The following is a 72,089-nucleotide window of genomic DNA, read 5'->3' on the forward strand; positions in this document are numbered from 1 at the left end:
CATACAGAAACAGAGGAGCGTTGTTTCGCTCGGTTTGATGCTTTTTCCAGTGAGATACATTCAGCCTCATGCAAATTGAAGGAAACTTATGAAAACACAGAGACCAAAGATAAATTATTTTATACATGTATTTTTAGTTTTTGGGGAGGCCTGGCAACCCTTGGCATCCATGAATACATACCACTGCAATTAGCTACTGTTTTTGATTTCCATTTGGAATAATATGAGCTGCATACTCCACTAAAACCATAATATGTACTATTTTTATTTTCTCTCTTATTTCCTATACTGAACCATGTATAAGTAAAAAAGAGAGTCAATAACGTCTAACCCTCTCTCTCTCTTGAATCTGATTAGTCTAGCTAAATCCATCACCTGAAGGCACACCTTTCCGTACGGTGCGCTCACATTTCTTAATTCCAGCCGCAAGAGGGAGGTGTTGATTGTGATACAGAACCGAGTTGTCTGCTGCTAGTCTGCCTATCATCATCATCATCATCATCGGGGTCTGGCTGGCTGTTGTATTTGCGTCGGAACGGTCCGAGCTAAAAAAGTGCTTTGGCTAAAGGATGTGGGATTAAAAGAGAATAAACGGACAACATACCTCACTGATTTTAATTTGTTTAACGTTACCGTCTCTGCTTCGAAATGTCGGGGAAAATAGAGAGTAAGCAAGGTAAGCTCGTCTAGACTGGACTAGGTAGATAAATAGCTAACGGTAGCTAGCTGTTAGTCTGGGGTTTGCCTGCCTCTTCTTGTAGCCAGAATTGCGGCCAGCCAGTGTGGTTTGGTCTAGCTGTGGATCAAAGGCCGATTCTAACACCAAACTTCCACATTTTTGTCGTAACAGGAGCTAGCTGGCTATCTACTACATAGTCAATATTTGCTAAACATTCAATCAGTGTTTGACTACCTAGCGAGTTGTTATTAGTTAGCGAGCCAGATAATATTTGATTTCTAGCTAGAGTGCGCTAGAATTGGATAGATGTTCTATCTACATGCTAGGCTAGCTAGCTAACGTAATTGAAATTGAAAACATTAGGTAGCTAGCTAACTGACACGTTAGCTAGCGATTTTCATAACGTGTGTTCTAGCTAGCTACAATGTTGCAATATAGCTAGCTATATTCGGGTTATATTAGTCAAGTTAGCTAGCTAACGTTAGCTGCCTTTTTTCCCTGAAAAGATGGTGACGAGTTTAACGTTATGGAATATGACTAGCTACTGTAGGTAGCTACAGTACAGTCAGCTGTAGCCCGAATAGAATGTTGTCTTGACCGTAACGGTACTAAACTATCGTTTAGTAGCTAAATACTTTCGCTACATCCTAACCTCGTTTGCTAATCCATGTTACTTTTAAGATGCACAGTGACAGTAGTCGTCATTCATTCTAGGGTACGTGGTGGGGTCTAGCTAGGTACTGTAAATTAGTAGGCTAACGTTAGTACAGTAACCTTAAGTGTTTTTTTTTTCCATCCCTATGTTTTTTTTATAGGCAATAATGGTAACGTACTAATCTGGGTTGGTAATATTACAGTACCTCATGCACCACCAGCACTGACTTTACTAATCAGGCACTAGCTATTCGAGGAGAACGACAAGTACTTTGTTTAATTCACTGTGTTTGAGTTTCCCCCTTAGCTTGGGTTCTCGAACTATTATGAGTCATGGCTAGTTCTCTATATCACGGAACACTGAAAAGCTCCTTTGACTGGAGAGTCTCTTCCTCTTCAGTCAAGTGTCCCCATCTGTTGCCACTTGTACCATGTATGTGTTCTATGTATTTTGTGAGTTGTCACTGGAGAGCTAGTTGAGACTGCTATGGACGGGAGTCAAGCCCACCTATCTTTTTTTGCAACCTTGGAATGAATTTGGTATGTTTGTTACTCATACCTGAGTGTATTCGAAAAGTATTCAGACCCCTTGACTTTTCCCCATATTTGTTAAGTTACAGCCTTATTCTAAAATTGATTTGATTTTTTTTAACCCTCAATCTACACTCAATACCTCATAATGACAAAGAAAAAAATGGTTATTAGACATTTTTGCACATGTATGGAAATATGTATTGAAATATCATTCACATAAGTATTCAGACCCTTTACTCAGTACTTTGAAGCACCTTTGCCAGTGATTACAGCCTTGCGTCGTCTTGGATATGATGATATAAGCTTGGCACACCTGTATTTGGGGAGTTTATCCCATTCTTCTCTGCAGATCCTCTCAAGCACTGTCAGGTTTGAATAGGACAGCTATTTTCAGGTTTTTCCAGAGTTGTTCGATCGGGTTCAAGTCCAGGCTTTGGGGCGGCAGGGTAGCCTAGTGGTTAGAGTGTTGGACTAGTAACCGGAAGGTTGCAAGTTCAAACCCCCGAGCTGACAAGGTACAAATCTGTCGTTCTGCCCCTGAACAGGCAGTTAACCCACTGTTCCTAGGCCGTCATTGAAAATAAGAATTTGTTCTTAACTGACTTGCCTAGTTAAATAAAGTTAAAATAAATAAAAGGTCACTCAAGGGCATTCAGAGACTTGTCCCTAGGTCACTCCTGCATTGTCTTGGCTGTGTGCTTAGGGTTGTTGTCCTGTTAGGTGAACATTGGCCCCAGCTTTGGAGCATGTCTTCATCAAGGATCTCTCTGTACTTTGCTCTGTTAATTTTTCCCTCTATCCTGACTAGTCTCCCAGTCCCTGCTGCTGAAAAACTACCCCACAGCATGATACTGCCACCACAATGCTTCACAGGGTCTGAATACTTATGTAAATAAGGTATTTCTGTTTTACAAACATTTCTAAAAACCTGTTTTTGCTTTGTCATTATGGGGTATTGTGTGTTGATTGATAAGGGACAACTTTAGAATAAGGCTAACTTAACAATGTGGAAAAAGTCAAAGGGGTCTGAATACTTTCCGAATGCACTGTATGTCCCACCCCTAAGAATGTCCAAATTACAGTATGCCCTACTCAGTCTATTTCCCTTGTTTGTTTTTGCACTAAAATGTCTGTCTCTGGTTATGAATGGATTGAAAATATGTTCCTGGTGTATCTATTCCGTAATGGTTTATTAGCTCGGATTCCACACTATGCTATAATTTGTGGTTTTGTGCAAACAAGCAAGTAGAATCATGAAATTCTAGAGACGTTGTCCCAATACGAGTTTCAAAATGTGTTGTAGCCTAATTAAAACAAACTCTGTGGTGTAGCCTACAGATGGGGTCTGATTTTAAAGAACTGGGTATTTGCCCAATGGTGGTTGTAACTCATGAGCCATGGGAAAAGGTTTAGGCTAGTGCAAGCAAGTGGAGCAGCACGTGTCTTTTCTCCCCTACAAGTAGCCAGCAGATCTGACCCACATGCTTAGAGCTCCACTAAGGTCGGACAGCCCGCCCGGAAGCGTCACAAGATATGGTTCGGAAAACACACCTTTATCCAGGAATGAGAAATGGCCATTAATCCTCATGCTTGGTAGCAGAAGCCCACACTGCCATTCCAAAAATGGCTATTGTGCCCAATCAGTTTCTTTGTTGTTCAACGACATTCCATAATGGCTGCTGTGGCTACTGCTAGCTAGCATTGTCTCATCCCTGGATTGATGTATGTTTTTTCCGAGCCATATCTTGCGCTGGCTCCGCGTTTTCGTAATCTACCCAAGGAGCCTGTCCGACCCCAGTGCAGCTGTAAGCAAGATGGCATAGCAGTTCAGATGTCTTTTGTCCTCGTCTTGTCGTGTCCTGTATTTGTAAATATATATATAACTTTTTTCACATACTTTTTATTTTCCATCAACTCATCTTCAAAACACTCTCCTGCAACCCGCCTCACCAATTTATATTTATAAAAAAAGTATTATTTACCTCAAATCTGTAATCCTCCAAGAAGCTAGCCAGAAACTAGCCAGAAGCTAGTTCAGAAGCTCGTTCAGAAGCCAGTTAGCTTCTTTACTGGCAAATCGTTAGTATTCAGCTAACCACGGTTTGTGGTCATCAGCTATCCTTTAGCTCGAAAATCTATCGCCAGTTTTGTACGGCGCTGCACGGCTCGGAACGGAACATACCGGACCAATTTTTCTCTCCATGTCCCTGGATTTCAACTGCTCTCTGGGCATTCATACCCGGATCTCACAGCTAGCTAGCTGCTATCCGTGTGACTATCGGCTTTCGTCGATTCCGGAGCAAACATCAATTACTCCGGAGCTAGCCAGCTCTGTCAATCACTCCTGAGTTCCATCAATCACTCCTGGGCTGCAGTCACCTATCCGGACCCGTTTTACTGCCTACGCGGAGCCCCACCGGGCATTCACAACTGGACTGCCGACGTTATCTACCCGAAGGAGGTCCGGCTGGCTCCTCCATCGCGACGTTACCTGAACGCCCATCTGCGGCCTGCTAACCGTTAGCTGTCTTACCGGCTGCTATCTGAATAGACAATCGGACAATTTATTTGTATTATTATTATGTTTCTTCTTGGGCCTCTATAACTATATCTATTGTTTTTGTTGTTGTTGTGTGATTTGGATTAATCGCCTCTACCACACGGAACCCCACTAATCTACTGATGGAACGCAAGAGGTGGCTAACAACAGACCTCCATCCTATGCTAGCTTGCTACTGATGGCCTGGCTAGCTGTCTAAATCGCTGTGACCCCCAACCAACCTCTCCACTCACTGGACCCTTTTGATCACTCGACTAAGCATGCCTCTCCTTAATGTCAATATGTCTTGTCCATTGCTGTTCTGGTTAGTGTTTATTGGCTTATTTCACTGTAGAGCCTCTAGTCCTGCTCACTATACCTTATCCAACCTATTAGTTCCACCACCCACACATGCAATGACATCTCCTGGTTTCAATGATGTTTCCAGAGACAATATCTCTGTCTTCATCACTCAATACCTAGGTTTAACTCTACTGTATTCACATCCTACTATACCTTTGTCTATACATTATACCTTGATGCTATTTTATCGCCCCCAGAAACCTCCTTTTACTCTCTGTTCCAGACGTTCTAGACGACCAATTCTTATTGCTTTTAGCCGCACCCATATTCTACTCCTCCTATGTTCCTCTGGCGATGTAGAGGTGAATCCAGGCCCTGCAGTGCCTAGCTCCACTCCTATTCCCCAGGCGCTCTCTTTTGACGACTTCTGTAACCGTAATAGCCTTGGTTTCATGCATGTTAACATTAGAAGCCTCCTCCCTAAGTTTGTTCTATTCACTGCTTTCGCACACTCTGCCAACCCGGATGTTCTAGCTGTGTCTGAATCCTGGCTTAGCAAGACCACCAAAAATTCAGAAATTTTAATTCCAAACTACAACATTTTCAGACAAGATAGAACTGACAAAGGGGGCGGTGTTGCAATCTACTGCAAAGATAGCCTGCAGAGTTCTGTCCTACTATCCAGGTCTGTACCCAACAATTTGAACTTCTACTTTTAAAAATCCACCTCTCTAAAAACAAGTCTCTCACCGTTGCCGCCTGCTATTATAGACCACCCTCTGCCCCCAGCTGTGCTCTGGACACCATATGTGAACTGATTGCCCCCCATCTATCTTCAGAGCTCGTGCTGCTCGGCGACCTAAACTGGAACATGCTTAACACCCCAGCCATCCTACAATCTAAACTTGATGCCCTCAATCTCACACAAATTATCAATGAACCTACCAGGTACCTCCCCAAAGCCTTAAACACGGGCACCCTCATAGATATCATCCTAACCAACTTCCCCTCTAAATACACCTCTGCTGTCTTCAACCAACATCTCAGCGATCACTGCCTCATTGCCTGCATCCGTAAAGGGTCAGCGGTCAAACGACCTCCACTCATCACTGTAAAACGCTCCCTGAAACACTTCAGCGAGCAGGCCTTTCTAATCGACCTGGCCGGGGTATCCTGGAAGGATATTGATCTCATCCCGTCAGTAGAGGATGCCTGGATATTTTTTTTAAATGCCTTCCTAACCATCTTAAATAAACATGCCCCATTCAAGAAATGTATAACCAGGAACAGATAAAGCACTTGGTTCTCCCCAGACCTGACTGCCCTTAACCAACACAAAAACATCCTATGGCGTTCTGCATTAGCATCGAACAGCCCCCGTGATATGCAGCTGTTCAGGGAAGCTAGAAACCATTATACACAGGCAGTTAGAAAAGCCAAGGCTAGCTTTTTCAAGCAGAAATTTGCTTCCTGCAACACTAACTCCAAAAAGTTCTGGGACACTGTAAAGTCCATGAAGAATAAGAACACCTCCTCCCAGCTGCCCACTGCACTGAAGATAGGAAACACTGTCACCACTGATAAATCCACCATAATTGAGAATTTCAATAAGCATTTTTCTACGGCTGGCCATGCTTTCCACCTGGCTACTCCTACCCCGGTCAACAGCACTGCACCCCCAACAGCAACTCGCCCAAGCCTTCCCCATTTCTCCTTCTCCCAAATCCATTCAGCTGATGTTCTGAAAAAGCTGCAAAATCTGGACCCCTACAAATCAGCCGGGCTAGACAATCTGGACCCTTTCTTTCTAAAATTATCTGACAAAATTGTTGCCACCCCTATTACTAGCCTGTTCAACCTCTCTTTCGTGTCGTCTGAGATTCCCAAAGATTGGAAAGCAGCTGCGGTCATCCCCCTCTTCAAAGGGGGGGACACTCTTGACCCAAACTGCTACAGACCTATATCTATCCTACCCTGCCTTTCTAAGGTCTTCGAAAGCCAAGTCAACAAACAGATTACCGACCATTTCGAATCTCACCATACCTTCTCTGCTATGCAGTCTGGTTTCAGAGCTGGTCATGGGTGCACCTCAGCCACGCTCAAGGTCCTAAACGATATCTTAACCACCATCGATAAGAAACATTACTGTGCAGCCGTATTCATTGATCTGGCCATGGCTTTTGACTCTGTCAATCACCACATCCTCATCGGCAGACTCAACAGCCTTGGTTTCTCAAATGATTGCCTCGCCTGGTTCACCAACTACTTCTCTGATAGAGTTCAGTGTGTCAAATCGGAGGGTCTGCTGTCCGGACCTCTGGCAGTCTCTATGGGGGTGCCACAGGGTTACATTCTTGGACCGAGGTCGCTCTTGCTGCTGGTGAGTCTCTGATCCACCTCTACTCAGACGACACCATTCTGTATACTTCCGGCCCTTCTTTGGACACTGTGTTAACAACCCTCCAGGCAAGCTTCAATGCCATACAACTCTCCTTCTGTGGCCTCCAATTGCTCTTAAATACAAGTAAAACTAAATGCATGCTCTTCAACCGATCGCTACCTGCACCTACCCGCCTGTCCAACATCACTACTCTGGACGGCTCTGACTTAGAATACGTGGACAACTACAAATACTTAGGTGTCTGATTAGACTGTAAACTCTCCTTCCAGACCCATATCAAACATCTCCAATCCAAAGTTAAATCTAGAATTGGCTTCCTATTTTGCAACAAAGCATCCTTCACTCATGCTGCCAAACATACCCTTGTAAAACTGACCATCCTACCAATCCTCGACTTTGGCGATGTCATTTACAAAATAGCCTCCAATACCCTACTCAACAAATTGGATGCAGTCTATCACAGTGCAATCCGTTTTGTCACCAAAGCCCCATATACTACCCACCATTGTGACCTGTACGCTCTCGTTGGCTGGCCCTCGTTTCATACTCGTCGCCAAACCCACTGGCTCCATGTCATCTACAAGACCCTGCTAGGTAAAGTCCCCCCCTTATCTCAGCTCGCTGGTCACCATAGCATCTCCCACCTGTAGCACACACTCCAGCAGGTATATCTCTCTAGTCACCCCCAAAACCAATTATTTCTTTGGCCGCCTCTCCTTCCAGTTCTCTGCTGCCAATCACTGGAACGAACTACAAAAATCTATGAAACTGGAAACACTTATCTCCCTCACTAGCTTTAAGCACCAACTGTCAGAGCAGCTCACAGATTACTGCACCTGTACATTGCCCACCTATAATTTAGCCCAAACAACTACCTCTTTCCCAACTGTATTTAATTAATTTATTTATTTTGCTCCTTTGCACCCCATTATTTTTATTTCTACTTTGCACATTCTTCCATTGCAAAACTACCATTCCAGTGTTTTACTTGCTATATTGTATTTACTTTGCCACCATGGCCTTTTTTGCCTTTACCTCCCTTCTCACCTCATTTGCTCAAATTGTATATAGACCTTGTTTATACTGTATTATTGACTGTACGTTTGTTTTACTCCATGTGTAACTCTGTGTCGTTGTATCTGTCGAACTGCTTTGCTTTATCTTGGCCAGGTCGCAATTGTAAATGAGAACTTGTTCTCAACTTGCCTACCTGGTTAAATAAAATTAAAAAATTAAAGCAAGCGGGTCGGATCTGCTGGCTTCCCTACAAGCTGCTATTGTATTTGCTACTGTGTGTACTACTGGGAAATTTCACAGTAACGGAATCACGCGTTGCTAGTTTTTTTCCACTCTAAAATGTATACCAAACAAAAACCATGATTTCAAAGTTTAACAAACCATTACAACTCTATGCACAAGGATTACTTTTAACAATTTCTGCTAAAAAAAATGTACAAAAACTAAGTTGGTGAAAGAACTGTGCAGATGCATACTTTGGTGATAGAATTACTGTAAAATCTCCCACAGATTTTTATGTGGCCACATTTTCCAATAACTCTGTTAAATACACTACTTACCAAAAGTATGTGGACACCTGCTCGTCTGGGGGAAAAAATCTCATTCCCAAATCATGGGCATTAATATGGAGTTGGTCCCCTGTTTGCTGCCACAACACCCTCCACTCTTCTGGGAAGGCTTCCATTCAGCGACGAGCATTGGTGAGGTCGGGCACTGATGTTGGGGGATTAGGCCTGGCTCGCAGTCGGCGTTCCAATTAACCCCAAAGGTGTTCAATGGGGTTGAGGTCAGGGAACTGTGCAGGCCGGTCAAATTCCACACCAATCTTGACACATCATTTCTCTATGGACCTCGCTTTGTGCACAGGAGCATTGTCATGCTGAAGTACGAAAGGGCCTTCCCCAAACTGTAGCCACAAAGTTGGAAGCACAGAATCGTCTAGAATGTCATTGTATGCTGTGCCATGTTGAAAGTGACAGCTCTTCAGTAAGTCCATTCTACTACCAATGTTGTCCTATGGAGATTGCGTGGCTGTGTGCTCGATTTTCATACACCTGTCAGCAACGGGTGTGGCTGAAATAGCCAAATCCATTCATTTGAATGGGTGTCCACATTCTTTGTGTGCGTCGTGTATCTGTTCCAAATGAAGATTCAAAGAAGTCTGTAGAAAGTATGGCTTGTCAACTACGACATAGCACCTTGAGATTGGGAAAACAAATATTTGGGTTATTGAACTACAGCAAGTGAAGTGGATTTACACCCGGTGACGGAATTATGATAACTGAATTATATCATGGGTCCCTGATCTGTACTACACAGAAATGCATTATTATGAATCTAATGCACAGCAAAGAAGAGCAGAGTAAGATAGCGGTTTGTACAGTCCAGTAGAGTATAGTACAATATACTGTATTGTACTCTACTATCCAAACTTGTGAAACACACATCTATGATGGACCGGACCAAATCTGATCCCATCTTTGGACATTAACATTTACATTTACATTTAAGTCATTTAGCAGACGCTCTTATCCAGAGCGACTTACAACTGAATTTGCATATCACCTCAAACTTTCATTGTCATGAGAACTGTCACCTATAATACCCCATTAAAAAACAGACACATGGAGAGTAGTCTTATCCCAGTAAACTGTGGGTGTGAAATTAGCTATAAAAAAACATGTAAAAATATGTAACTAACTGATCCATTGACTGAAGGAATTAAACCTCAAACGTAATCAAATAAATCATTAAAACGTACAATTAAATTCAACCAGAATTAAACTGGACTTGAACAAGAGTGAACATTACAATTTCCTAACTTAGTGGTAAGTGCATCGAAGAATTGCCTCATCAATTTAATGTTAAACAGATATCCATAGGTAGGTTGAGGCCTCTTTTCCTATGAATAATCTAAGGCCCACATTCCTGGTTTCACTTGCTTCATGACCACAGGAAACATCTTTGAATGTAATTGATTGTGGTGCAAGTCCCATTAGCCATGCTCCAGTGCTTGGAGTGAGCATACTGTTCATGTCCGAGGTTCCAGTTGGTTTTGTGAGTCGCCCTCAAAGGCCAGGTTGTCATAATGGGGCTGGATGGCCACCTGGACTGACCCAGGGTCAGGATAGTGCCCCAACGTCTCAAATGTGTGGGTCTCGTCTGCTGGGCTGCTGTGCTTCTCTGTGCCCTGTACGGAGGCATAGCCTGAGGAGGCATAGCCTGAGGAGGCTGTCTCACTGCGGGTGTCATCCAAGGCCAGGGTGGACTGACCAAATTTGAACTACTTTTCAACGTTCATGGACATCTACTGTTGGTCGGTGCTCAGTGGGTGAGGATGCTGGTTACAGTAAATGGAACAAGAGGGGGCTCATGGGTAGGTGTCAGTAAGAGCTGGGAGAGGTGACATTAACTGGAGAGAAAGCAAGGCAGATGGAGAGATGGACAGAGAGGGAGGCGTTGTCCAGACTCGGACTGTTTTAACACTCTCTTGGTTTGACATCCAGACAACAGAAAGACAAAGAAAACCGTTATTAGCTAAAGAACAGTATGCCAGTGGAAGGGAGGACCGTGTAACATATTCGTACCGGTTTGGTCCGCACTGTGAACCCGAATGAATACGTAAAAAATTGTATATTTACAAAATAAAAACACTAGGCTATAGGTTATGCCTACATCCTTTAAGTAAATCTATTTTCAGGCTATTCCGTGAAAACAATTAGTGCACATTGTAATCTATTTTTTAAATCTTAATTGGTGGATTTCAAACCGTCCTTTTGTGAGGCACAGCTGGGAACTAGTTCTGTGTGATGAGGTTGAAAAACCAGAATTGGAGTATCCTCCATCATTTTGACTTCCCAGTAGATTACAACGGCGATGAACAGAGAGTTGTGGATAAAATGTTAACCGTATGTCACCATGCTCAACGAGAATAGCATATGCAGCCGCCAACACCTCAAATATGTTGACACATTTACACCAACATCATCCCAGTATCCTGGAGCAAGACGTAAACGCAAAGAAACAAGACATCCTCTGCATTCAAGCAGAACTTTGCAGCTGATTTTATTATACACTGAAACTGGGTGACAATGGTGCTTACGGATAGGGCTACCATGCTTCTAGCTCTTAGGAGACTTTGCAGTATTTTGCTTTTTTATGTATTATTTGTACTTTTATTAGCCCAGAAATTGTTTTGTGCAATTACATACAGCTGGGAAGAACTTTTGTGTATCAGAGCGGCGGTACCTCACCAGCACTACCAGCATTACAACCAGGAATATGACTTTCCCGAAGCAGATCCTTTGTTCGAACCCCCCGGGGCAATTGAACTGATTCAGAGGCCAACCCTAGAGAATTCTCTTTGGTTATATTAACTGCCGTGTATATCCCTCCCCCCTAAAGCCGATACCACAATGGCCCTCAAAGAACTTCACTGGACTTTATGCAAACTGGAAACCACATCCTGAGGCCGTATTTATTGTAGCTGGGGATTTTAACAAAGCAAATTTGAGAAAAAGGCTGCCGAAGTTCTCGCAACACATCCATCCTAGTACTTACGGTGCTAAAACACTTCAACCACTGCTACTCCAACTTCCGGGATGCCTACAAGGTCCTCTCCCGCCCTCCTTTCGGCAAATCTGACCATGACTCCATTTTGTTCCTCCCTTCCTATAGGCAGAAACTCTAACAGGAAGTACCCATTCTAAGGACTTCAACGCTGGTCTAATCAATCGGAATCCATGCTTCATTATTGTTTTGATCACGCGGACTGGGATATGTTCCGGGTAGCTCCCGAGAATAACATTGACTAATATACTGATACGGTGACTTGAGTTTATTTGGAAGCATGAGTGAAGGATGCTTTGTTGCGAAGTAGGAAGCTGAAATGTGTCTGCCTTCATTTCCCCAAAATATAGACTCTTCGCTATCATTTAACCCTCCAATTTGATATGTTCTTATGAACTTCACATGTTGATGCTCGTGGGTCCTTTTAGATGGAAATGCTCTACTACTAGTGTTTCAGGAAAAATGAGTGTTGGCTATGCAGTGCCCGTTTGGAGCTTCCAGGGACCAGTGATCTTCTGCACAGCAACACTTTGCAGTCATGAAGCAGCATTACCTATCACTCCACAAAAGCCATATCCCTTTGTGGAGCAAGGGAAACAACTAGCCTACTTCAAGTCTCAGGGGGAGTGGTGTCACGTGCACATGGGATGCTACTAGCGCACTGCTAACTAGCTAGCGATTCCACATCAGCTAGGCTACAAAGTTGGGGGGAATTAGATTTACTGTACTAGGGCTGAGCGGTATACTGTATTTTACTACGTACCAGTATTGATGCACGGACCGGTTTGGGTTTTTACCTTCTATAACGCTATTTCAATGTTTGGTTTGTTAGGTGTGATACACTGTGTGTAACGTCCATTTTAATAGTTTACTTCACTACTTGAGTTGTCTCTCCACGCCGCTTTGCACACAGACCTAGCCCCGCCCTCTGTCACTGAAGGAACGCATTTGTTGTTGCTCGACCACGAGACACAAGAGTTCATTCAGTCTGCATGGTCATGCAACAATGTTGACGACAAGAATGTTATTTCCACTTTGCTTAATATAAATCCACAAGCGCTCTATAATTACACTGTTTGTTTCTTACATCCGCAAACATCTAGTTTGTCTTTTAAATCGTGTTCGCATTAATACTAATCGCTAGTTCATGTTATCCGCTAATGCTAAATAGCTGGCGAGCTAGCTAATAAATGTATTGAGTCAGAGCAAACGTAGCTAGCTGTACAGCCAGATACCAGTGATGGTATATGCCTAAATGATCATGTTGTTTGTGCAACAGTACCTTCTAAATCAGAGGAATAGGCAAAGCATGAATATGTTAGGTACATTAAGTAACTAAGAGAATGTTTAATCTATTAAAAAATTATAGGGTCCCCTAGGAAACACTGACCAACACTTTGTTTGAAAATAACTCCTCCCTGGCATTTCTTTAATTGTCATGTCAAACGCTGTATTCAAATATGGCCTACATTTGTTTGCCCATATCGTGCAGCCCTACGTGGCAGTGTGGAAATGATCTCAAATGAGTGCAGGAAAGGCAGAAATGAATGAAAATGTATACTTTTTTGGGGGGGGTGGGTGAAGTTTTAATTGAACAGTATAAAACGATCATAATGGAGAAAGACTCATTGAAATCACTTAGAATGTGTGTTGCCGCCCGAGGGTCATGCACTACTCATAAAGCAAATTGTTGAACTTTTATTATTCAAAAACATAAAATACAATCTGAACGTCTGAAATGTAAAAAATATCGTAGTCATACACTTTACTGTGTTTTATTTTAAAGTAATGGTTAATCGTTTCCAGATTTCTATTAAATATGACCTATAATTACTTACAATATGAGTTAAATAGTTTTCCTTCAAAAAAATGGTAATTAAGTATGTTAAAAAGCAGGTTTTCTGTTTTGTAATGGTGTTAGGCTTACACCAACAACAGAATGGTGTGAGTGTATGCTGGTTATTTAAAAATATGCATGCGAGTAGAACGCTGATTGGCCAGCTCATATACTTCATGAGGAAATGGCAAGCATTTTTAAAACCGTCTGTTTGAGATACACGTATGAAGTGTTTCCCCCACCCAATTTATGCTTTGGCCACAAATAAGTCAGCAACATTATTTGGGTGTGAGTTCACAGCATATGTGATATTTTCACTCAGTTACTTTAAGTATGTCTATGTTTTGCAGACAAAATCTTTCCAGAGCCGACAGATCCGTATTGAACACAGTCTGAGGTCCTACATTTCATTGTATGTGCTCTCTCTTGAAGTGATGTTGCTTAATACTAGCAGTAGGTGTATTTTAGGCAGACACTTCCTCCCACGGGGAGAGAGCTATAGATGCAATGTCTTTTTGTTGTGGCTGCATCTCTAAAATTAACCTTCATCTTCAGTTGTTCTCCCACTAGATCTCTGCAGTTTTTCTTGGTTGAGAGACCAGATACGTTTTTATGCGTGACCTACTTCTGTGGTTGTTTCGGGGTTTATTTAAATGTGGAGAGGCTGAGACCTACTAACATGGTGAGAACACTGCCTCAGTCATGGCTGTTCTGGCCTCTCCTTTGTTTACAACCATTGTGGAGAAACCTCCCTCTCGGTGAAGTGATTTCCACCCTCACACAGAGACCGAGTAAACAGCCGAGTTTACTGTACCCTCTTACTTATGTTACTTTTCTTCTCAAGCTAGCTGGACTGGCTGTTGCAAATGGATGCATAGCAATCAATCATGCCTTATTGTCAAGAGTTAACTCCCAGTAGTACGGTGTTTCAGTTCAATTAGTTTTGAAATGTAATAGGAAGTAGTGAGGAGGACCCTGACTCAACAACGGGCTATGCAGGCTGTTGTCTGAATGTATCTATTACAGGAAGGCAAATGGTTCAGCCCTCACACGATGTTGGAGACCGATGCCTCAGCCATTTAGTTTATCTTTTGGTTTAATAGTCGGTGTGCATGTTGACCTGAGAGAAAAGTGACCTGTCATAGCTTGCAGGAAATAGCCTGTCATCCACAGTAGCCAGCTGTTAACATCCTATTGAGCGGCAACAGCCAGCTTCCGGCAAGGAGAGCAGTCAGAACACACACACACACACACAGCCTCATTTATTGTTCAATGTCTAGGCCTAGATGGATTAATTCTGTCGCACATGATCGATGTAGACTACACATTTTTATCAACTTGAGCACTGCTCAATAGCGGAGGTGCTAATTCCTTGTTTTGCTAAGTTCACCGTATTGTACATTGCTCTCCATTTACTATGTTCTTGTATGCTCATTAGCAAAGTATACACTATCCCAATTTTAGCTTCAAGACACCAGAGATGTGAAAAACCTAAAGTAGATTGTACTGATTTATTGGCACATTGAACCATATCGCGCGCCAAAGTATAAAAACTTTGTATACAGTGTTAAAACAATGAAGTCATATCTGAATTGTGCCATCTTTATGCACGTTCGCCATTGTTTTTGTGCCCTGCTTGCTGTTTAATGACTTGGTCTATTGAGGTGTTTCTTACCACTCTTTGTAATGGCCTCTGTATTATTTGATCACTGGGTGTGCCGTGCCGTCAGCAATGCTGGGAGTAGCCTAGATACGAGCTCCAAACGATGGCTTTTTTGTTTTTCTTCAACTTGTCTACACCACTTAATTCACTGAGCAAGTCAATGTTTAGGCTAGGTGTATAAGCCTTTTTTTTTTGAAGATATATCGTTTGAAAGTCTTGACTGAAATAATAGTGTACACTTTAGTGCTGAGTGATTTGTGCTTTTTGAGGTTGGTTTGGTTTCAGGTTGGTTTATATTTTCAAAAATGATATACATACATTATGTAGGTTCAATGCAGTAACAACACAGAATGAAACATTTGATTGTAGTGACTGCCCATTACTATCACTTATTAGGCTCTAACCATAATTTATTCATATTACCTAAATAAAATATTTAGCCACACACACACAGTACCAGTGAAAAGTTTGGACACCTACTCATTCCAGGTTTTTTCTTTATGTTTACAATTTTCTACATTGTAGAATGATAGTAAAGACATCAACATATGAAATAACACATGGAATCATGTAGTAACCAAAAAAGTGTTCAAATATGTTTTATATGTTAGATTCTTCAAAGTAGCCACCCTTTGCCTTGATTACAGCTTTGCACGCTCTTGGCATTCTCTAAACCAGCTTTATGAGGTTGTCACCTGGAATGCAATTTCAATTAACAGGTATGCCTTGTTAAAAGTTAATTTGTGTAATTTCTTTCCTCTTTAATGCGTTTGAGATAATCAGTTGTGTTGTGACAAGGTAGGAGTGTTATATAGAAGATAGCCCTATTTTGTAAAAGACCAAGTCCATTTTATGGCAAGAACAGCTCAAATAATCAAAGAGAAATGACGGTCCATCATTACTTGAAGACATAAAGGTCAGTCAATCTGGAAAATGTTACGAACTTTGAAAGTTTATTCAAGTACAGTCGCAAAAACCATCAAGCGCTATGATAAAACTGCCTCTCATGAGGACCACTACAGGAAAGGAAGACCCAGTTTAGATATTTAGATGTCTGTTACTTGAACTCTTGGGCCTAGAAACACAAGTAATGGATTTAATTAGACCGGTGGAAATATGTCCTTTGGTCTGAGTCCAAATGTGTGATTTTTGGTTCAAACCGGCGTGTCTTTAAGACTTAGAAATGGTGAATGGGTGACCTCTGCATGTGTGGTTCCCACCGTGAAGCATGGCGGTGGAGGTCTGATGGTTTGGGGGTTGCTTTGTTGGTGACACTATCTGATTTTATTTAGAATTCAAGGCACACTTAACCAGCATGGCTACGACAGCATTCTGCAGGGATACGTCATCCCATCTGGGTTGCACTTAGTGGGAATATAATTTGTTTTTCAACAGGAAATTGACCCAACACACCTATTTTTGAATCCCAGCCACTGAGACCTGAATGCAGTGCTAGATTCAGAAATCATATGACACCAATGTATTTCATTGATTTGTTTTGGGGTCCCAGTGTCCATTTGCAAGGTTCACTATGTTGTCCTTAACGTATGATGCCTGGCTACCATTGGACACGTGTCCGGACTCCGGTGTATTTAAGGCCACTGCTGCTCAGGCAAGACTGAGTTGAGCAGTCAAGCTGTTGCCACGGGTGTCTCCAGGGGAAGACTGTTGCAGTGTGTGGTGAGCATCTCTCCACACGATCTGCCCTCAGGTCTGCACTGAGGTGGAACTAATAGAGTTTTAGTGGAAACCACTGCACATTGGGAAGCACTGCACAGGGAAAGGGAATCATAAAATGCATATGCCTAGTTTTTATATTGCTACGTGACAAGTGTATATGAAATTAGCCGGAGACAACACACCCAGTGACAATCAACCTCTCCTTGTCCTAGTCTGTAATCCCCACATACAGTGGGGCAAAAAAGTATTTAGTCAATAACAAAAGTTTATCTCAATACTTTGTTACATACCCTTTATTGGCAATGACAGAAGTGAAGACTTACAGAACATGCTTGACAAGGTTTTCACACACTGTTGCTGGCATTTTGGCCCATTCCTCCATGCAGATCTCCTCTAGAGCAGTAATGTTTTGGGGATGTTGCTAGGCAACATGGACTTTCAACTCCCTCCAAAGATTTTCTATGGGGTTGAGATCTGGAGACTGGCTAGGCCACTCCAAGACCTTGAAATGCTTCTTACGAAGCCACTCCTTCGTTGCCCGGGCGGTGTGTTTGGGATCATTGTCATGCTGAAAGACCCAGCCACGTTTCATCTTCAATGCCCTTGCTGATGGAAGGAGGTGTTCACTCAAAATCTCACGATACATGGCCCCATTCATTCTTGCCTTTACACGGATCAGTCGTCCTGGTCCGTGAAAAACAGCCCCAACGCATGATGTTTCCACCCCCATGCTTCGCAGTAGGTATGGTGTTCTTTGGATGCAACTCAGCATTCTTTGTCCTCCAAACACGACGAGTTGAGTTTTTACCAAAAAGTTATATTTTGGTTTCATCTGACCATATGACATTCTCCCAATCTTCTTCTGGATCATCCAAATGCTCTCTAGCAAACTTCAGACGGGCCTGGACATGTACTGGCTTAAGCAGGGGGACACGTCTGGCACTGCAGGATTTTGAGTCCCTGGCGGCGTAGTGTGTTACTGATGGTAGGCTCTGTTACTTTGGTCCCAGCAGGTCATTCACTAGGTCCCCCCGTGTGGTCCTGGGACTTTTGCTCACCGTTCTTGTGATCATTTTGACCCCACGGGGTGAGATCTTGCGTGGAGCCCCATATCGAGGGAGATTATCAGTGGTCTTGTATGTCTTCCATTTCCTAATAATTGCTCCCACAGTTGATTTCTTCAAACCAAGCTGCTTACCTATTGCAGATTCAATCTTCCCAGCCTGGTGCAGGTCTTCAATTTTGTTTCTGGTGTCCTTTGACAGCTCTTTGGTCTTGGACATAGTGGAGTTTGGAGTGTGACTGTTTGAGGTTGTGGACAGGTGTCTTTTATACTGATAACAAGTTCAAACAGGTGCCATTAATACAGGTAACGAGTGGAGGACAGAGGAGCCTCTTAAAGAAGTTGTTACAGGTCTGTAAGAGCCAGAAATCTTGCTTGTTTGTAGGTGACCAAATACTTATTTTCCACCATAATTTGCAGATACATTCATTAAAAATGTGATTTTTGGGGATTTTCTTCCCTCATTTTGTCTGTCATAGAAGTCTACCTATGATGACATTTACAGGCCTCTCATCTTTTTAAGTGGGAGAACATGCACAATTGGTGGCTGACTTTTTTGCTCCACTGTAGTTTAAGATGGCCACCGTCATTCCTGTTCCCAATCATTATACGGCTTCATGCTCCAATGACTACCGCCCCGTAGCACTCACATCTGTAATCATGAAGGGCTTTGAGAGGCTGGTTATGGCACACAGCAACTCTAACATCCCAGACACCTCAATTTACATTCCCCCCAACAGAACCATAGATGACACCATCTCAATTGCACTCCACACTGCCCTCACCTACCTATGTGAGTATATTTGTTCATTGAGTACAGACAGCTCAGCGTTCTACACCATTGTCCTCTCCAAGCGCATCACCAAGCTTTGGACCCTGGGACTGAACACCTCCCTCTGCAACTAGATCCTGGACTTCCTTACGGACCAACCCCAGGTGGTGAGGGTAGGCAACATCACCTCTGCCACGCTGACCCCTAACACGGGGGCCCCACAGGGGTGTGTGCTTAGTCACCTCCTGTACTCCCTGTTCACCAACGACTGCGTGGCCATGCACGACCCCCACATCATCATCAAGTTTGCTGACGACACAATGGTGGTTGGCCTGATCACCTGTGACGATGAGACAGACTACAGGGCGGAGGTCAGTGACCTGGCAGTGTGGGGCTGGAACAACAAGCTCAACGTAACCAAGATCAAGGAACTGATTTTGGACTACAGGAAACGGGGGAGAGCACACCCCAATCCGCTTTGATGGGGCTGCAGTGGAGCGGGTCGAGAGCTTCAAGTTCCTTGGCTTTGTTCTTCTTTTTATATCTTGTGTGTTTTTGTTCTACCTTGTTATTTTTAGTATTACATTGTTATTGATTACTGCTTTGTTGGGGTTAGAGCATGCAAGAAAGTCAAATCACAAAGAATTAAAAAAGTTCCACACACACGGACACAGTCGTGAAGGCGCGACAGCTGTACCGTTGAGAGCATCTTGACTGGCTGCATCGCTGCTTGCTATTGCAATCGCACCGCCCTTGATCGAATGGCACTACAGAGGCTGGTGCAGACATCCCAGTACATCACTGAGGCCGAGCTCCCTGCCATCCAGAACCTCTGTGTCAGGCGGTGTTAAATAAAGGCCCGGAAAATAGTTAGACTCCAACCACCCAAGCCATAGACTGTGATCTCTGCTTCCGCACGTTAAGCGGTTACCGGTGCATCAAGTCTGACACCAACAGGCTCCTGAACAGCTTCTATCCCCATGCCATAAGACTGCTAAATAGCTAACTAAATAGCTAACTAAATGGCTACACGGACTATCAGAGTTGACCTTTGTATTTTATTCATATTTCTGTATACTCACACTATGCACACTGATACTCCAACACGCATACAAACATTCATTCCACGATTTGCTCACAGACGCATAATATTAACGTACATTTTATATTAATTCTATATATACACACACACACATACACACCCACATACAATCATCATATGTGCTTCTGCTACTCTGTTTATCATATATCCTGATGCCTAGTTACCTTACCCCTATGCATATCTACCTCTATTGATCCAGTATCCCTGCACATTGTAAATATGGTGCTGGAACTGACCCTGTACATAGTGTGCTTACTTATGTTATTGTGTTCTTCTTTTTCTGTCTCGTGTGTTTTTGTTCTACCTTGTTATTTTTAGTTTTTTAGTTTGGTTATTGATTACTGCATTGTTGGGTTTAGAGCTTGCAAAGAAAGGCATTTCACCGTACTTGTGCATGTGACCTTAACTTGAAACTTAAGTCCCTCTGATCAATTTAGTCTGTAGTCAAACAAGATTTTACTTCTGTTTAATTAAATAGTCTGGTTTTAAAGGGAAATAGTATCAAAACTACCAGCCTATTCTGGAAATGCGACATGTTTGAAGAGTATATTGTTACAGTCCATGTCTAAAAATAAGATAAATCAAAAACGTTTTGAAATATTAATATGTTGAATGTTTTTATTTCAGATTCTTGACTTTTCTACATTTTGTTACGTTAAAGCCTTATTCGAAAATGTATTAAATAAAAAGAATTGTCAGCAATCTACTACACACATTACTCCATAATGATAAAGCAAAGACAGATTTTTAGAAATTAACAAAAAAAACTGAAATACCTTATTTACATAAGTATTCAGACCCTTTGCTATGAGACTTGAAATTGAGCTCAGGTGCATTCTGTTTTCATTAATCATCTTTGAGATGTTTCTATATATATATATAATTGATTGGAGTCCACCTGTGGTAAATTCAATTGATTGGAGATGATATGGAAATGCACACACCTTTCTATATAAGGTCCCACAGTTGACAATGCATGTCAGAGAAAATAGCAAGCCATGAGGTCGAAGGAATTGTCCGTAGAGCCCCGATGCACAGATCTGGGGAAGGGTACCAAAACATTTCTGCTGCAGCATTGAAGGACCCCAAGAACACAGTGGTTCCATCATTCTTAAATGGAAGAAGTTTGGAACCACCAAGAGCTGGTCGCCTGGCCAAACTGAACAATCCGGGGAGAAGGGCCTTGGTCAGGGAGGTGGCCAAGAACCCAATGGTCACTCTGACAGAGCTCTAGAGTTCCTCTGTGGAGATGGGAGAACTTTCAATAAAGACAACATCTCTGCAGCACTCCACCTTTCATGGTACAGTGGCCAGATGTAAGCCACTCCTCAGTAAAACGCACATGCCAGCCTGCTTGGAGTTTGCCAAAAGGCACCTGAAGGACTCTCAGACCATGAGAAACAAGATTCTCTGGTCTGATGAAACCAAGATTGAACTCTTTGGCCTGAATGCCAAGCGTCACATCTAGAAGAAACCTGTCACCCTCCCTACGGTGAAGAATGGTGGTGGTAGCGTCATGCTGTGGGTTATGGGAGCGTGATGCAGGGACTGGGAGACTAGTCAGGTCGAGGCAAAGGTGAACGGAGCAATACTTACAGTGCCAGTCAAAAAGTTTGGACACACCTACTCATTCAAGGGTTTTTCTTTATTTTACTGTTTTCTACATTATAGAATAATAGTGAAGACATCAAAACTATGAAATAACACCTATGGAATCATGTAGTAATCCAAAAAGTGTTAAACAAATCCAAATACATTTTATTTGACATTTTTCAAAGTAGCCAGCTTTGCACACTCTTGGAATTCTCTCAAATCTTCATGAGGTAGTCACCTGGAATGCTTTTCAATTAACAGGTATGCCTTAAGTTCATTTGTGGAATTTATTTCCTTAAGCCAATCAGTTGTGTTGTGACAAGGTATAGGTGGTATACAGAAGATAGCCCTATTTGGTAAAATATCAAGTCCAAATTATGGCAAGAACAGCTCAAATAAGCAATGAGAAACGACAGTCCATCATTACTTTAAGACATGAAGGTCAGTCAATCCGAAACATTTCAAGAACTTGAAAAGTTTCTGCAAGTGCAGTCGCTATGAAACTGGCTCTCATGAGGACCGCCACGGGAAAGGAAGACCCAGAGTTACCTCTGCTGCAGAGGATGTTTATTAGAGTTAACTGCACCTTAGATTGCAGCCCAAATAAATGCTTCAGAGTTCAAGTAACAGACACATCTCAACACCAACTGTTCAGAGGAAACTGCGTGAATCAGGCCTTCGTGGTTGAATTTCTGCAAAGGAACCGCTACTAAAGGACACCAATTAAGAAGACACTTGCTTCGTCCAAGAAACACAAGCACTGGACATTAGACCGGTGGAAATCCTGTCCTTTGGTCTGACGCAGAGTAGGTGAACTGATGATCTCTGCATGTGTGGTTCCCACCGTGAAGCATGGAGGAGGTGGTGTGGGTGTGCTTTACTAGTGACACTGTCAGTATTTTATTTAGAATTCAATGTACACTTAACCAGCATGGCTACCACAACATTCTGCAGCCATACGCCATCCCATCTGGTTTGCTCTTAGTGAGACTATTATTTTGTTTTTAAACAGGACAATGACCTAACATAACTCCAGGCTGTGTATGGGCTATTTGACCAAGAAGGAGAGTAATGGAGTGCTGCATTCAGATGACTTGGCCTCCACATTCACCAGACCTCAACTCAAATGAGATGTTTGGGATGAGTTGGACTGCAGAGTGAAGGAAAAGCAGCCAACAAGTGCTCAGCATATGTGGGAACTCCTTCAAGACTGTTGGAAAAGCATTCCAGGTGAAGCTGGTTGAGAGAATGCCAAGAGTGTGCAAAGCTGTCAAGCCAAAGAGTGGCTGCTTTGAAGAATCTAAAATATATTTAGAGTATTTTAATACTTTTTTGGGGTACTACATGATTCCATATATGTTATTTCATAGTTTTGATGTCTTCGCTATTATTCTACAATGTAGAAAATAGCCAAAATAAAGAAAAGCCCTTGAAGGAGTAGGTGTGTCCAGTCTTTTGACTGGTACTGTATACTTATCTAAATGTAATTTTTCAGTAGTTAAAAAAAAAAAAAAACATTTGTAAAAATGTCTTAACTTGTTTTTGATTGGTTATTATTGACCATTGTGTATAGATTGAGGGGGGCGGGGACGTTTTAATCAATTTTAGAATAAAGCTGTAACTTAACAAATTGTGTTAAAAGTCATGGGGTCTGAATACTTTCTGAATGCATTGTAGATTTTATATTCTCGACTCTGGCATTGCTCGTTCTGATATTTCAATGTTTCTTAAGTCCTTTCTTTACATTTTGGGGATTTGTGTGTATTGTTTGATATTGTCAGGTATTACTGCGGTAGGAACGTAAGTATTTTTGCTACACCTGCGATAATATCTGCTAAATATGTGCACGCAACCAATTGATTTGACATATTTATTTTTTATAGTTTAAAAAATATATATATATCAATCCGTAGGCATTTAGAATACATTTTGGAGTGGAGCTTTATAATTACTAAGTCTGACGATACCAGAACTGCAATATTTTTTTCAATGGCAAAAATGGAAATACGAAGCAGTCCAAACTCTTTGGTCCTTTTAAAAACCTGCTGGATGTAAAATATTCAGTGCTAATGCTAGGAAAATAAATGTAACTCTGGATGACACCATAATGATATTTGTTTCCAGGGCTGTTTTCCTAAAAAAAAAAAGTTACATCATCTTCGTGTTTTGTTTCCTTGCCATGATACTAACGGGTATAGTGATACTGGTATTGTCCTGGCCCTAATAGTTACGTGAAGACATCACCGCGTTATTGGGCGATCCTAATTTATTTTAAAAAAAATGTTCATCATTTGTCATAATATAGAAAGTTTGACAAAGAAAAATGCACCCCTGTTGAACCGATAACATTTCTCCTGAAGTTGCTGTTTGCATTACCCATGTCGCAATGTTGTTGCAACATTGCTTTTGTTGAATAAACCTGGGTCAATGGAAACCTGCCTAGTGTGTCCCAGCGCCTGAGTCTGTACGAGTTGCTAAAGGAGTTCATTTGGGCCTTTTGATGCAGTTGACTTGGAAAAACGGTCAATTTAGCCTACAATTAATTTCAGGTTTTGTGGGTAACCATTATTTTCATACAGTTGAAGAACAGTACATGGTTTTTGAAATGAAGACAGATCTACAAGGCTCTCATTCGTATAATGCGGTTTAGACTAATTAGTGTTCATGAGTTTTCTATTGTCTCACTCTGACAACACATTTTTGCTGGCTTATTTCTTATATCTGAGCAATTGTGAGAGGTTGTGTTTAAGTCTGAAATCATGTAACATTAGATGAAACTTCCGTATGTGTGAGGTATCCGAAAGTGAATTTCTAACAAGGGTTCTCTCAATTCACACTCTGTAGATAATGAAAGGTTATTCTCTTAATTCTCCCTCTCGCTTTCCCTCTCCTCCTCAGACTCCCAACGCTCCCATTTGTCTTCCTTCACCATGAAGCTTATGGACAAGTTCCACTCTCCCAAAATCAAAAGGACACCCTCGAAGAAAGTCAGTAAGCCGCCTTTAGAACATAGCGTCAAGACTGCGGACAAACCTGCTAACAAGGTTTGTTAAATGTCTGTTTCTCCCTCGACATAGGCCGCAAGCTTTTGCTTTGTCCATCTCATAAGGGCAATTAGTTGTTCATTTATATCCTACAAGAACAGAGAATGAGACTGTGACCGCAGAGCGATAAAGCCTCACATTATGCAATAATCACGTAACCAAGATGCACCACCATGTTCAAGATTGCGCTCATGTTGGCTTTCTTTTGTAGGGTTTGAGTCGGTTAGAGGAGCATGAGAAAGACGTGGTCAGTGCCTTGCGTTACTTCAAGACCATCATTGACAAGATGGCGGTGGACAAGAAGGTGCTGGAGATGTTACCAGGCTCTGCCAGTAAGGTCCTGGAGGCCATCCTGCCTTTAGTCCAAGTGGAACCAAGGATCCAGCACAGGTGAGTCTGGCCCACGAGGATGTATATCTGGAGCTCTTCCATTGTGTGTTTTAAGACGTGGGCTTCAGTTGACATGAGACGAGGTGCAGCCAAATGTCATTTTAAGGTTGACGATTTTATTTGTTTTGTAGGGTTGCAATTGTAAGAAACCTTCAACCGTCTGTTAGCCTAATCTTTCCTCTTGGTTGTTCCCAGTTCAGCGGTGTCATCTTGTCTTAACCGTGTGTACCAGAGTCTGGGCAATCTCATTCGCTGGTCTGACCAAGTTATGCTGGAGGGGGTCAACCTGGAAGATAAAGAAACCATCGTTACCGTCACCACTGTGATCAAGGCAGTGCTCGACGGTGTTAAGGTAAAGTTGGCATACCAAAAAAAAACTAGCGGACATGAAATATGCGACGTCACAAATGATTTGTAACAATTAATGCATGTTATGTTTTTTGGGGAAACGGTAGCTAGTCGAGTACTTGTTACTCTTTGGGGAAGAGATGTTGAAGTTGGCTCACATTTAATAACTGCACACGGTGATTGTCCACAGGAGCTGGTGAAACTGACCATCGAGAAACAGGAGCATCCCTCCCCTACGTCTCCTGTCAAACCAGTGCCACCGGCCGCCCTGACTGAGAGGTGAGTGAGCCACAGAGGATATCAATCACACTCCTCCACTTTAACCTGTACTGAACACGTCTTACACTGTGAGGAAATTGTACACAATGTGAACAACACCTGTATACAACTCGTATACCCACAGCGCTGCAGAGCCACCTGCCAAAGAGAAGGAGAGTCTGGACAAGAGTTCAGCCACAACCCAATCTACGGAAGTCTTGACTGAACCCACCGAGGAGGAAGCAGAGGAGGTGGCCCCTCCGAAACCCCCTCTCCCTGGCGTAAAGATGGCTGAACACAAGTAAGAGCTCATTTCATAGAGATGGTGTCCCTTTCATAGCTCTAACAAACAGTAGTTCAGTGGATCCAAAACTGTGGGGTGCGCCTGGGTCGGTGGGGTGAGTAAGTTGAAAGCCCTTTATTTTGTATTTTTATGAACTCCGTTGGCCTTAGAACTTACTCTTGAAAGTTGTAATAGAATGCATAAGGTGCAATTTTGAAATTGGGTGGTGCATCAGTATGAGGTTACACGGGTCGTGAGGTGGGGGTCGTTACTACGCCGATAAATTACTATTCATCCAGACCTTTGCCACCAAGGGAATTTGTGTTGGGGGGGTTTAACCCTTCCTAAGAGCAGTTTGTGATAATAACTACCTTTTCGTTCAGTCATTTATAACTCTCAGAACATTTGATGTCCCAGCACAAGTCAGAGTCAAGTCTGAACTGAAGTGAATACAGAGTTCTAGCCACGTCACAATTCACTGTTTAGACACTGACTCAGGTCTCCATCTGTATACTCGTTAGGCCTGCAGAGAGCTGAGCACACAGCTCTCTTGTAGCCTCCACCAACATCACAAAAGAATGTTCAGTGCCTTCAGGAAGTATTTCCACCCCTTGACTTTTTCCAAATGTTGTTGTGTTACAAAGTGGGATTTAAAATTGGGTTGTTATTTTTGGTCAACGATCTACACAAAATACTCCGTCAAATATGAAGAAAAATGCTAACTTTTTTTAATGTAAAATAAAACACTAATATATTTAGAAAAGTATTCAACCCCCGGAGTCATGTTGGATTCCCTTTAGGCAGCAATTACAGCTGTGAGTCTTTTTTGGGTAAGTCTCTAAGACCGGGCTCTCCAACCCTGTTCCTGGAGAGCTACCTTCCTGTAGGTTTTCACTCCAACCACAGTTGTAACTAACCTGGTTCAGCTTATCAATCAGCTAATTATTAGTCAGGTGTGCTAGATTAGGTTGGACAGTAGCTCTCCAGGAACAGTGTTGGAGAGCCCTGCTCTAAGGGATTCGCAAACATGGATTGTACCATATTTGCCCATTTTTTTATTCTTCTTCAAGCTCTGTGTAGTTGGTTGTTGATCATTGTTAGACAGCCATTTTCTAGTCTTGCCATAAATGGGCTCCTGAGTGGAGCAGCGGTCTAAGGCACTGCTTCTCAGTGCAAGACGCGTCAATACAGTCCCTTGTTCCAATCCAGACTATATCACATCCGGCCATGATTGGGAGTCCCATAGGGCGGCGCACAATTTGGCCCGGTGTCGTTGGCCGGGGTAGGCCGTCATTGTAAATAAGAATTTGTTCTTAACTGACTTGCCGAGTTAAATAAAAATGTTCAAGCCGATTTAAGTTAATTGTAACTAGGTCAGTCAGGGAACATTCAATGTCATCTTAATAAGTAACTCCAGTCTATAATTCGCCTTGTGTTTTAGGTTATTGTCCTGCTGAAAGGTGGATTTTGTCTCCCAGTGTCTGTTGGAAAGCAGACTGAACCAGGTTTTCCTTCAGGACCTAGCATGTGCTTAGTTCTATGCCTTTTCTTTTTATCCTAAAAAACTCCCTAGTTCTTGCCGATGACAAGCATATCCATAACATGATGCAGCCACCGCCATGTTTGAAAATATGAAGAGTGGTATTCAGTGATGTGCTGGATTTGCCCCAAACATAATGCTTGTCCAGTATTACTTTAGTTCCTTATTGCAAACAGGTTGCATGTTTTGGAATATATTTATTCTGGATAGGCTTTATTCGTTTCACTTTGTCATTTAGGTTAGTGTTGTGGAGTAACTACAATGTTGTTGATCCATCCTCAGTTGTCTCCTGTCACAGCCATTACACTTTATAACTGTCTTAAAGTCACCATTGGCCTCATGGTGAAATCCCTGAGCGGTTTCCTTCCTCTCCAGCAACTGAATTAGGAAGGACGCCTGTATCTTTGTAATGACTGGGTCTATTGATACACCATACAAAAGTGTAAATAATAACTTTACCATGCTCAAAAGGATATTTAATGGCTGCTTCTTTTTTTGTCATCCATTAAGTGCCCTAATTTGTGAGGCATCTGAAAACAACCCTGGTCTTTGTGGTTGAATCTGTTTGACTGAAGGACTTTCCAGATAATTGTGTGTGGGGGGGGTACATATGTGGTGTATTCAGAAAGAAATCATATTAAACAGCATTATATCACACAGTTAGTCCATGCAATTTATTATGTGACTTGTAAGGCATGTTTTTAATCCTGAAGTAATTTAGGTTTGCCATAACAAAGGGGTTGAATACTTATTGACTCAAGATATTTCAGATTTTCATTTTTTATTTGTAAAAAATTCTAAAAACATAATTCCACTTTTACATGATAGGCCAGTGACACAAAATCTTAATGCAATGCATTTTAAATTCAGGCTGTAACACAACAAAATGTGGAAAAAGTCAAGGGGTGTGAATACTTTCTGAAGGCACTGTTTACCGCTCATAACGTTTGATGCGCTTTGATTACAGGCCAACGTTCTTGTCGCTCATGTCTTTACAAGAAAGCAAGAGTGGTAGCTGGGTAACTGGGCTATAAATAGTCTTAATTCTTTAGAAGGCTTTATGGTCTTTGAAGGGTGTAGTGAAGAGAGGTGTCAGAAATTAAACTTCCGCTTGTGCCGCACTGTTTCTGAGGCAAATTTATTTTCTGAGAAACCGGGCTCGGCAGAGGCTGCTGAGCTCACAGCCAGAGAGACACGACAACGGATGGAAAGGGACCACATTAGATTCTAGAGCCTACCACACACAGCAGCACATCCAGACGCTTATACTTTTGGGGTTGGGTTAAATGCGGGAGACACATTTCAGTTGAATGCTTTGTTGAACAACTGACTAGGTATCCCCCTTTCCCTAAATACAAAAGGCGCTCTGCCTTTCCTTGTGCTCCGATCATACAAACACTAATTCTCTGAATTTCACCTTGCCAGCAGAAGGTGCTCTGCACCAGTCTCTGTGTCTTACGCAGCGCCACACTGCAGATTTTATTTTTTTGTGACATAATTTATTTTTATCCTCTTTCCTGGGGGCTGTCATTGACCCTTGCCTTACTGGCAGATAGGATATCCTCCTCATTTTCCACCTCCTCACCACCACAGCTGCCTGCCTGCATTCTCCACATGCCCTCTTGTCATTGGGTCATCTGTGTACACTGCGGTGTGGAAACAGTTCAGTAACTGCTGCTCTCCCCACCGCTATATGTTTGCGGAGGGGGGAAAGCAGCCAGGCAGTGACACATGCACGACACACTTTTCCATTGTGCTGCTACTACAGAAGGCTCTCGGAGTGTGTCAGCTATTGTCCTCCTGTCTCTCAACCCCCCCCACTCCAGTGCAGTCTTTTCCCCACCTCCCTTCACTATACATGCAGTACATACACACAGAAGAAGTGGATCAGTCATTGTACTGTGGCTCGAGCTGCATGCTTGGCTATTGGATACTGGACAGTGGGAACATTGCACACAGCCTCATATTGAAATGATGCCCCCTTCTCCTCCCCCTCTAGTCCTCCAGCTCTCCCTCCAAAGAAGCGTCAGTCGGCGCCCTCCCCCACTCGGGTGGCAGTGGTGGCCCCCATGAGCCACGCCACCAGTGGCTCCGGTCTTCCCATGGGCACCGGCCTCCACAAGCAGGTAGAGTAGCTTTGTTGCACTGTTAACTTATTTTGTGCCATTGTGTCTTTTCACCAAATGCTCTGACAAACGTCTTGACAAACGCCGTGGCTAATAACTGGTCTGGTCCCGCTCTGGTCGACAGGAGTACGAGGTGGACGCGTTGCAGCGGCGCTTCTCAGGGGGCAGCCATTCGTACGGAGGGGAGTCGCCGCGCCTGTCGCCCTGCAACAGCATGGGCAAGCTGAGCAAGTCGGACGAGCAGCTATCCTGGACAGTGGACAGTGGACAGTGCTCACGCAACACCAGCTGTGAGACTCTGGGTGAGAGTCTGACACACACACACACACACACACACGGACACACGAAACAACAAACACACTTCACAGATGGTTAGAGAGGAGCCACCATGAGCCCAGCATGAGAGGCCTGTCTCTTTTTGATACGGTGTGTGTTTACCTCGGTCGCCACAGGGTCACCACAGGTTGTCGTAATGTGGCTCACAGACCACTACGACAGTGGAAACAAGCTGCTGCAGATGCGTGAACCAAATAGACACATGCAGGCAGGGGGCTTCCTGTTCCTGCCGCCTCCAGCAGCACAGAGCGAGGCTCACTACCTGTGACTACCATCCTGTGAGCAAAGATACCAGACACAGAGGCTGCATACCAGTAGTCTTTAAACTGCCTCCTCTCCTTCATCTGCACTGGTCTGAAAACATAGGATAGCAGAGGGGAAAGCAATATGGTGGATGGCCGCTGAGAATGTGCCTAGTTTTAGCCGAGACGATGAGAGGTGACTCTAATGAGGCACAGCCTCAAAGTCTTAAGCTGTAAAACCATGGCTGTCACATTGTGGAACCAGGGACAAGCACTGAGGGTTGGGGATACCAACGTTGCACCAAGTCATCCGGTGGTACTTTTCTCAGATGAAGGAGAAGCGAGCTGTGGTGTGCCTTCTCCATTGTGATCAACTGACATGTGCCACGGATCAATTTCACACACGGTGCTCGCACCTCAAAACCTTTTGTGAAATCCTAACTCTCCCTCCAATGAATTTGGTTTTCGCCAATGCCTTAGTTGTGTTCTTGTTGTTTAGAGTGGGGTTTGTAGAGAAATGTGCTTTTTATGACGAAGTGACAGTGAGGTTTGTTTTCAGTGCTCTAAACAGTGACTCGCCTGTCCCTCCCTGTCTTTTCTCTCCCACCACAGACACCACTGACCACTACGACCCGGACTACGACTTCCTGCACCAGGACCTGTCCAGCCTGGAACAGATGCCTCCCCAGCCGGTGGGGGGGTGCCTCAGCCCCCTGCCCGAATCCCACAGCGAGTCCTCCTCCCCTTCCCCGTGCCCTGGCCCCGGCCCACCACTGGACCAACCCCACTTCACCCCTGCCTACCCCTCCCCCCAGCCGCCCCTCCAGGGCTCCTCCACGTCCCCCCTCTACTCCCGCATGACTCCGGCATTGCCGCCCCCCGCCCTGCCAGAAAAGAAGCGCCGCAGCGGGGCCAGCTCGGGCATCTCCGACGGCTCCTACTCGGGCTCCTCCTGGCGTGTCTCCTTCGAGCGTCACCCGTCCCAGTATGACAACCTCATGGAGGAGGACATGCCGCCTGTGCCCCCCTTCCCCCTGTTCACGCCTGGCGTCTCGCCCATGACCCTGTGCCACTCCGGTGATGGGTTTGTGTCTGAGTTCTGTGCCAGCGAGATGGCAGACGTCCCCCAGATTCCACCCCCACTCCCCGAGAAGAAGAGCCGCCACAGTGAGTATCTGACGCCAAGGGGAGGGAGAGAGGACATAGCAAGTATTACACACACTCTGCTGATACCAGTGTTAAGAAACCCAGGGTGTAGCCCCAAATACACCGGACTGGGTCCCTTAGTTATGTCTGAAATACACATGCGTGCCTCCTGCTGTAATGGAATGATAAAACCATAGTATTAAACAAAATGTATATATTTTTTCTCTCTCTCTCTGTAACATATAAGGTGTGGCTGGGTTCAGACTAGGGACCTTATTCACCTGCTGTGTATGTCTGATACATGTTTGTAATCCCTGGCATTTCTGCCGTACTTATGTTCCAGTAGGATTTGGTTGTTCCACCTTGCTCTCAATCCTCTGTCTGCTGCTAGCTAGACCATCATAATGGGTCAGCCATGTTGGACAGGACATGCTGCTAGCTAGACCATCACAATGGGTCAGCCATGTTGGACAGGACATGCTGCTAGCTGGACCATCATAATGGGTCCGCCATGTTGGACAGGACATGCTGCTAGCTAGACCATCACAATGGGTCAGCCATGTTGGACAGGACATGCTGCTAGCTGGACCATCATAATGGGTCAGCCATGTTGGACAGGACATGCTGCTGCTGCTAGCTAGACCATCACAATGGGTCAGCCATGTTGGACAGGACATGCTGCTAGCTGGACCATCATAATGGGTCAGCCATGTTGGACAGGACATGCTGCTGCTGGACCATCATAATGGGTCAGCCATGTTGGACAGGACATGCTGCTGAGCTGGACCATCATAATGGGTCCGCCATGTTGGACAGGACATGCTGCTAGCTGGACCATCACAATGGGTCCGCCATGTTGGACAGGACATGCTGCTAGCTAGACCATCACAATGGGTCCGCCATGCAGGCCAGGACATGCTGCTGCTGAGCTAGCTGGAAGACCATCACAATGGGTCAGCCATGTTGGACAGGACATGCTGCTGCTGCTAGAAAAGACCATCACAATGGGTCAGCCATGTTGGACAGGACATGCTGCTAAGCTAGACCATTCCCAATGGGTCCGCCATGTAAAGACAGGACATGCATGCTGCTGCTAGCTAGACCATCATAATGGGTCCGCCATGTTGGACAGGACACAGCTGAGCCATTCTAATAACTAAATGGGTCCGCCATGTTGGACAGGGACATTTGCTGCTGCTAGCTAGACCATCACAATGGGTCAGCCATGTTTTTGGACCATCTCTGCTTAGCAGACCATCACAATGGGTCAGCCATTTTGGACAGGACATGCTGCTGCTTTTAGCTAACCATCACAATGGGTCAGCCATGTTGGACAGGACATGCTGCTGCTGCTAGCTAGACCATCATAATGGGTCCGCCATGTTGGACAGGACATGCTGCTAGCTAGATCCATGGCACAATGGGGCCATGTTGGACAGGACATGCTTCTCTGCAGACCATCACAAGCTCAGCCAGGTTAGATGGGACATGCTGCTGCTGCTATTCTCAGGTTTCATCACAATGGGTCAGCCATGTTGGACAGGACATGCTGCTGCTGCTAGCTAGACCATCACAATGGGTCAGCCATGTTGGACAGGACATGCTGCTGCTGCTGCTAGCTAGACCATCACAATGGGTCAGCCATGTTGGACAGGACATGTACTTTGCTCTGTTCTAGCTTAGACCATCACAATGGGTCAGCCATGTTGACAGGACAGCATGATGCTAGCTAGACCATCACAATGGGTCAGCCATGTTGGATGGTGACATTGCTGCTGAAGTGACAGACCATCACAATGGGTCAGCCATGTTGGACAGGACATTGTTTCTCCTGGTCTGAGAGCTAGACCATCACACTGGGGCATCACACTGGGGCATCACCTTTGCTCTGTGCATCTTTGATGAGTCCACAACTGAGACCCCTGCCATCTGTGCACACACACACACACACACACACACACACACACACACACCACACACACACACACACAGGCCTGGAGGGAATCACCGATGTCAGCCCTTTGAGCTCACATGGAATAATACATTTGTTGATGGATTGTGTGGGTGAGTAGAGGAGTGGACTCTCCCGGCCGTGTAGAAAATGAGCATGTGCTGATTGACCCTCTCAGCGGAGGTGTTGAGGGGTGGCCATTATGATAATCAGCCCATTCCCCATATGGAGCGTCACTATATAAAGAGCTTACAGCCAGGACCAGCATGATTGTGCTGCACTTGTGCCTCCCCTGTTTATTTAGATTTCCAACAGCTGAGCACTATTCTAATAACTAAATGGTCAGGGTTTCTGCTAGGGCTAACCCCATTTAGTCGACTGTTACGTTACAGCCGTATTCTAAAATGGATTAAATTGTTTTTTTCCCCTCATCTGTTTACAGACATTACCCTGTAATGACAGAGCAAAAACAGGTTTTTAGAAATTGTTGCTAATTTTTACAAAAAAATCTGAAATCTGAAATGTACATAACTATTCAGAGCCTTTTTTGAGGCACCTTTTGCAGTGATTCAGTATGGCACCTCTGTATTTGGGGGGGTGTTTCCCATTCTTCTCTGCAGATTCTCTCAAGCTCTGTCAGGTTAGATGGGGAGTGTTGCTGCACAGCTATTCTCAGGTTTCTCCAGAGATGTCTGGGCTCTGGCTGGGCCACTCAAGGACATTCAGAGACTTGTCCCGAAGCCACTCCTGCATTGTCTTGGCTGTGTGCTTAGGGTTGTTGTCCTGTTGGAAGGTGAACCTTCGCCCCAGTCTGAGGTCCTGAGCGCAAACTGAGAAAAAGTTTTCACCAAGGATCTCTCTGTACTTTGCTCTGTCAAATCAAATCTTTCTTGTATCTGTCAGTCCCTGCCAGATGTTAAAACATCCCCACAGCATGATGCTGCCACCACCACAATGCTTCACCGTAGGCATGGTGCCAGGTTACCTCCAGAAGTGACACTTGCCACTCAGGCCAAAGAATTCATTCAGACCAGAGAATATTGTTTCTCCTGGTCTGAGAGCGCTCTGGAGCAGGTTTTCACCAAGGATCTCTCTGTACTTTGCTCTGTTCATCTTTGCCTCGATCCTGACTGGTCTCCCAGTCCCTGACACTGACAAATATCCCCACAGCAAGATTCTGCCACCATGCTTTATCGTAGGGATTGTGCCAGGTTTCTTCCAAATGTTATGGTGGCATTGTTTAAAGTTCAAGTGATATATTTCATCAGACCATCAGAATATTGTTTAAAATGGTCTGGAGTCTGGGTGCCTTTTGTCAATGACAGTGGCTGTCATGCAGCCTTTTACTGAAGAGTGGCTTCTGTCTGGCCACTCTACCATAAAGGCCTGATTGATGGAGTGCTGCAGAGATGGTTTTCCTTCTAGAAGGTTCTCCCATCTCCACAGAGGAACTCCAGAGCTCTGTCAGAGTGACCATCATGTTCTTGGTCACCTCCCTGACCAAGGCCCTTCTCCCATGATTGCTCAGTTTGGCCAAGTGGCCAGCTCTAGGAAATGTCTTTGTGGTTCCAAACTTCTTCCATTTAAGAATGATGAAGGACACTGTGTTCTTAGGGACCTTCAATGATGCATACAGCCCACCAGGATTCCCCAGATCTGTGCATCTGACACAATGCTGTTTGAGAGCTTCTTAGACAAGCCGAATTTCTTCAGACCTCATTGCTTGGTTTTTTTGCTTGGCATGCACAGTCAACTGTGAGGGACCTTAAATCAGTTTGTCTGTGATGTGTAAAGGAAATAAATAGACAGGTGTGTGCCTTCCAAATCATGTTCCATCAATGTGGATAGGGGTTTACCTCAGGCTGTTTCCAATCAAGTGTACAATCATCTCCTTAGTTTTGCATGACGTTGAACAGGAGGGTTAAATTTTATGTAAATTCTGTCTTTTTGTTTTTAATTTTTAATAAATGTGCAAACGTTTTTTTAATTTTTAAATCACCTACCACTGTTTTGTCATTATGAGGTATTGATGATAGAGTTGCCGAGGGTTTTTTTGTTGTTGTATTTAACCCATTCGTGGGGTGAACAGGAGTACAGGAGTAACAAACTGGAAAAAGTGGGGCTGTGAGGATTTCCGAAAGGCACTGTATATCTACAGAAATAAGGCAGATCTAGCTTCCGTTGCCTTTTTGAGTGTTTAACCTCTCTAGGGTATGTGGCCAACATCCAGTGAGATTGCAGAGTGCCAAATTCCAATACAGAAATACTCATTATAAAAATTCAGAAAACAAAATGTATTTTTACATAGGTTTAAAGATTAACTTCTTGTGAATCCAACCACTGTGTCAGATTTTTTAAATGCTTTATGGCGAAAGCATACCTTACGATTATTTGAGAACAGCCCAGCAGACAAATCATTACAAACAGTAACAGTAGAAGAGTTCCACAAGTCAGAAATAGAGAAATAGAGATAAAATGAATCCCTTACCTTTGATGATCTTCATATGGTTGCACTCAGAAGACATTCATTTACTCAATAAATATTTATTTTGTTCGATAGGTTTTTGGATATAAAGAGACTGTTTGTGCATTTTCTTCAGTAATCCACAGGCTCAAACGCAGTCAAAACAGGCAGACCAAAAAATCCTAATTGTATCCGTAAAGTTCAAAGAAACATGTCAAACGATGTTTATAATAAATCCTCAAATTGTTTTTAGCCTAAATAATCGATAACATTTCAACCGGACAATAACGTCGTCAATATAAAAGGTAAACAAGAAAGGCACTCTCTCGGTCACACGCATGAAAAAGCTCTGTGAAACGGCAGGGTCCACTCATTCCGACTCTTACTCCCTCATTTTTCTGAATACAAGTCTGACACAATTTCTAAAGACTGTTGACATCTAGTGGAAGGCATAGGAACTGCAATTTCACAGATTTGTCTGCTGTAATATATAAAATATTTTTGTTAAAGTCTATTACTTTAAATTAGTGTTGTTTACACTGTTCCAAACAGGCAGAAAAATTATATTGTAATCCAACAGCACCTGTTTGTCGCACGTATAACGCCGCAGCTCTCGCTCCTATACCCTAATTTTTCTGGATCTCCGGTAGTTTCCACAACTAAGTCAAATGTCTTCCACTGATCTGACTTCCCTTTCCCTCCTGAGCAACCAGTAAACATTCGCCCATTTCAAGTTTCTTTTTCACTTCCTCCGCATCCATTTTGCTGTCAGGTGTTACTGTGTTCAGAATTTGTTAGAAGCAATTTATTGATTTAATTATGATAGGCTATAGGTCAGGCCTTATTGGTTACATAGAAAGAGAGCAAGGGTTGAGGAAATAGGGAAAGTTTTTCCTAAACACATTAAGGGATTTCAGTAACAGAACTTTCCAGTCAGAAACAAGTAAGAAACTAAATGGCTGACATGATGTTGCAGCTTCAGCATGGACAGCGCAATAAACACTTGCTGTGCTGTGGTGCCTTTTTAGTAGGCAGGTGAGCGAGATAACATGCGCCAGTCACACAGGCCCTTGCTGTAATTTCTTTTAACACAGTGTGACCAACATGGTCTTTCTTGGGTAATTTTTTGTGTCTTAATTATTTAATAAAACAGTGTGCCTAAAGCATCAGACAAGCTCTATGCATATGTAGATGATTTTATTCAAACACTTAGGGTTTGTTTGTCTGTGTATGGAAAAATAAGTGGTCAAAATGTTGAAAATCTATTGGTCGAAAGAACAGGACGCCTCTCGGTCGACCAAGATTTTTTGGGGGTCGGGGACTGCCCTCATTTCCCCCAAAATATGTTTTTCTTGTTTTTAAGTGGAGCTGGTTTGAATTCACTTAATGAACATTCTTCATTCGACTTTCAATTTCCAATGTTAGAATTTACGGGATAGAGAGAAGTTCTCAATTTTAAACCATTTAACATGTAGATTAAAAAACAGTGTCATTGTTATCTGCTAACATTTTGTCATGATTTGTTTTGTTCTTTTGTGTGTGCACACATCTCGCCCCCACAGTACTGAAGTACATGCAGTTTGTGGAGGACTACTCGGAGCCCCAGCCCTCACTCTTCTACCAGACACCACAGAGCGAGAGCATCTACGAGCAACGCAACAAGCGCTTCCAGGAAGTCTACAGCTTCAACGACTCGTATAGCAGCAATGACTCTGTTCACGAGCCTCTCCCACCCCCGGCACTGCCACCCAAACAGAGGCAGCTGGTGAGTTACAGCCCAACAGCTCCACCTCACACACTGACGCCCACACCGAAGCCTCACACCCACCAGTAGCACAGCGTATTGTACAGCAGCCCACCCTGTACATGCACATCCATCGCTTACTATGCCTTTTGGCCCAATGCATATACATTTAAAGTAACTCATTTTCTCATGATATATTGTTCCAAGTCTGTAAGATTGAGTGGCGAGTGAGTCCATAATGTTTTATCCCATGCATATATAACGGAGGAAGAAAATCAGGGTGAATTGAAAGTCCTGAACATCCAAATGGCAGGCGATGCTGCAGAGCCCTTGGTAGTGGTAACACATCTCCCAACACTACTTCTATACATAAAAATCCATTTAAATGCTTTTTCAGCATCAGATTTACAATCCAGTTCTATGGTAGATTTTAAATTGCTACGATTTCTGTCACAGGAAGAGGGGGGGGGAAAGTACCCGGTGGCATAAGACGATTGGCCTTTTGTACAGACTAGTTCAACACCCTCCACGACGTCCCATCTTACATCCCACCGCAAGGCTTGCCTTTGATTTCATCACTTTTGCTATTGTTGTGATTGTTTGAGACCTCTGCAAGGCTGTAGTAGTTCAATTGAATGTTGTTATCTCCGTAACCAGACAAAGTAATTGATATAAATGAGGAAATCCGTGCTCAAGATTTATCCACGATTTACAAATATGATTTTTTTTTTTTGTTACACGCTATATCTAAAGCAGATCAAAATGTGAGAAACATTTCTGCACGTTCTGTTGTTTGGTCTTGTGGATTACTGCATCCGAGTACATATTGGGTGTAGATTAAGACGAGTCACATTGCAGAATTCTCTCTGGAGCACGGAAAGAAAACAAGGATTGGTTTGAAGCTATAAATGTAGGGAGGGCGAGGAAAGGGTGTTTTGTGTTTCATGTAATCAAAAAGTTGTTTCTGAGCTGGCTGTTGATAAGTCATGTCCACTGGGTGTACTTTCTGATTCCTGGAATGAATAGACTTCTTCCCTGAGCGGAAAGTCCACCTACCACTGGTCCAAAGCTGAGAAAGTAACTAGTTACATACGTTTAGGCCAGTCACCTGCTTTGCACAGTATGTAGGCATAGCTCGAACTGCAACAGTAATTAGTTTGTAAATTAGGTACACAATATATAGGATATGGAATCCGAGCTAAAGTGTTTTAAATTGCTGTCGAGTACCCAGCCGAGTTTGAAAATTGTGTGGTCGATGAATCTCATTCAGGCCTAGCTCTCTCTGGTAAAGCATGTGGTGTTGCTCACTGTCGGCTACATGTGGTCTCGGGTCTGAAATGTCCATTCCCTCCCTAACTCACTGCAGTTGTCATGTATGAGATGGAGAACGTTTCTACGTTTTCCCTTTTGCCACGACGTTGTGTTCAAATTTTGCATTTGATTTACTGTCCAATCTCTTCCGTCTTATGTTGTTGCTTATTTTCCATTGCACTCATCAAATCTCATTCCCTTTTGTCTTTCTGGAAAGCCCACTCTCCATCAGAGCGATTCGTAATACTGAGGTAACCGTAGAATATTAGAGAACGCTTAGGACTAGTGTGACTCTACTTTAACCCTTTGTCTGCTGTAACATTATTTTAGTCCATCAAGCCTCTTCTTTCCTGCTGCTTCTATTGTGTGCTTAACTATCTGCCTAAACCTACATCTTCTTCCGCTGACTAACATCTCCCACTGCACTTTTATCTCTGCTCCTCTCTCTCGCTCTCTCCCTCTCTACTTTCTTCCCCCACGACACCCCCCCTCTTCCAGGCCTCCCACTCTGCGTCTCCCTCTTCCTCGTCCTCATCCTCTCTCTCCTGCCACCTCCAGCAGTCGCAGGCTGCGGTGGTGGAGGAGGTGGGGTCTGCGCTCAGCATGTCCGTCTCTAACTCCTTCCTGAGCCGCCAGTCCTCCCTGACCACCCCCATGGTGAGTGACCCTCAATGGGCCTGTCTGTCTCTCTACATCTGCTTCTCTGCTCACTCTCTACAGCAGACTTGACTTCAAAAAGTGTTTTTATTTCTAGAACTTTCTATATTTGAACTTTATTTAACCAGGCAAGTCGGGGCTAAAGTGCGGGGCTAAATAAAAAAGAAAGGGGAAGCTTCATTGAGCCTGTTTAGTGTAGAGACTCTCTCTCTACATGATTTGGCTCTGTGCCCCCTTGGAGAGCCAGATGGGTGGGTTTTTTTTGCAGCTTGTGGTGTACTCCACTTGTCCGACTGCTCCCAGGCAACCTGGATCGAGTGCAGAAAAACCAATACTAGTTGAACCCTGGTCTGCTCCGCTTCAGGCTCCGCTCCGGCTTTAGAACTAATAATCCAGCGAGTTCATTTATTAGCCGTTGTACACGACGTGTTCGGCTACTAATAAGGGAGTATCTGGGGCAACAACATGCGCAAAACACCGACAAACCAACTTTCATTCTTCACTCTCTGCCAGACCTCTCTATGTTTACACACTCCTAATGACAATCGTTGTCAGAGAGAAAGGGTGCACTTTAACATGTGTTTTTTCATCCAGCGTTTGTGAAATGTGGCACATGCAAAGCATACAGACCAAACATGATTCAGATCAATATGAGTATTGCAGTTATTTGAATCAACCGATGTCATTCCTTTTAAATCTGGCTCTTGAACCCCATCCGGGATTATTAAAGTATACAAGCCTATCAAAATGCATGTTCACTATTCTTTTCTGCCTAATGATGTAATTTTGGAGCAATGATGAGGATGATTGACTTGGTCTCGCTGAAGAACGGTTTATCCTTGTTGCAATTAAACCCATATGCATGGGATATTCAACAGATATTACAACAAACTTATTACCACAAGCACATTTTGTGAAAATGTCATTTTGAAGAGACTTGAGTTGGAATAGGAATTCTAGCCACTGACTAACCAGTCAAATAAACAATATAGCCTACAGTCATATTGTTTTCTGATGGCAGGAAGGACAAGGCTTCTTACTTCAATTATTTATTTATTTCTTTACATTTTTACTCTTTAAAATTGTACATCTCTCGAGTAGGTTTAAACTTAATCTCTCTTTCTCTTTCCCTCTTTTCTCGCCCTCGCTCACTCAGCATAAGACAATTCTCAGGTCCTATTCTCAGGACTTTGCGCCTCTCTGCCAGTCTTCCATTCCATATCTCCTCTCATCTGTCTCTTCCCACTCTCCCATTGTCCACCAATCGCAGAGCATGGACCTAGCTGCCCCGGGCACTGGCGGCCCTGACCCTGTGCTGTTGGCCAACGGCTCACTGGACAGCTCTGGTGGCTCTCTTGCAGTCTGCCTTCCCACTGACTCTTCTTTCTCTGACACTCGTCAAACCTCTTTGGTGAGCCCTAGCTGTGTGTTGTGACAAGTGTTTGACAATGGGATTGTCTATGAAGCGTTCGATTTGGGGGGGGCAGATCTGGAGTAGGTTCTAAACATTGTTTCAATGTCAGGACTGTGATGTTCTTATCCTTGAAAATAGGCCAAGCCTTAAGTTTAAAAAAACAGGCTGTAGCCTATGTATGCTGTGGTGATTGGAACAGTTGGTTCTTAGTGGTTTCACTTGAGATGATATAGCTACTTGTTTGTTTTAACCGGCTTACTGCGAGCAGCTTTCGCATTCGCAGTATACTTCTTTTTTTTTTTTTTTTTTTTACACATTTGCTTTTTCCTGGCATCTGTCATTCTCTTTGCTGTCCTCCTTTTTCCTCCGTAGAGTGAAAGCGCTAATGAGGAAGTCGGGGAGGGAGAGTACGTCAATCTGTACTCATCCAGCCAAGCCAAAGGAGACGGGCCGCTCTCCCGCCGAGTAAGTAGCGTAGCCTTAGCAGAGAGAGGCGGCATGAGAAAAAGAAGAGAGCGGAGAGAGCGGGGTGCTTTCACAAACACAGTGCACCATGACTGACAGCGGACCTCACAATCTAACCCCATTTTGAACTCGACCTGACTTCTCAGGGTTCACCGTCTCTTCGACCGCTTGGCATGCCCTGCTTCGCTGACTTGTCTGTACATTACCATGGGTTGTCCTCCTTTTCCAAACCCCCCTGCCACTGGACTGTCCCCATGTCCTACTATAACCTCAAAGGACTCCAAAGTCACTTCCTGTCATTGTCTGAATGAGGGTTTGTCTCCAAGTCACAGTGAGACATTTTACCACGTTCGCATACTTGACATTTGGCCGTTAAAGCCACCGGTGGTTGTATCCGACCGTTGGGTCAGGTCCAGATCGTAGTAACTAAATTCAACTGGAAGCATTAATGGCTTTGTGTTTAGTCCCTGTGCTTCACTTCTTCCATCGGGCCTTTTATCAGGGATGATATAATCCAATAAAATGACTAATCGCCCAGTTTATTTCTTAAATCATTATCACTCAGTTCTCCCCACATAAAAAAAACACTGGCCTATTAGCGTATCTGCTTTTGGGGTGGAGATGGGTGTATGTACAGGGCCTTCAGAAATTATTCACACCCCTTGACTTTTTCCACATTTTGTTGTGTTACAGCGTGAATTTAAAATGTATTAAATTCAGATTTCGTCACTGGCCTTAACACAATTCCCCATAATGTCAGAGTGGAATCATGTTTTTTCCAAATGTTTGGAAATTCATTAAGTCATTCAAAGAGAAAAGCTGCAATGTCTTGAGTCAGTAAGTATTCAACCCCTTATTGTTATGGCAAGACTAAATACATTCCGGAGTAAAAATGTTCTCATAATACACAACATGACCAAAAGTATGTGGACACCTGCTCATCGAACATCTCATTCCAAAAATCATGGCCGTTAATATGGAGTTGGTCCCCCTATAACAGCCTCCACTCTTCTGGGAAGGCTTTCTACTAGATGTTGGAACATTGGTGCTGGGACTTGTTTCCATTCAGCCACAAGAGCATTAGTGAGGTCGGGCACTGATGTTGGGCGATTAGGCCTGGCTCGCAGTCTGCGTTCTAATTCATCCTTCCACAAACTGTTGCCACAAAGTTGGAAGCACATAATTGTCTAGAATGTCACTATGCTGTAGCATTAAGATTTCCCTTCACTGGAACTAAGGGGTCTAGCCTGAGCCATGAAACAGCCCCAGACCATCAAACTTTTCCAAAAAACTACAGTTGGCACTATGCATTCGGGCAGGTAGTGTTCTCCTGGCATCCGCCAAACCCAGATTCGTCCATTGGATTGCCAGATGGTGAAATGTGATTCGATTCATCCCTCCAGAGAACGCGTCTCCACTGCTCCAGAGTCCATTGGGGGCGAGCTTTATACCACTCCAGCCGACACTTGACATTATGCATGGTGATTTTAGGCTTGTGTTGCAACCGAGGACAGATGATTTTTACGCGCTACGGGCTTCAGCTGTCCCGTTCTGTGAGCTTGTGTGGCCTATCATTTTGTGGCTGAGATGTTGTTGACGTTTCCACTTCACAATAACAGCACTTACAGTTGACCGGGACAGCTCTAGCTCTCAGCTCCAGCAAGGCAGAATGAACTTTGTTGTAAAGGTGGCATCCTATCACTGAGCTCTTCAGTAAGGCCATTCTACTGCAACTGTTTGTCTATGGAGATTCCATGGCTATGGGCTGGATAATGAACCACTGTCAGCAATGAGTGTGGCTGAAATATCAGAATTTGAGGGGTGTCCACATACTTTTGTATATATAGTGTAAGTTGCATGGACTCACTGTGTGCAATAATAGTGTTTAACATGATTTTGAATCTCTGTACCCCAAACACACTGTAATTTCCTTCAGTCGAGCAGTGGATTTCAAACCCAGATTCAAGTACAAAGACCAGGGAAGTTTAAAAATTCCTCGCAAAGAAGGGCACCTATTGTTAGAGGGGTTAAAAAAATAAAAACATATATTGAATATCCGTTTGATCATGGTTAAGTTACACTTTGGATGGTGTATCAATAGACAGTCACTCCAACGATACAGGAGTCCTTCCTAACTCCGTTACCAGAGAGGAAGGAAACCGCTCAGGGATTTCACCATGAGGCCAATTGTGACTTTAAAACAGTTAGAGTTTAATGGCTGTAATAGGAGAACTGAGGATGGATCAACAACATTGAAGAAAAAATACTTCAAGTTTACAATACACTAAAAGTAATACTGCAAAAATGTGGCAAAGTAATTCACTTTTTGTCCTGAATACAAAGTGTTATGTTTAGGGCAAATCCAATACAACACATTACTGAATACCACTCCATATTGTCAAGCATAGAGGTAGCTGCATCATGTTATGAGTATGCTTGTAATTGTTAAGGACTGGGGAGCTTTTCAGGATAAAAAATAAACGGAATGGAGCTATTCTAATGTATTGACTCGGGGTTGAATACTTATCCAACAAAGATATATTAGTGTTTTTATTTTTCATAAATTCTAACATTTGTCAAAAATTAAAATAAAATAAAAATGTTTCTTCCACTTTGCCATTAGAGTATTTTGTGTAGATCATTGACAAACAAATGCAATTTAAATCCATTTTAATCCCACTTTGTAACACAACTAAATTTGGAAAAGGTCTAGGGCTGTGAATGCTTTCTGAAGGTGCTGCATAGAGCCCCACAGTGGAGGTGTCATAATACCCGTATAACCTAGCAGTCAAACTAGGAAATGGTTCCAATTATTTTTCCACCATTCGTTTTTCCGATAGGGAATTTAAGAAACACTTAAAATAAGGGCTGTGTTTCGTGTAGGCTTACCCTGGCGTGACGTTCTGGTAACCATGTCAATCTCTCTTAGCATTTCATTTTTGGGGAGTAAATACAGGTGAATATATTGATAAAAGTCACCTTGTCCTAGAGAGATTTACAGTTATCAAAACGTCATGCCAGGGTAAGCCTACAGTACACCCCAAAAAAACGAACATTTGATGTGTTTCCATAATCCCCGATCAGAAAAATAAAAGGTGGAGAAAAAAACGATTCAAACCATTTCTCTTATCTGTATATTTACTGTTACACTTGAGCTAGAGAAGTAAGGCTGGAGTTATGCATGTATGCATACAGCATTTGATAATGATAGTGTGTGTGAACTACCATTTGCCTGTTTTACTCAAAGCTGACTGAACAACTCACTGAATACTAAGTTGCTTAAACAGCGTAACGTACGATCACATCGACCTTAACTAAAAAGGCATTTTTCACCTTTTAACATGACCTCGGGGTCATGTTCATTAGGCACCAAACAGAAGAACATGTACTGAAACGGGGATAGAAATGTCCAATAAGAATCTCACATTTTAGTTTTCCACTTCAGAACCATTTCCAAATGTTTTCCATTGCGTGCCCTAATGAACATGAACTTAGGCTGCTGGATTTGGTGCGAGACCTGTCCCTGTCCTAACTACGTTGTGTGTCATTGTCAGGACTCATCCGCCATAGATGACTCACTGGAGGACACTGCCTCAGAGAACCCACTGTGCGAGGACACGTGCAATGACAGGTAAGTGCCCATGCCATGACGGACTGTGCCTTCGGTTAGTTCATCATTCTCCATTGTTCCTACTCTCGATTGACAATAGGAAGGATTTGACGATTTAACAAGTGAACCTATAATGATTTTGATATCTTAAATCACCCTCTACCCCCTCCCCTTTTTCGCTATAATCTTTTTCTCTCTCTCTCTCAGCCGAAGGCAAAAGTCCTCAGAAGAAGGGCCGAGTAGCGAGGAGACGGATGAACTTTCCCTCATCGATCACATGGAGATCATGTCTCGGATAACACTAAAGCAGGAGGTAAACGTGCTTCTTAGTTTCTACTATTGGGGGTCAGTCCGTTTGACCTCGAGGCTCTTTGAGCTCAATCCGTTTATAATCACAGGGAAGGCCTCTTTCTATGAGATACTTCATAGGAATCTACAAGAAGGATACTCATAATACTAAATAAGCCTCCACCCCAAAGCTGCTTACAGATAGCCTGTCCTCTGCTACCCTATGCCTCTAACTCAATGTTACAATCTCACAGTAGATAAGTATGTGATTATCGGCGAAAAGCCAGAGTTGGCATGGCAAGGTCAGACCGGCTTTAGTAGCGCATATCTCCTTATAGATAACCCTCTCACGGCTAACAAGTCTGGCTTTTCAAAACATATTTTTTCCATATTGTCGGTACGGTTTAATCAGGATAGTCACTCGTAGCGCTACACTGGGACTCATCACGAAGTCAACGCTTAGGCTAATCCTTTCTCCCCGTACAACTTTTTCATCTGTCCGTGTGATACCAGAGCGACGACGGTCCGGATGTCCGAGCCGGATCGGGGGATATTTTATTAGTCCACGCCACAGAAACGGACCGCAAAGGTGTGTATGTATGACCTCCGTAGCGCACAAACACACACACACACAGACAGACACACACATCCCCCAGAGGAGACTAGTACACGTGGTCTGTGTTCACTCAGTAGGGCGGGTCTCTCCCCACACTCCTACTTCAATACCTCATAATTACTGGAATCAACAGCACTATATGTCGTGCTTCTGTATGCCAATGTTTTGCATAGAAAACAAAGTAGTTTTTTAAAATGTTTATTTTGTGATGACTTATCCGAGGTTGAATGTGTTACTGTCAGTAATATGTCTTTTTCCCTAATAGACCCAGACTTTCCTTCCCTCAGATGGGAGCTCTTGACAAACGAGAGGATATTTAGTGATCTCCTGTGGGGTCTTCTTTTCCAGATCTTGTCTTGTACTGTGAGGCTTTCCTGACGACGTACAGAACATTTATAACCCCCGAGGACCTCATCAAAAAGCTGCACTACAGATATCCTTTCCATGCTTCACATCTCACATGTAGTCACAAGGGTCACCCACCAAAAAAGGCTTCAGAGAAAAGTATTCTCTGGTCCAGGAAACGTAGATCATTTTATGAATATGAACACTGTGTGTTAAAACTTGTAAAAGTTGCACGTTAATTACATATTATAAATAAAAGGTACGGTTTTGAAATCAGCGCATTTTGGGTCATTTCCCCTCATTGAGGTTGCCATGTTACAGCTTGGTTACAATTGTTACACATGTTCCGTTGTTCATACTTGCAGAAAGCAACTTGTGTACTGGACTGGAGAAATTCCGAAACAATACGAGATGAGAAGCTGTTCAAAGGTGCTAAATAGAGTTTTCTCCGATGTCCGAACAGCGCTTTATGTAGCTGTCAGGACCTTGAATGTTTTGAGAGCTGTGTTACCTAGCAAACGTTGTGCGGTCTTTAGTTTAGCTAGCAGTCAATAGCAATGATGGCCCTTGTTATGCTAAATACAGCTGCTAAAACATCTTATAATGTACATGCTTTAAAACACATTTTCTAATTTAGAGGGTTCACCTGGATCAGTGATGGACCTGTAACATGTTGCTTGACCTTATGCAAGGATGAACAAATAAATGTGCAACTTTGACATGTTTTGAACCACAGCGTTCATATTCATGAAATGATCTACATAGAGAAGAAACAGATTTTTGGTGGCTTGCCCTTGACTAATGTGGACAGAGAGAGCTTCCTTCAACAAAGCCTGCTTGGTTGAGACAATAGGGAATGGGAAGCAAAATCCTTACGATAGACGTAAACACTGAATACTGTAAGATTGGAGACTGTTTGTTTCGCTTAACCCCTCCACACATACACCAGATTTAGTCACAGCCCAGATACCTTCAAGAAGAGAGTCAGCAAAAACACCTTCTTCGTTCTGGTCCGTGTGGTGGACGAGCTGTGGTGAGTTCCCTGGGCTCTCATTTGACTAGAAAACTGTCTATCAAAAACCTACACTCTGCAAAGACCATTTTTGATGTCCTGATTCTTATTCGCATTTCCTTTTGCGAAAAGGCGGGGGGGCTTAACTGGTCATGATTCATTTTCAATTAAACGCCTCATGTCTTTTTCCTGTCTTTTTTTTCTCCTTCACCCACCGCCCTCATACCCCTCTCTCATCCCTCCGTTCCCTCGGCTTTGGAACTGTGTGTGTGTGTCAGTTTGGTGGAGATGACGGAGGACATCCTGAAGCAGCTGATGGACCTGGTGTTCAGGCTGGTGTGTAACGGTGAGCTGAGCCTGGCCCGCGTGCTCCGCAAGAACATCCTGGACAAGGTGGAGCAGAGGAAGCTGCTGCGCTACACCAACTCCCTTAAACCACTGGCCGCGCGAGGTGTCGCTGCCAGGTAGGCCCACCCACCCACAATTAGCGAAGGAGAATACTGTGACCGCTAAAACCTTGCATTTTGTATTGTTTCCGAGAAAGTTACCATTTAGAAATGTTCGGCGCCGCAACAGTAAAATAATTATTTGTTGCTTTCTGAACATCAATGTATCACAGTGTCTAGTTCGAACTCTGGCCATATTTACTTTTTTCGTTGTCGTCTTTAGACCGGGGACCCTGCATGATTTCCGCAGTCACGAGATTGCTGACCAGCTAACTCTCCTGGACGCGGAGCTCTTCTACAAAATTGAGGTAACTCATCCAAGCATGTCCTTCTCCTCTTGCATATGCTGCCCCTCTCTAAAAAAGTCCTTATTCGTGTCACTCTGTCTCCCTCTACACAGATCCCTGAGGTGTTGCTTTGGGCTAAGGAGCAGAACGAGGAAAAGAGTCCTAACCTCACACAATTCACAGAGCACTTTAACAACATGTCCTACTGGTAAGCCTGAGCCCCAAATCTTAACTTAGTCACCACAGTGCTTCTCTTCGTCCCTGCAGCACTTCACTGCCCTCTCCGAGAGGAAAGCAGCCAGGTTTGGAGAACGTGATGACAAACTGATGCATCTCTCCTCCTTCGTGTCTCCCTCAGGGTACGCTCCATAATCATTCTGCAGGAGAAAGCCCAGGACCGAGAAAAGCTCCTCCTTAAATTCATCAAAATAATGAAGGTATACCTGTTTGAAATGTGGATACTTAAGAATGGGCAAACAGTGGTATTGGGGAGGGTTTGTTGAAAAAAGCAACAAATTCTCAAGTGTGTTTTAAGGTGGTTTCCCTTCACTGTCTTGCAGCACTTACGGAAGCTAAATAATTTCAACTCGTATTTGGCAATATTATCTGCCTTGGATTCGGCTCCCATCCGAAGACTGGAATGGCAGAAAACGACCTCCGAGGCGAGTTGGACTGTGTTGTCTAATAGATGTCCAAAGATTGCTCTGAAACCTTTGGTTAATTGTTAATCTTTCCTTCGCGGCACTTTATTCTTAGATGAAATCTCTACATGTGTTGTGTTTGAGGTTAACATGGCTGTCACTGTTCTGTTCTGTTTACAGGGCCTAGAGGAATACTGCACGTTGATAGACAGCTCCTCGTCGTTCCGGGCCTACCGAGCGGCCCTGGCCGACGTGGAGCCCCCATGTATACCATATCTGTAAGTCAAACTGCTGGGTTGCAAGGTGTATGCACTTTGTTGTCACAAGTGACACAAATGTATTTGCACGTCTCCGATATGTATTGCTTACTGTGTATTTCTCGTCTTTATTGTACTGACTCTTTCTTGTTTTGGTTATTTCCCACACGACACATAGGGGACTTATCCTCCAGGACTTAACCTTTGTCCATCTGGGCAACCCCGACCTCATCAACGGGAAGGTCAACTTCTCAAAGCGCTGGCAGCAGTTCAATATCCTGGACAGCATGAGGCGCTTCCAGCAAGTGTACGTATATAGTGGCCAACAGATCTGGGAGAACTCTATTTTGAACTATTCCTTGTGGAAAGTAATAATTTTTTCCAGGGGAACAAATATTTACTTTGGAGGTGACTACAACTATTTGAATACAGATCCCAAAAAAGTATTACATTTTCAAACTATTTGTATACAGATCTCAGGAAGTAACTACTTTTCAAAACTATTTGAAAACAGATCTCAGGAAGTGACTACTTTTCTGAAACTGTTGGATTGGCTGCTTTCAACTAATGACAGGGCTGTATCTGGAACGGCATGTTAACCTGTTAGTGATCCCTTCCCGAGCCAATCCCATTAGCGGGATCGATTTGACAACATCCAGTGAAATTGCAGAGCACCAAATTCAAACTATAGAAATATCAATATTCAAGATTCATGAAAATATAAGTGTAATACATCAAAATAAAGCTTAACTTCTTGTTAATCCAGCCGCAGTGTCAGATTTCAAAAAGGCTTTACGGCGAAAGCAGACCATGCGATTATCTGAGGACAGCGCCCGGCATACAAACACATGAGAATCATTTTCAACCAGGCAGGTGGCTACACAAAAGTCAGGAATAACGATATAATAAATGCCTTACCTTTGAAGATCTTCTTCTGTTGGCACACCAAAATGTCCCAGAAACATCACAAATGGTCCTTTTGTTTGATAACGTCCTTCTTTATATCCCCAAAATGTAGAATCCATCTGGAGTGACACTTACAAAGAACAGCCGTACTTCTTAATTTCTCAAAAGAAAAGCCTCAACCAATTTCTAACCGAATCAAGGGAATCGATTCCCTCCGGTCTCCGACCGGATGTTTTGGTCGAGCTCTCTCCAAGACATTTTTCGAAACAGACAGCTATAGAATTGACATCACCTCCTGATGAATTTTATCGCTTATTAACGTGTACTAATACCTAAAGTTGCATTACAAAAGTATTTCGAAGTGTTTTGTTAAAGTTTATCGTCGACTTTTTGAATTTAAAAATGACTTTACGTTATGAAACGCTATTTTTTTCCGTTTATCACACAGTCTTCATAGATCGATATCTAGGCTATATATGGACCGATTTAATCGAATAAAAAGTCCCAATAGTGATTATGGGACATCTAGGAGTGCCAACAAAGAAGATGGTCAAAGGTAATGAATGTTTTATATTTTATTTGTGCGGTTTGTGTAGCGACGACTATGCTAATTATTTTGTTTACGTCCCCTGCGGGTCTTTTGGGGTGTTACATGCTATCAGATAATAGCTTCTCATGCTTTCGCCGAAAAGTATTTTAAAAATCTGACTTGTTGCCTGGATTCACAACGAGTGTAGCTTTAATTCAATACCCTGCATGTGTATTTTAATGAACGTTTGAGTTTTAACTAATACTATTAGCATTTAGCGTAGCGCATTTGCATTTCCAGAGCTCTAGATGGGACGCCTGCGTGCCAGGTAGGACCAAGAGGTTAAATAGGGTTTTCAATAGAAAACCAATGGGAAATAATATGACCTATAAAAGAAATCCCCCTTGGATGGTTTGACCTCTGGGTTTTGCCTGCCAAATCATTTTTTTAGCCGTTATTTTATCGGTTTTGGAAACGTTAGCATGTGTTCTATCCAAATCTACCAATTATATGCATATCCTAACTTCTGGGCCTGAGGTACAGGCAGTTTACTTTGGGCAGTTTACTTTACTTCAGGATGTGAAAATACTGCCCCCTATCGCTAAGAAGAAAGAAATATAATTAATAGAGGGCACAATCTCCTAAACTATTCCAGTTTCTGACAGTCATATTTCATCTACACAATACATTTTCTGAATGTCCATTCTCCTGAATGTCCATTGCCCAATGTGTACGTAATCAAGTCAAACCAATTGACCAATTATATTTTATACAGATAAGTATAAATAAGTTGTGACGCTCAACTACTGCATGACTCTTTGAACACGCCACTGAAAAGGTTGAAAGCAGCAATTAATTTTATAATTAAAAGCCATTTGCAAACAGCAAGTTGGATGCTTAGCAAAAAAAGAGTTTGAACCTTTTTGTCCATCTGAGGGTAAGTATTCTTGTTTCAAACACACACACACACTACACCATCTTTAAAGGGATTTCCCATCTACCTTGACTGTCGTTGATTCAATAAGGAGGTTTTGGGATATTTTGTTTCCTTTCGACACTTAATAACCATATTTTGTTACAGTTCGCATTCTCAGTAACATTTAAACTGTTCTTGTGCCTGTGTAATAAAACTGTACTTTTGGAGCAACATTTTACTATCATTAAGTTACATGATACTTTGGTAATTGCATAGCAATGAGCTGAGTTTTTTTTCTTCTGTACACATGAAATGTAACTGTTCCTTATTCCACTTGTTCCACTCCATTATTATTCAATTATAAAGCAATTTCCAAAGTCCTATGTAATAACAATGTTGCTATTGTAATAATCAGAGTTACTACACATGCATTATAACTTGATAACAACTGCTACTTGTGTATCACTCTTTATGAAAATATATTTGTTAGTAATTTTGAAGCTGCAAGGGTGATCTACTCTTATTGTTGAGATTATTTTAATTCTAGTCTATAGGCTATATTAAGATTCATATCTAAGAGCCCTCAAACAATGTGCTTATGATCATATATTTAGACGAATTCAACTAACTTGTAGTATTTTGTTGTTCATCAAATATTTGTCAGCCATCAAATAAATATATTTATATACAAATACCTTCAAATATTTAGTTTTCTGAGACCTGTATTTATTTGAAAATCCAAGAAAATAGTTGAAACTCTATATAAACTATATTTGACTACCGTAAGTATTTGAAAAGTTGATATTTTCAAATAAACTACAAAATATAACTATTTTCTGCCCAGGTCTGGTGGCCAATCTGTCCGTTGCTGTCATACAGCTTTATGTTCAATGCACTTTTCTTTCTCCCCTGAAAAATGTTTTGGAATTTTATGATATTTTCCTTTGACTTTTCCCACCTTTGCAATGTTTAGATGGTGTTTTCCCTCTCTCCCAGGCATTATGATCTGAAACACAACGACGACATCGTCTCCTTTTTCAATGACTTCAGCGACCACCTGGCAGAGGAGGCTCTGTGGGAGCTGTCTCTAAAGATCAAACCTCGGAACATTACGCGGCGCAAAACAGAGCGCGAAGAGAAGACATAGGAACTTGTCCCGCTGTATTGGACCTTTTGGTCATTTTACAAAATCATGGAATTACAGGAGACTACAAACCAGTAGAACTGTGAAGGCAGCTAAAAGACTGGATGATTTTATGTTTTTTACTGGACGTCTCTGACTTGGGATTCTCTGTCTGTGTGTGAGTAAAGCCAGTGAGAGAGACACTGTGCAGTGTTGGAAGGCTCGCAAAAAGATTGCTCATGTTCACCTTTGACACCAACCTCATCCACCTGATGCCATATTATGGGTATGGTCCAAGCATTACAGGATACGCTAGGGGCTGTCCTCTAACAACCCAAGGCATTGCCCTGACTAAAACCTTATCATACTGATGTGGGCCATGGGAAACACTGCCCAATGTCACTCAGTTTAGACTTTTTTATACACGGGACTCCAGACCCCTTTTTTTGCTGCCACAAACTGTGACGCTGTATCGCCTGACATGGCAGAGAACTGCTATGGGTGGTGCAGAACTTTGAGCAAAGACACTCAAATCACCTGGGTCTGCTTCTAGACAGGTGGGAAAATATATATTACTGGTGCACATAAGACATCATTTTGTCGTTAAAAAAAACATGTTTTTTTTTTCAAGGATGTGTTGTATGTATGATACTGTCTGACTGATGCAATGCAGTTTTTGTTTTGTTCTTTAAAAGGATGTGAAAATTATACTTCAGAAATGCGGAGAAGTGATACATGAAGTTCATATACACTGGGGTCTGGAATTATTGGATCCCCTGATAAAGATGAGCAAAGAAGACTGTATAAAATAAACAATACAAATGCTGAACTATATTGTAAATAAATATATTGTGTATAAATTGTCCTGGTACTTGGTAATGCCATTGACCTTTAACAAGGGCTCCAGGACCAGTGGAAGCATAATAGCCCCATAACATCAAAGATCTACCACCATATTTTACAGTAGTGCCTATGCATTTTTCTTTTGAAAGCCAAACTCACCATTGATGTGCATGGCCAATGAGCTCTATTTTCTATTGTTTATTCTATTATTTTTTCTATTGTCATCTGACCATAGCAGAGCCAGGAGTTTTCTAAACGGCATTGGCACTTGGATTGGAGCCAGTGCTATGGTCATAGGACACGAAAATAGAGCTCCTTGGGTTCAGCTTTCAAAAGAGCAATGCATATGCAGAAAAAAAACTCATCCCTACTGTAAGATATGGTGGTGTATTTTTAAATGACACGGGGCTATTTTGCTTCCACTAGTCCCGACGCCCTTGTCAAGGTCAACGGCGTCATTAACTTTACCAAGTACCAGGACATTTTAGCCAAAAAAACTGGTTGCCTCTGCAGGAAGGCTGAAACTTTTCCACAGGTGAATCATCCAGCAAAACAATAACCCCAAAGCATATGTTAAAAAATCATCCAAAAATAAATGGTTAATTGACCACAAAATCAACATTTTGAACCTCATTGAAAACCTGTGGCTTAAATTGAAGAGGACAGTCTATAAGCACAGATTAAGGATATCAAGCATCTGGAAACATTCTGTATGGAGGAATAATCTAAGATCCCTCCGAATGTGTTCTCCAATCTCATAAAACATTTTAGAAAAAGGCTTTGACGTTATCCTGGCTAGGGGAGGGTTGCTGGAGAATTGAAAATGGGATCCAATACATTTTATCCTTTTTTAATTTATTTAATTTATTTTAAACAATCTTTCTCTGAAAAATTGTATTAGTATAAAATAATATTTATTTTTGCATTTTTACAGTCTTTTTTGCATATCTTTATCAAGGGATCCAATAATTCCAGACTCCAATGTACTTGCACTTAAAAATCAAATGAACAAAAAAAGTGATGTGATGTATGTGTCATAGCAGTGAACATTAGAAACATTACAGCAATCAGAAGTGGACCTGGTCACCATCCCTCTACTGTTTAATCTGGATGGTGAATGAAGGCCTTTTATACAGAACAAAAATATAAACGCAACATGTAAAGTGTTGGTTTCATAAGCTGAAATAAAAGATCCCAGAAATTTTCCATACGCACAAAAAGCTTATTTCTCTCAAATTTTGTGCACACATTTGTTTACATCCCTTTTAGTGAGCATTTCTCCTTTGCCAAGATGATCCATCTACCTGATATGTGTGGTAAATCAAGAGCTGATTAAACAGCATTATCATTACACATGTGTACCTTGTGTTAGGGACAATAAAAGGCCACTCTAAAATGTACAGTTTTGTCACCACAGATGGTTCAAGATTGAGGGAGCGTGCAATTGGCATACTGACTGCAGGAATGTCCACCAGAGCTGTTGCCAGAATTTAACATTCATTTCTCTACCACAAGCCACAATGTTGTTTTAGAGAATTTGGCAGTACTTCCAACCGGACTCACAACCGCAGACCATGTGCAGCCTCGTCAGCCCAGGACCTCCACATCCAGCTTCTTCACCTGTGGGATCATCTGAGACCAACCAGTAGACAGCTGATGAAACTGTAGGTTTGCACAACCATAAACCGTCCCAGGGAAGCTCACCTGTGTGCTCATCATCCTCACCAGGGTCTTGTCCTGACTGCAGTTTGGCGTCATAACCAATTTCAGTAGACAAATGCTCACCTTCAATGGCCACTAGCATGTTGGAGAAGCGTGCTCTTCGTGGATGCATCCCCGTTTCAACTGTACCGGGCATATGGCGTTGTGTGGGCGAGCGGTTGTGAACAGAGTGCCTCATGGTGGCGGTGGGGTTATGGTATGGGCAGGTATAAGCTACGGACAAGGAACACAATTGCATTTTATCAATGGCAATTTCAATGCATAGAGATACCGTGACAAGACCCTGAGACTCATTGTCGTGCCTTTCATCGTCTGCCATCACCTCATGTTTCAACATAATGCACGGCCACGTCACAAGGATCCGTACACAATTCCTGGAAGCTGAAAATGTCCCAGTTCTTCCATGGCCTGCATACTCACCAGATATGTCACCCATTGAGCACGTTTGAGATGCTCTGGATCAGTTTATGACAATGTTTTCCAGTTCCGGCCAATATCCAGTAACTTCGCACAGCCATTGAGTGGGACAACATTCCACAGGCCACAAGCAACAGCCTGATCAACTCTATGCAAAGGAGATGTGCCTCGCTGCACAACAAGTATTAACTGGTTTTCTGATCAACGCCCCTACCTATTTTGTTAAGGTATCTGAGGCCGATTGTCTGCTTTCCTTATTTAAACTGTAACTCTGTAAAATCTTTTTGAAATTGTTTCATGTTGCGTTTGATATTTTTCTTCAGTGTATATTGCAAATACAAGATGGCACATTAGCACCATTATCCCTTGACGTAATCAACCCTACCAGACCAAACAAATCCCTGTGCAAATAAATAAAACCTGCAGTATATCTTCATGCTCTGTTGGTATTATTTATTCTCCCCGCCACAGTCATACCATGCAGTCTGCACTTGCATGTTATCAAGTAAGCATAGAATGAATGGAGGGTCAATGGAGGTTTTCCTTATGAAAAAAACATACAGTCCCAGTCAACTCATTCAAGAGTTTCTTTACTTGACTATTTTCTCATTGTAGAATAATAGTGAAGATGTCAAAACTATGAAATAACACATATGGAATCATGTAGTAACCAAAAAAGTGTTAAACAAATCAAAATATATATATTTGAGATTATTCAAAGTAGCCACCCTTTGCCTTAATGACAGCTTTGCACACTCTTGGCATTCTCTCAACCAGCATCATCGGGAATGCTTTTCCAACAGTCTTGGCTGCTTTTCCTTCGCTCTACGGTCCAACTCATCCCAAACCATCTCAATTGGGTTGAGGACAGGGGATTGGGGAGGCCATGTCTTCTGATGCAGCAATCCATCACTCTCCTTCTTGGTCAAATAGCCCTTACACAGCCTGGAGGTATGTTGGGTCATTGTCCTGTTGACAACTAATGATATTCCCACTAAGCCCAAACCAGATGGGATGATGTATCGCTGCAGAATGGTGTGGTAGCCATGCTGGTTAAATATGCCTTGAATTCTAAATAAATCACAGATGTTGTCACCAGCAAAGCACCATCACACCTCCAATCTGCACAGTGGGAACCACGTATGCGGAGATCATCCATTCACCTACTCTGCATCTCACAAAGACAGCGGTTGGAACCAAACATCTCAAATTTGGAATTATCAGACCAAAGGACAGATTTCCACCGATCTGTCCATTGCTTGTGTTTCTTGGCCTAAGCAAGTCTCTTCTTCTTATTGGTGTCCTTTTAGTAGTGGTTTCTTTGCAGAAATTCAACCATGAAGGCCTGATTCACGCAGTCTCCTCTGAAAAGTTGGTGTTGAGATGTCTTACTTGAACTCTGTGAAGCATTTATTTGGGCTGCAGTCTGAGGTGCAATTAACTAATGAACTTATCCTCTGCTTATGAGAGAGCCAGTTTCATCATAGCATTTGATGGTTTTTGCGACTGCACTTGAAGAAACTTTAAAAGTTCTTGAAATTGTCCCGATTGACTGACCTTCATGTCTTCTTAACCAGCATGGCTACCACAGCATTCTGCAGGGATACGTCATCCCATCTGGGTTGCACTTAGTGGGACTATCATTTTGTTTTTCAACGGGATATTGACCCAATGTAACGGATGTGAAACGGCTAGCTTAGTTAGCGGTGTGCGCTAAATAGCGTTTCAATCGGTTACGTCACTTGCTCTGAGACCTTGAAGTAGTAATTCCCCTTGCTCTGCAAGGGCCGCGGCTTTTGTGGAGCGATGGGTAACGATGCTTCGTGGGTGACTGTTGTCGTTGTGTGCAGAAGGTCCCTGGTTCGCGCCCGGGTATGGGCGAGGGGACGGTTTAAAAATTATACTGTTACACCAACACACCTCCAGGCTGTGTCAGGGGTATTTGTCCAAGGAGAATACTGATGGACTGTCGTTTCTCTTTGCTTTTTTGAGCTGTTCTTGCCATAATATGGACTTGGTCTTTTACCAAATAGGGCTGTCTTCTCTATACCACCCTTACCTTGTCACAACACAACTGATTGGCTCAAACACATTAAGAAGGAAAGAAATTCCACAAATGAACTTTTAACAAGGCACACCTGTTAATTGAAATGCATTCCAGGTGACTAAGCTGAAGCTGGTTGAGAGAATGCCAAGGGTGTGCAAAGCTGTCATCAAGGCAAAGGGTAGCTACTTTGAAGCATCTCAAATATAAAATATATTTTGATTTATTTAACACTTTTTTTTTGGTTACTACATAATTCCATGTGTGTTATTTCATAGTTTTAATGTCTTAACTATTATTCCATGTAGAAAATATAAAAAATAAAGAAAAACCCTGGAATGATTAGGTGTGTCCAAACTTTTGACTGGTAATGTATTTCTAATCGGCCTTAAATATGACAGTCAGAAGCTCAGTCGGAACATCGGGGGAAATAATCTGTTCTGCTACATTGGACCATTTTTCTACTCACTTCATTGAAGTGAGCTTTTTGAGTCTTGAATTGATTGCACCCTCTAGAGCTGGCAGTAGCGTTAGAGATTCGGGGTGTCCAATATTGTTGCTATTTTCACAACTGGAATTATGGGTGCAGTAGCTGGTGGTGGCGCGAAAGGGCTGGGTTTCGATGAATAAATAAGTTGTGGCTTTGTCAAGGCTTGACCAATCAGAACGTGCTCCATGGCTAAATATGTGGTTGCTTCAAGTTGTGTATTTATGGTATTTTATGTATTATGTTGTCATCAACTTCACTTTGAATGTTATTAAGTTTATAGCCTAGTTCGTTATATAGTCTGCCCCATATTTGCTAAATATGTTAAATGTTTGCAGTTCACATTTGTTCTAATTGCATTGCTTCAATATAGAAATGCATTGTTAAACATAGGCTATAACATTCACACTGATATAGCGGCTAGGCCTGCTGTAAATTGCGTTCTGAACATGGACATGCCAAACAGTCAATAATGAAGGTTAAATCCACTAGGGTTTGATAAGGTCTAAAACAATGTATTATATAATTCTAATAAAAACAGAACAACTTGTTTTAAATAGGATCGGGTCAGAAGCATGCTGATGTAATTAATTTATCCCGTCCCATTGCACTGTGCTTACGCAGGCCTGGAGCGTGTCTTTGGTAGTCAGATGTAGGGCGATCTTTAAAAAATGGGGATGGATAGCCTACTTGAACAAATCAAATTTGATTTGTCACATGTGCCTGAATACAACAGGTGCAGACCTTACCTTGAAATGCTTACGTACAAATCAAATCAAATGTATTTATTTATATAGCCCTTCGTACATCAGCTGATATCTCAAAGTGCTGTACAGAAACCCAGCCTAAAACCCCAAACAGCTATAAGTTTGTTAATGAATATTTATATTTTGTGTTTTTAAGTTATCATTTAAGTTTTACTTGGTGTTATCACTGTTACTTACACACAATACCTTAATTTCAAAGTCCCTCTGTGCCATGCAAATTAACTGAATCCCCCCCCAAAAAATCCACTGCATTTTAGCCCTGCCACAAAAGGACCAGCTGACATCATGTCAGTGATTCTCTTGTTATCACAGGTGTGAGTGTTGATGAGGACAAGGCTGGGGATCACTCTGTCATGCTGATTGAGTTCGAATAACAAACTGAAAGCTTCAATAGGAGGGTGGTGTTTGGAATCATTGTTCTTCCTCTGTCAGCCATGGTTACCTGCAAGAAAACATGTGCCGTCATCAATGCTTTGCACAAAAAGGGCTTCACGGGCAAGGATATTGCTGCCAGTAAGATTGCACCTAAATCAACTCTTTATCGGATCATCAAAGAATTTCAAGGAAAGCGGTTCAATTGTTGTGATGAAGGGTTCAGCTGCGGGATCGGGCCACCACCAGTACAGCGCTTGTTCAGGAATGGCAGCAAGTGTGAGTGCATCTGCACGCACAGTGAGGCGAAGACTTTTGGAGGATGCCTGGTGTCAAGAAGGGCCGCAAAGAAGCCTCTTCTCTCCAGGAAAAACATCTGGGACAGACTGATATTCCGCAAAAGGTACAGGGATTGGACTGCTGAGGGCTGAGGGCTTGATGTCCAGCAGTCAGTGGTAAGGCAAACTGCAGTAGCTTTTTGGACTCTTTCCCGCACTTAAGCCTATGTGCTCTGTCTACAGTTGTGGAATAAGAGATTTTAAAAGGGGTTTCCTACTTGAAATTTTATACATATAGACTATTGCTATAATTTCTAAAACCTCTGTCCTCCACGGCTGGAAATTGGTGGCAATCCTTTTAGCCAATGCAATATCAATTTGGCCTTGTTTTGCTACGAACATAGACTTTGCCATAAACTGGTACATAGAAGAGAGACTGCGTTGCTGTTGTTTTCCCGGCTATCCTACCTCTCTCTCCTCGGCTGCAAAGTGTGTGACTGTGAGGGAGTTGGCTCAGCCCTCCCTCACGCATCTTTGGTTCATTGGTTGACACTACGTGTCTGATTGACAGGAACAACAGGTGAGGCTGTTAGTCTGAGCAGACAGTCAGAATGAATATGTGTGTACATTTGAGCATTTAGATCTATATTATTTTATTTATTTATCGTTCGTTGATTTAGTTAATTCTATTAATTTAAAAAATGGAATATTCATATATTAAAATATTTGTATAAATAGATTAGGCTCTTCTGATATGCGAGCCGGCTCCCAGCGTTCAACTTAGAGCCAACTCTTTCGCGAACGACCCATCACTACTGGCCACTGAGTTGCATAGCTGTCATAAGAGCAACGTGATTGCAAAATAAATAGGTTGGAATGTAAATTCTCATCAATATGAAGTCTGACTGAAAGCGTCTTGAGTGTTTGGTTGCGGGACAAAGGACCAACATATGTAACTACCCCGCACAATCTGGGACATGTTAAATTTAAATAAAATATACATGCGGTTCCCCTATTACCGAGTTCATTACAACTGGGAACTCTGACAAAAAAAACCAGCTCAGACTGGGAAAATCGTTTTGAACGGTCATCCATCTGGGAATTCCAAACTGGAGTGTAATGAGACTATGGAGGTGTTCCCAGTTGTTTTGAACGCGGCATTATTATTATTATTATTATTATTATTATTTTATTTATTTTTTATTTTAAAAAATTCGCAGAGTATTTAATTGTCTTAAAATATAGTTACATGTATTTTTGTAAGGTAATAAAATGTGGTGTTTTGTTTGTAAATTTACATTTGTGAATATGACATTTGGCCAAAATAATAATTTAATGAATTCCATAAAATTGTTTCAACTTATTTATATCGTAAGTAAAGATTTCAAGCAGTATATCTCTCCACAATAGTGTAAACTCGTCAGAAATGTGTTCAATTATAAACCAACTGATATCTTGCCACAGATTCCTTATTGAATACGTTGCCAAAAAAGATGTAACACTGTTTGAACGCGGTATTAATTATAGACACAGACAATGAGGTAACACGCAAGCATTGGTTGATGCATGCAACGTCTGAACGCGGCCATCGTCTCCACTGCAGCAGGCCCTCAAGTCGATTACCGATTTATGGTCTCACTGATGGAAAGCGGTGCTGGCATCGAAATGTTGAGACATTGCGAAACAGTGCCAAATTAAAGGTAGTTGTATGGCCATTGTACCTAGCTAGTTAATAATATACATTCGCGACCTCAAATTTTGCTAGAAGATTAAAGGCTAAGGTTTGCTTGCTAAGAGTGGGTGGAATGAGGTGCGTAAAGGTTAGCCAGTCGGTTAGCTAGCTATAATTAGTTAGCTAGTTAGGGGAAAACACATGGAATCAGTCTGAATTATGTGTTTAAAACAGAGGTAGCCAAGATATCCTAAATGGTTCGGTATGTAATTCAATGAGTAGCCTATTTGCCTATAGGTGATGTTCTTTGCTCCATATGTTAGCAAGCAGTAGCTGGCTACATTTTGTACAGACACTTGGCCATGCAAGCATCATGGATCTACTCAGTCTCTCGTCTCATCTTTTATTCGATTGTTAACTAGCGAAGTAGATTGTAATGTGGGAACAATTGTCTGATTTTTGTCATTGGTTATGATTTAATCCTTGTAGTTAATGCTGACAACTGGGCACACAGGAGCCATGCTGACGTCTATCAAGTTGCCTATTGTGATCAGAGCCGAAATCAATTTGGTTTTGGTGGTGGTGACAGCCCTTGGACTTTTGTCCAGACTGTATGGAATTAACTTCCCTAAAGCTGTAGTGTAAGTAGCTACTGTATATCCAACCTCTATGTAATTCACTCCTGGTCCGGATCCAATAGGGTGTGCAGGCTTTTGTTCCAACCCAGTGTGAAACACGGAACAAACCTGATTGATTCAACTATTCAGTGGCTCTATCTGTGTGTCTAGAACTGTACTGGAACAAAAGTCTACAAATCCTGGCGTTGAAGGGCCCACATTAAACAACAGTAGCCCATACTACACTGTCCCCTAACTGTCACAGCTACTGGACTGCCCTTGGTAGATAAGGCCAATATAGTTTATTTTAATAAGATATTGTTTATTTAAATATTTAGCAAGATAGTAGTTTACCCTGACACCCCCTTTGATGTTTTGCAGGTTTGATGAGGTGTACTATGGACAATTTGTATCTCTCTACACAAAGCAGGTCTTCTTTATTGATGAGAGTGGTCCACCTCTTGGTCACATGATTCTAGCATTTGGAGGTAAGTACTGAACCCTTACAACATACACTAACTACATGGCCAAAAGTTTTGTATGGACACCTGCTCGTGGAACATCTTATTTCAAAATCATGGGCATGGGACCCCCCCTGCTATAACAGGCTCCAATCTTCTGAGAAGGCTTTCCACATCTAGTTTGAACATTGCTGTGGGCACTTGCTTCCATTCAGGTACAAGAGCATTCGTGAGGTCAGGCACTGATGTTGTGCGATTAGGCCTTGCTCTCAGTCGGCGTTACAATTCATCCCAAAGATTGAGGTCATGGCTCTGTTCTTCCACACCAATCTTGACAAACCATTTCTGTATGGACCTTGCTTTGTGCACGGGGTCATTGTCATGCTGAAACAGGAAAGGGCCTTCCCCAAACTGTTGCCACAAAGTTGGAAGCACAGAATTGTCTAGAATGTCATTATTTGCTGTAGCGTTAAGATTTCCCTTCACTGAAACTAAGGGGCTTAGCCTGAACCATGAAAAACAGCCCAGACCATTATTCATCCTCCACCGAACTTTACTGCTGGCACTATGCATTGGGGCAGGTAACGTTCTCCTGGCATCCACCAAACCCAGATTTTTCCGTCGGACTGCCAAATGGTGAATCGTGATTCATCGCTCCAGAGAACACGTTTCCACTGCTCCAGAGTCCAATGGTGGTGAGTTTTACACCACTCCAGCGGACGCTTGGCATTGCGCATGGTGATCTTAGGCTTGTGTGTGATTGCTCGGCCATGGAAACCCATTTCATAAAGCTCCCGACGAACAGTTCATGTGCTGATGTTGCTTCCAGAGGCAGTTTGGAACTCTGTAGTGAGTGTTACAAACGAGGACAGACGGTTTTTACACGCTACGTGCTTCAGCACTCGGCAGTCCCGTTCTGTGAGTTGTGTGGCCTACCACTTTGTGGCTGAGCCGTTGTTGCTCCTAGGTGTTTCCACTTCACAATAACAGTACTTACGGTTGACCGGGGCAGCTGTAGCAGGGCAGAAATTTGAACAACTGACTTGTTGGAAAGGTGGCATCGAAGACGGTACCACATTGAAAGTCACTGAGCTCTTCAGTAAGGCAATTCTACAACCGATGCTTGTCTATGGAGGTTGCATGGCTGTGTGCTCAATTTTATACACCTGTCAACAATGGATGTGGCTGAAAAAGACAAATCCACTAATCTGAAGGTCCACATACTTTTTTATATATAGTGTATTCTATTTAGCATTTACATGGAAATTAAGTTTGTGATTAACCTTTAATCCCTTCACTTAAAACAGTGGTTCCCAAAAATGGTTTAGTCCTGTACCCATTCAAACATTCAACCTCCATCTGGGTATCCCCTCTAGCACCAGGGTCAGCGCACTCTTAAATGTTGTTTTTTGCCATCATGGTAAGCCTGCCACTCACACAGTGAGTTTTTGTCACAACCCGGCATGTGGGAAGTGGCAAAGATCTCTTATAGGACCAGGACACAATAATAATAATAATAATATATATAAAACCTTATTTTATGTATAAAACCTTATTTGTTCAAATTGTGAATAACTCACCACAGGTTAATTAGAAAGGTGTGCTTTAAAGGTTCTCAGTCTTAAATCATTTTCCACACACAGCCTGTGCCTGTGTATAGTTGTCATGCTAGTGAGGGCCGAGAATACACTCTCACATAAGTACGTGGTTGCAAAGGTCATCAGTGTCTTAACAGTGCAATTTGCCAAGGCAGGGTACTCGTGAGTACAGTCCTATCAAGAAATCTGGCAGTGGCATCTGATTTAAATTTAATTTTCACAGAACCGCTTGTTGCAGGGTATGAAAGGGATAACGAATCCAGTTGTTTATGTCGTCCGTGCAGTGTACCCAAGTGGCGTCGGGAGCAACTGCTTGCACGTACATTACCACTCCACTATGTCTCTCTGCCATGGCTTTTGCGCCATCAGTACAGATACCAACACATCTTGACCACCAAAGTCCATTTAATGGCACAAAGCTGTCCAGTACTTTAAAAATATCCTGTCCTGTTTTCCAGTGGTTTACAGAAAAGGATGTCTTCCTTAATTGACATTCCATAAAGTAACGGACATACACCGGGAGCTGTGCCAGGCCCGCCACAATTGTTGACTCCTCCAGCTGTAACTTATAGAATTCACTGGCTTGTATGCAAAGCAGTAAACATTTCAGAACCTCTCTTGCCATGTCACTGGTGTGTTGTAAAACAGTGTTGTTTGATTAAGGCATTGTCTGTAGTTTTTCTGGCCCTTTTCCCCCAGCATTGTCCCAGCCATATCCGCGGCAGCAGAAAGAATATTAAGACCTCTACAATAGTATGTGTCCTAGACACTCGGTAGCTCACCATATAAGACGCTTCTAGCCCCTTCTTATTAATGGTATGTTGTTTTATACATGTCTATGGACATGGGCCTTACTTTTTTTTTTTTACCATTTATCAATTTTTGAACAAACGGAATGAGCAGCAGTTACATACGGACTGTTAATGTGACTGGATGTTAATTATTTGACTAGGCTTACCTGTATTTGACATTGTTGTTTTTTCGATGACCGCTAGATGGTTTAATTTTATTTTTGGCAGTGAAACAAGGCTACTCAGGCGAGAGAGAAAAACATCATCCAAATGTGTAGCCCTCTTGGAAAATCTAAATGGGCTGTTTGAAAATGTGAATCACTTTTTTTTTTGTTGCTTAACCCAGTTTGGGAATAACAGACTTAGAGTAATGCTCATTGTTGTTTCTCTCATTTATACAGCTTATCTTGGTGGATTTGATGGTAACTTTATCTGGAACAGGATTGGAGCAGGTAGGGAATCTAATTACTACATTGCCAATGCATCTTTAGATCTAATTCCCAACATCTGAATGTATGTGCTTTTCTTAAGTTGTTTAATCAAGTTGTTTCTTACGATTCATTGCAGAGTACTCCAGTAATGTGCCTGTATGGAGTTTAAGACTGATACCGGCCCTGGCCGGGTCACTGTGTGTACCCCTGTGTTACCTTCTGGTTGTGGAACTCGGGTACTCGCACCTCACAGCACTGGGGGCTGCATTGCTCTTCCTCATGGGTAATGTTGTCCTGTACTTCCTCCTATACAGTCAAAGTTGGATTTGTATATTAGATTTTTGACTCCATTGTTGCCATCTCCATTGAGTGTAGTAAGATGAACTATGTGTTTTCTGTTTTTGTGAAACAGAGAATTCCTTGATTGTTCAGTCCCGCTTCATGCTGCTGGAATCTGTGCTTATCTTCTTCCTTCTGCTCGCTGTCGTATCCTACCTCAGATTTCACAATGCACAAAGCGGGTGAGTGTTGCAATTCCTCTGTACCTACTAGGAAGGGATTGTCATTCCATGATCACCAACACATCTTAACACACACAGTACAAGTGGGGTACATAGCAGAAATGTACCCCACTCCTTGATTTTGGTTGATGTGTAGTGTCCGCTCGGCATGCTCTCAGCCTGTGTCCGTGCCAGCTGATGTTTCTCTTCGTCCTTTTTAGCTCACCAGTCAGATTGGTGTGGCTGGTGCTGACTGGAGTCACGTGTGCCTGTGCTGTGGGGTTAGTTCAATCAGCCACATTTTAAAACTAATTGGATGGAAATGAATGTATTGAAAACTGAAGTTTAAACAGTTTTTCACAATCATCCCATGGTCATGTTTGTGATTGTGGGTGTTTTACCTCTTTAGGTCTAACTCATAAAGGTTTGGGTTTGTTTGCATGCATGTCTAAACGGTCTGCTTCTCCCATTCATCAGAGTAAAGTACATGGGCCTGTTCACCTACTTTCTGCTGCTGGGCTTGGCGGCTGTGCACACGTGGCAGCTTATTGGGGACAGAGCACTGAGCAATGTGAGTTCATTAGATTTGTTTTTTGTTTATGAATATATCCATTAATTCAAATGGACAACTCAACTTCCCAGTAGCATACTGCTAAAGTTTGAAGTGTCTCCCAACCGTGCAGGGTGTGGTGCTGATGCAGGTAGTGACCCGCTTCCTGGCCCTCGTGGTCCTACCCCTACTGCTCTACCTGGGCTTCTTCTATGTGCATTTGAATCTGCTCTACCGCAGTGGCCCACACGACCAGATGATGAGCAGTGCCTTCCAGGCCAGCCTAGAGGTCAGCATCCCTCTCTCTCTCTGAGACCCAGTTGAGATGGCAAGCAACCAACCAGAATTATCTATTGGATTTATGAAGTGTTTTTAAAAGACTTGACATTGGGTAGTGGCGCTGCTCTGCTGCATGTCATTTGGGGTTATATCTAGTGTGTTTGGTTGTATTCAGGGAGGATTGGCCAGGATCACTCAAGGTCAGCCTCTAGAGGTGGCTTATGGCTCTCAGGTGACCCTCCGCAGTGTCTCCAGTAAACCCATACCCTGCTGGCTACACTCCCATAAGGCAAACTATCCCATCAGGTGAGGGGGTGTTTCTGGTCCTCCATTATTTTATCAGATCTGGACCATGCACGTGACACAACACTAGTATGTAGTGCATTTGTGTTCTTGCAGCATGACCAGTTTCTTATTTTTTTGGTGCTCTGAAGGTATGAAAATGGGCGTGGTAGCTCTCACCAGCAGCAAGTGACCTGTTATCCATTCAAAGATGTCAACAATTGGTGGATAATCAAAGATCCAGGCAGGTTTGTGCAGGCCAGCTTTAATTTGGATGCCTAGAACACCCCCACATTGTGATGCAGTGTTTATCCACTAAACGGTTGCCATGTTGTTTATCTGATTCTCTTCCAGACAAGACCTTGTTGTGAGCAGCCCTCCCCGCCCTGTTCGCCATGGTGATGTTGTCCAGCTTCTTCACGGCATGACCTCCCGCCTCCTCAACACGTACTGTATAGATACGGTTCTGCACACCGCCTTTTCCGTCTGCGCCCCAGTCAATTTATCTGTAACCAATATATTAGTCATGTTACTGTGCTTAGCTACTGCCTAACCTCATCATTAGTATTATTTATGGTCTCTCAGGCACGACGTTGCAGCTCCCATGAGTCCTCACGCACAGGAGGTGTCTGGCTACATTGACTTCAATGTGTCAATGCCAGCCCAGAATCTCTGGAAAGTGGTGAGACATACGTGCACACACACACCCTCCCACCACCTCATACTGCACCTTTTTTGTTTTGCATGCATTTAATCACAATGACTTATACACTCATTTTATGGTCTTTGTTTTGTGATTCTTTCCAATGTCCACAAAAGAGGTACACATATCTAGTACCGGGTTGGACCATTTCTTTACCTCCAGAACAGCCTGAATTCTTCAGGGCATGGAAATGTTGCTCAATTGGTATCAAGGGACCTAATGTGTTCGAAAAACATTACACCACCGACACCAGACAGGATGGGGCTGTGGACTTGTGCTGCTTATGCCAAATCCTGACTGCCATCAGAATGATGCAACAGGAACCGGGATTCGTCGGACCAGGCAACGTTTTTCCACTCCTCAATTGTCCAGTGTTGGTGATTGCGTGCCCACTGGAGCCGCCCTTCCGTAACCAGGAACGCCGAGTTATGCGTTCTGAGGTGCTGTTCTGCACACCACTGTTGAACTGCGCAGTTATTTGCTTGTCTGCCATTCTCCATCTTGCTGATGAGAAGTCGTTGTTTTCACCCACAGGACTGCCGCTGACATTCTCGATAAACCCTAGACACTATTGTGCGTGAAAAGCCCAGGAAGCCACCCGTTTCTGAGATACTTGAACCAATGTGCGTGTGTGTGTCAAGTTTGGACACATCTACTCATGGACACCTCTGGGGTGGTAGGTAGCCTAGTAGTTAGAGCGTTGGACTACAAGATTGAATCCCTGAGCTGACAAGGTGAAAATCTGTCGTTCTGCCCCTGAACAAGGCAGTTAACTCACTGTTCCTAGGCCTACATTGAAAATAAGAATTTGTTCTTTAACTGACTTGCCTAGTTATATACAAGGGTTTTTATTTTTTACTGTTTTCTACATTGTAGAATAATAAGACATGACAACTATGAAATAGCACATGAAATCATTTAGTAACCAAAGAAGTGTTAAACAAATCAAAATATATATTTTAGATTGTCCAAAGTAGCCACCATTTGCTTTGACAGCTTTGCACACTCTTGGCATTCTCTCAACCAGCTTCACCTGGAATGCTTTCCCAACCGTCTTGAAGGAGTTCCCACATGCTGAGTACTTGTTGGCTGTTTTTCCTTCACTCTGCGGTCCAACTCATCCCAAACCATCTCAATTCAAATCAAGGTTTATTTTTCACGTTTGCCGAATACAACAGGTGTATTCACCCTACAGTGAAATGCTTACTTAAAGGCTCTAACCAATAGTGCAAAAAGGGTATTAGGTGAACAATAGGTAAGTAAAGAAATAAAACAACAGTAGTCAGGCTGATTGAGGTAGTATGTGGATATGGTTAAAGTGACTATGCTTTTATGATGAACAGAGTAGCAGTAGCATAAAAGGGGTTGGCGGAACACAATGCAGATGGCCCGTTTAGCCAATGTGCGGGAGCACTGGTTGGTCGGCCCAATTGAGGTAGTATGTACATGAATGTATAGTTAAAGTGACTATGCATATAAGCTAAACAGAGAGTAGCAGCAGTGTAAAAGAGGGGTTGGGGGAGGCACACAATGCAAATAGTCCAGGTAACCATTTGGTTACCTGTTCAGGAGTCTTATGGCTTTGTGGTAAAAACTGTTGAAGCCTTTTTGTCCTAGACTTGGCACTCCGGTGCCGCTTGCCATGCGGTTCCTCTGAAACCGCCTGGTGTAGAGGTCCTGGATGGCAGGCAGCTTAGCCCCAGTGATATACTGGGCCGTAAGCACTACCCTCTGTAGTGCCTTGCGGTCGGAGGCTGAGCAATTGCCGTACCAGGCAGTGATGCAACCAGTCAGGATGCTCTCTGTTGCAGCTGTAGAATCTTTTGAGGATCTTAGGACCCATGCCAAATCGTTTTAGTTTCCTGAGGGGGAATAAACTTTGTTGTGCCCTCTTCACAACTGTCTTGGTGTGTTTGGATCATTCTAGTTCGTTTTTTATGTGGACACCAAGGAACTTGAAGCACTCAACCTGCTCCACTAAATCCCCGTCAATGAGAATAGGGGCGTGATCGGTCCTCCTTTTCCTGTAGTCCACAATCCTCTCCTTAGTCTTGGCTACATTGAGGGATAGGTTGTTATTCTGGCACCATACGGCCAGGTCTCTGACCTTCTCCCTATATGCTGTCTCGTCGTTGTCGGTGATCAGGCCTACCACTGTTGTGTCGTCTGCAAACTTAATGATGGTGTTGGAGTCGTGCCTGGCCATGCAGTCGTGGGTGAACAGGCAGTACAGGAGGCGACTGATCACCCACCCCTGGGGAGCTCCAGTGTTGAGGATCAGCGTGGCAAATGTGTTGCTACCTACCCTCACCACCTGGGGGCGGCCTAACAGGTAGTCCAGGATCCAGTTACAGAGGGAGGTGTTTAGTCCCAGGATCCTTAGCTTAGTGATGAGCTCTGAGGGTACTGTGGTGTTGACTGCTGAGCTGTTGTCAATGAATAGCATTCTCACATAAGTGTTCCTTTTGTCCAGTATGCAAATTGAAGTGGGTCTAGGGTTTCTGGGATAATGGTGTTGATGTGAGCCGTTACCAGCCTTTCAAAGCACTTCATGCCTATGGACTTGAGTGCTACGGGTCTGTAGTCATTTAGGCAGGTTGCCTTTGTGTTCTTGGGCACAGGGACTATGGTGGTCTGTTAAATGTCGGTGAAGACACCTGCCAGTTGGTCAGCACATGCCCGGAGCACACATTCTGGTAATCTGTCTGGCCCCGCAGCCTTGTGTATGTTGAACTGTTTAAAGGTCTTACTCACGTCGGCTACGGAGAACGTGTTCGCATAGTCGTCTGGAACAGCTGATGCTCATGCATACCTCAGTGTTTCTTGCATAGAAGTGATTTAGCTAGTCTGGTAGGCTCATGTCACTGGGCAGCTCGTGGCTGTGCTTCCCTTTGTAGTCTGTAATAGTTTCCAAGCCCTGCCACATAAGACGAGCGTCGGAGCCGGTGTAGTATGATTCAATCTTAGTCCTGTATTGATGCTTTGCCTGTTTGATGGTTCGTCACGGGACATAGCAGGATTTCTTGTAAGCTTCCGGGTTAGAGTCCCGCAACTTGAAAGCGGCAGCTCTACCCTTTTAGCTCAGTGCGAATGTTGCCTGTTATCCATGGCTTCTGGTTGGGGTATGTACGCACAATCACTGTGGGGATAATGTCCTCGGCGTACTTATTGATAAAGCCAGTGACTGTGGTCTACTCCTCAATGCCATCGGAAGAATCCAGGAACATGTTCCAGTCTGTGATAGCAAAACAGTCCTGTAGTTTAGCATCTGCTTCATCTGAACACTTTTATAGACGGAGTCACTGGTGCTTCCTGCTGTCATTTTGGCTTGTAAGCAGGTATCGGGAGGATAGAGTTGTGGTCGGATTTACCAAATGGAGGGCGAGGGAGAGCTTTGTACACGTCTCTGTGTGTGGAGTACAGGTGATCTAGAATTTTTTTTTTTTTTCCCCTCTGGTTGCACATTTAACATGTTGATGGAAATTTGGTAGAACTGATTTAAGTTTCCCTACATTAAAGTCTCCGGCCACTAGGAGCTCCGCCTCTGGATGAGTGGTTTCCTGTTTGCTTATTTCCTTATACAGCTGACCGAGTGCTGTCTTAGTGCCAGCATCTATCTGTGGTGGTAAATAAACAGCCACGAATAGTATAGCTGAAAACTCTCAGCTATACTTACTATAATTGGATTGCAGTCGGGTGATTGTGGAGGCCAGGTCATCTGATGCGGCACTCCATTACTCTCCTTCTTGATCAAATAGCCCTTACACAGCCTGGAGATATGTGGGTTCATTGTCCTGTTGAAAAACAAATGATAGTCCCACTAAGCACTAACCAGATGGGATGGTGTATCGCTTCAGAATGCTGTGGTAGCCATTCTGGTTAAGTGTGCTTTGAATTCTAAATAAATCACCGACAGTGTCATCAGCAAAGCACCATCACACCACCACCATGCATCACAGTGGGAACCACACGTGCCGAAGTCATCTGTTCACTTACTCTGCGTCTCACAAAGACACGGCGATTGGAACCAAAAATCTCAAATTTGGACTTATCAGACCAAAGGACAGATTTTCACTGGTCTAATGTCCATTGCTCGTGTTTCTTGGCCCATGCAAGTTTCTTCTTATTGGCAGTCTCCTCTGAACAGTTGATGTTGAGATGCGTCTGTTACGTGCTGCAATTTCTGAGGCTGGTAGCTCTAATGAACTTATCCTCTTCCTGTGGCAGTTCTCATGAGCGCCAGTTTCATCATGTGCACTTCATAAAATAGATGGCATCATGAGGATGGAAAATGATGTGGCTATAATGAAGCAACATCTCAAGACATCAGTCAGGAAGTTAATGCTTGGTCGCAAATGGGTAATGACCCAAAGCATACTTCCAAAGTTGTGGCAAAATGGCTGAAGGACAACAAAGTCAAGGTATTGGAGTGGCCATCACAAATCCCTGACCTCAATCCCATAGAAATGTTGTGGACAGAACTGAAAAAGTGTGAGCAAGGATGCTGACAAACCTGACTCAGTTACACCAGCTCTGTCAGGAGGGATGGGCCAAAATTCACCCAACTTATTGTGGGAAACTTGTGGAAGGCTACCCAAAACGTTTGACCCAAGTTAAACAATTTAAAGGCAATGCTACCAACTACTTGTTGAGTGTATGTAAACTTCTAACTCACTGGGAATGTGATGAAAGTAAAAGCTGAAATAAACAATTCTCTCAACTACTATTATTCTGACATTTCACATTCTTCAAATAAAGTGGTGCTCTTAACTGACCTAATACAGGGATTTTTTTACTAGGATTAAATGTCAGGAATTGTTAAACTGAGTAAATGTATTTAGCTAAGGTGTATGTAAACTTCCGACTTCAACTGTATATGTATATTCACTACATGAGCAAAAGTATGTGAACACCTGCTCGTCGAACATCATTCATTCCAAAATCATGGGCATTAATATGGAGTTGGTGCCACTTTGCTGCTATAACAGCCTTCACTATTTTTGGAAGGCATTCCACTAGATGTTGGAACATTACTGCAGGGAGTTGCTTCCATTCCGTCACGAGCATACGTGAGGTCGTGCGATTAGGCCTGGCTCGCAGTCAGCATGCCAATTCATCCCAAAGGTGTTCGATGGGGTTGAGGTCAGGGCTCAGTGCAGGCCAGTTAAGTTCC

General features: G+C 43.0%; 2 protein-coding genes across 8 annotated transcripts in view; both read left to right on the top strand.

Annotated features, from left to right (window-relative positions):
- The first annotated feature begins 411 nt into the window (after positions 1–411).
- LOC118358045 (rap guanine nucleotide exchange factor 1-like) lies at positions 412–54,165 on the top strand. 4 transcript variants are annotated; one of them, XM_035735427.2, is made up of 26 exons: positions 412–676; positions 24,306–24,451; positions 24,663–24,841; positions 25,037–25,193; positions 25,380–25,468; positions 25,593–25,748; positions 29,270–29,396; positions 29,521–29,698; positions 30,587–31,141; positions 37,098–37,300; positions 39,089–39,247; positions 40,404–40,658; positions 41,034–41,126; positions 44,681–44,757; positions 44,944–45,049; positions 45,538–45,613; positions 45,989–46,073; positions 46,926–47,018; positions 47,276–47,461; positions 47,667–47,751; positions 47,844–47,938; positions 48,089–48,167; positions 48,291–48,392; positions 48,552–48,649; positions 48,807–48,935; positions 51,976–54,165. In XM_035735427.2, the coding sequence occupies exons 1-26, from the start codon at positions 649–651 to the stop codon at positions 52,124–52,126; spliced, it is 3,687 nt and encodes a 1,228-aa protein (XP_035591320.1). In that variant the 5' UTR covers positions 412–648; the 3' UTR covers positions 52,127–54,165. The 4 variants fall into 4 exon arrangements, with proteins under 4 accessions (XP_035591320.1, XP_035591321.1, XP_035591322.1 ...); XM_035735428.2 differs by having other exon boundaries at positions 413–676; positions 40,518–40,658; XM_035735429.2 differs by lacking the exon at positions 39,089–39,247 and having other exon boundaries at positions 414–676; positions 40,518–40,658.
- Positions 54,166–59,007: 4,842 nt separating this feature from the next.
- The window catches only part of pomt1 (protein-O-mannosyltransferase 1), a 15,262-nt gene continuing 2,180 nt past the window's right edge, over positions 59,008–72,089 (top strand). Inside the window, exons 1-13 of one of the 4 annotated variants that reach the window (XM_052478552.1) lie at positions 59,008–59,157; positions 61,194–61,345; positions 61,703–61,809; positions 64,573–64,623; positions 64,739–64,885; positions 65,015–65,123; positions 65,324–65,383; positions 65,580–65,673; positions 65,786–65,941; positions 66,107–66,237; positions 66,366–66,461; positions 66,568–66,660; positions 66,799–66,895. In XM_052478552.1, coding sequence (XP_052334512.1) covers positions 59,077–59,157; positions 61,194–61,345; positions 61,703–61,809; positions 64,573–64,623; positions 64,739–64,885; positions 65,015–65,123; positions 65,324–65,383; positions 65,580–65,673; positions 65,786–65,941; positions 66,107–66,237; positions 66,366–66,461; positions 66,568–66,660; positions 66,799–66,895 — 1,374 coding nt within the window. In that variant the 5' untranslated portion in view covers positions 59,008–59,076. Of the gene's footprint in view, positions 59,158–60,573; positions 60,843–61,193; positions 61,346–61,702; positions 61,810–64,572; positions 64,624–64,738; positions 64,886–65,014; positions 65,124–65,323; positions 65,384–65,579; positions 65,674–65,785; positions 65,942–66,106; positions 66,238–66,365; positions 66,462–66,567; positions 66,661–66,798; positions 66,896–72,089 lie in introns of those variants that run through there. The other 3 variants (XM_035735431.1, XM_035735433.2, XM_035735432.2) reach the window with 3 other exon arrangements.

The sequence above is a fragment of the Oncorhynchus keta genome, chromosome 25, assembly GCF_023373465.1.
Source record: "Oncorhynchus keta strain PuntledgeMale-10-30-2019 chromosome 25, Oket_V2, whole genome shotgun sequence".
NCBI classification, from domain to species: Eukaryota; Metazoa; Chordata; class Actinopteri; order Salmoniformes; family Salmonidae; genus Oncorhynchus; species Oncorhynchus keta.

Bases quoted from the DNA above. Each gene is read 5' to 3' on its own strand.
- LOC118358045 (XM_035735427.2), top strand. From the start codon at position 649: ATGTCGGGGAAAATAGAGAGTAAGCAAG. The intron at 24,842-25,036 runs GTGAGTCTGGCC...GGTTGTTCCCAG, and splicing joins GAACCAAGGATCCAGCACAG to TTCAGCGGTGTCATCTTGTC. The intron at 48,650-48,806 runs GTAAGTCAAACT...CACGACACATAG, and splicing joins CCCCCATGTATACCATATCT to GGGACTTATCCTCCAGGACT.